This window comes from Capricornis sumatraensis, chromosome 9, assembly GCF_032405125.1.
Source record: "Capricornis sumatraensis isolate serow.1 chromosome 9, serow.2, whole genome shotgun sequence".
Lineage (NCBI taxonomy): Eukaryota > Metazoa > Chordata > Mammalia > Artiodactyla > Bovidae > Capricornis > Capricornis sumatraensis.
In genome coordinates, this window is record NC_091077.1 from 50,220,973 (window position 1) to 50,273,977 (window position 53,005).

The 53,005-nt window shown below is 47.6% G+C and overlaps 5 protein-coding genes across 8 annotated transcripts; 1 reads left to right on the forward strand and 4 right to left on the reverse strand.

Moving 5' to 3' along the window:
- The first annotated feature begins 1,008 nt into the window (after nucleotides 1-1,008).
- Nucleotides 1,009-18,173, forward strand: PAIP2 (poly(A) binding protein interacting protein 2). Its single transcript, XM_068980870.1, has 4 exons — nucleotides 1,009-1,136; nucleotides 13,691-13,854; nucleotides 14,897-15,076; nucleotides 17,292-18,173. The coding sequence occupies exons 2-4, from the start codon at nucleotides 13,717-13,719 to the stop codon at nucleotides 17,346-17,348; spliced, it is 375 nt and encodes a 124-aa protein (XP_068836971.1). The 5' UTR covers nucleotides 1,009-1,136; nucleotides 13,691-13,716; the 3' UTR covers nucleotides 17,349-18,173.
- SLC23A1 (solute carrier family 23 member 1) lies at nucleotides 13,904-30,355 on the reverse strand. 3 transcript variants are annotated; one of them, XM_068980868.1, is made up of 16 exons: nucleotides 30,197-30,355; nucleotides 29,068-29,129; nucleotides 28,315-28,449; nucleotides 27,692-27,849; nucleotides 26,886-26,974; nucleotides 26,684-26,751; nucleotides 25,966-26,147; nucleotides 25,715-25,835; nucleotides 25,312-25,468; nucleotides 24,842-24,989; nucleotides 24,187-24,292; nucleotides 23,823-23,952; nucleotides 23,581-23,724; nucleotides 23,046-23,102; nucleotides 20,013-20,273; nucleotides 13,904-16,797 (listed from the first exon to the last, which is right to left on the reverse strand). In XM_068980868.1, exons 1-15 carry the CDS (start codon nucleotides 30,276-30,278, stop codon nucleotides 20,032-20,034), a joined length of 1,881 nt encoding a protein of 626 aa, XP_068836969.1. In that variant the 5' UTR covers nucleotides 30,279-30,355; the 3' UTR covers nucleotides 13,904-16,797; nucleotides 20,013-20,031. The 3 variants fall into 3 exon arrangements, with proteins under 3 accessions (XP_068836969.1, XP_068836968.1, XP_068836970.1); XM_068980867.1 differs by having other exon boundaries at nucleotides 23,007-23,102; nucleotides 30,197-30,354; XM_068980869.1 differs by lacking the exons at nucleotides 28,315-28,449; nucleotides 29,068-29,129; nucleotides 30,197-30,355 and adding an exon at nucleotides 28,030-28,223 and having other exon boundaries at nucleotides 23,007-23,102.
- A 1,397-nt stretch (nucleotides 30,356-31,752) lies between these two features.
- Nucleotides 31,753-33,588, reverse strand: MZB1 (marginal zone B and B1 cell specific protein). The gene is made up of 4 exons (XM_068979272.1): nucleotides 33,412-33,588; nucleotides 32,471-32,595; nucleotides 32,009-32,119; nucleotides 31,753-31,909 (listed from the first exon to the last, which is right to left on the reverse strand). Exons 1-4 carry the CDS (start codon nucleotides 33,586-33,588, stop codon nucleotides 31,753-31,755), a joined length of 570 nt encoding a protein of 189 aa, XP_068835373.1.
- A 2,656-nt stretch (nucleotides 33,589-36,244) lies between these two features.
- PROB1 (proline rich basic protein 1) lies at nucleotides 36,245-39,301 on the reverse strand. The gene has a single exon (XM_068979470.1). It carries the CDS (start codon nucleotides 39,299-39,301, stop codon nucleotides 36,245-36,247), a length of 3,057 nt encoding a protein of 1,018 aa, XP_068835571.1.
- A 1,589-nt stretch (nucleotides 39,302-40,890) lies between these two features.
- On the reverse strand, nucleotides 40,891-45,928 carry SPATA24 (spermatogenesis associated 24). Of its 2 annotated transcripts, none has more exons than XM_068980880.1 (6): nucleotides 45,809-45,928; nucleotides 44,692-44,757; nucleotides 44,329-44,459; nucleotides 44,173-44,243; nucleotides 41,435-41,537; nucleotides 40,891-41,330 (listed from the first exon to the last, which is right to left on the reverse strand). In XM_068980880.1, the coding sequence occupies exons 1-6, from the start codon at nucleotides 45,923-45,925 to the stop codon at nucleotides 41,201-41,203; spliced, it is 618 nt and encodes a 205-aa protein (XP_068836981.1). In that variant the 5' UTR covers nucleotides 45,926-45,928; the 3' UTR covers nucleotides 40,891-41,200. The 2 variants fall into 2 exon arrangements, with proteins under 2 accessions (XP_068836981.1, XP_068836980.1); XM_068980879.1 differs by having other exon boundaries at nucleotides 40,891-41,356.
- Between the last annotated feature and the right edge of the window lie 7,077 nt (nucleotides 45,929-53,005).

Below are 53,005 nucleotides of genomic sequence, written 5' to 3' on the forward strand. Positions count from 1 at the left end.
AAGAGAGTAAAAAGAAATCTCAGTCCTTCATTTTACTTCCCCAGTGGGAAGAAAGTTTTACTGTGTTCCCTTTCAAATATATATTCGGAGATTTTTTTTACACATACTATACACTGTACCTTGATTGGTATCACTAAAAGCATACACAAGACTTGCCAGTGAGGAAGCAAGGAAGCAGAGATTAATGTATGGCGGGCAGCGCATCCGAGAACAGGGAGGAAGAAATTATTGGACCCTTAACTCACCCTTCTGTCTTCCCTCTGAACAGACTATTTCCTTTGTAACTTCGAAAGGGGGTTATAGATCTCAATTCCCATCTCACATTGAGTTCACCGTTGTGGTTGAAAAAGCCTGATTGGCCAAGAGTACTTTCACGTTTTCATGCTATGTCTGGATAATGGTGCTAAGATCTGGGTTCGAAAAGGGTGTACCTGGACGTGTATGAGTGCAGGTGCTTGTGTAATAAGCCTCAGTGAATTTGTCTTAGTTTATTATTCCTGTGTTACGTTTTCTGTGTCAGGATCTCTGGATATGATTTGGTACGTGTCACTCATAGTGTGACGCTGTATATCACGTTTGATGTGTGTGTCTGGCTGTGTGACTGCACTCTTGTTATCTAGATGTTCCTATTTGATGTCAGTGTGTTTGAGGTAACTGTTGCGGTGTGTAATAGTCCACGTCTGTGTATCTTGTCTGGGTCTCCTTCCTAGCTCCCCCACTCACTGGATCCCATCATTCTTGAAGAATGGGCGCGTGTGGGGACACTGGCCCAGCTCCACTCCGGTTTTCCTAAGAAAACGTGACAGCACTCCCAGCGTTCCCCCGCGGTCACAAGGGTACGGAGGAAAGGCCTTTGCGCATGCACACGTATGCAGCTAGGGCGACAAGAACTTTGGGGGGGGGTCTCCCTTTCTCGTGCGCTCTCTGGTGGCCTCGGAGGGCAGCGCAGACAGAACGAGAGGCGGGGCCGGCGGCAGCGACGGAAGTGAAGTCACTTCCGGGCTGGGGTGTTTGTTTGGACTGGAGAAGGGAGGCTGCGGGCGAAGCGCGCGTCGAGCGGGGGAGCGGCGCTGCCTGTGGAGATCCGCGGAGGCTGACCGGATTCGTTGGCTGCCGTCCCCGCTGCCGTGCACTGGGTGAGGGGTTCCCTCGGGCGGAGCGGCGAGAAGGGTGCGGCGGCCCCGACGGTCGAGGGACAGCACCTCGGCGACGGCTGAGGGGCCTAGAGGGTCCCTTGGGTCGTTGGCCACCAAGCCCGTATGGCCCCCGTTGTTCCTTGCCTTTTCCAGTTGGGTCTGAGAGATGATCTTGGACCGACTTAGTCTCTTTCTTTGAGAAATGGCCGTCGCTTTTTTTTTTCTCATTGTCATTATTATGATTTGGATCTCGCTGCTCTCTATCCGGGTCCTCGGTGGCGCGCGATGGTTGCCGGGATAGCACTTCTCGCGAGCCCCCCCCAAATTCCTTCGCCCCCCCCCCAAGTCCCTTCGCCCCCCCCTCCGGTACCCTTTTCTTCTGCTCCCCGCTGCCGCCTCGGCAACAAAGCTCATTGTTTCTCCCCACTTTACGCCTGCGCGTCGCCACGCGCTGCCCCTACTTGCTGCGCTTGCGCGCTCCTCCTGAAGCTTGGGTGGGGGAAGAGAGAGGGGCGGAGGGACTGGCGGGTTGCCTTGCGTACTAGAAGAGCGTTTTGTAACTGTCCGCGAGCCTGTACCTTTCTGATTTGTTTTCTCCGGTTTCTTCGACATCCCCTACCCCTTAATTGTAGTTACATCGTATTCCGTGCTCGGGTTAGGAGGTCCTTTGGAGTACTGGCAACTCCTACTCCAGGACTGTTTTGAACCAGTTGAACTTTTAAGGGCTCAGCCAATTCACGTTTTTCAATTTTGGTTCTTTCACTTTTTAGTTTCTCTGTACTAATTCTCTCGCACCATCAAATATATATATATATAGCTTGTGGTCAAATTATTTGTTTCAAAACATTTGTTGAAGCACCCAGCATTGATATTTTCTGTAACTGCAAAATGGGATCTTTTCTGCTTATTTTGTTGTTTTGTTTTCCCTGATTTTGCAACGCCATCATCTCACAGAAACCACAAACTCTAGAAAGAATTTGGCATCCAGTGTGCCGTGGGAGAAGGTCTAACAGCTGACAGCTTTTGACATTTCAGCAGAAGACAAATTCCCATTTTGCATGTGCTGGCTAATCTTACCTAATTAACCTGGTGGTATGATTTTTCACAGTTTGCGTTTGAGCAGTTGGTCAGGTGTTGGTTTGAGTTTTCTTTAAATAGCGTTTGAAATTTCATCGGCTGCAGGTTTATGTATGCAAATAAAGTTCTCTAAGGGTTTTAATGAGATTCCTAGTGTTTGCTGTTTTGTGTTTCTGTTCCGGTCTGTGAGAGGATATTTTGAGCAAATTACGCTGTTTATACCACTTGTTAATTGTGAACTTGTTCAAAACTTAATTTTTTCTCACAAGTAGGTGTCTTTGACAAAAAAAAAGGTAACTCTCCCCCAAAGTGTAGCCTGCTTGTCTGTTTCTTTATGGGATGCAAAGTGATTTTCATATTAAACTTGTGAAATAAGCAGGGAGAGTAAGCTTTATACTGCCCATTTTGAAAGCAGTAGAAACTTGAGAGATTATTTTATTAGGAACACACTTCTATAGCCCTTAGTAATGCAAGGCATTGTTCAAAGTACTTTTACAAGTATTTACTCTTCAGTGTCTTTAGGGAGCAAGTACTACTGTAAAATGAAGATTATAAATGAAAGAGATGTGGAGTAACTTGTCCAATGTTACACAACTATAAGAGCTGGAATTCAAATCCAAGCGGAGATTATGTGCTCTTAACCTCTGTAGCATGCTGCCTGTGATTTAGTAACATATTCAGAGTCCTCTGGTGGTTAATGGCATATCTGGGATTTGAACCCAATCCAAAATGAAAGTTGTCCAAGTTTTGTTGGTGATCTGGATCACCCTGTTGCACAGATACATTAAGATTTCACGTATGATACAGCCTGAGATCCACTATCAGTACCTCAGTCTTTTTTCTTAACTTCCTCATTGTTTATAGTGATGCTGTCCAGTAAGATAGCTACTGAGCACATGTCTGTTGAGCACCTGCAATGTAGCAAGTGCAACCGAAGAACTAAAATTTTGATTGTATGGAATTGAAATTGTTGTTCAGTCACTAAGTTGTGTCTGACTCTTTGACCCCATGGACTGACTGCAGCACCCCTGACCTCCCTGTCCTTTACCATCTCCTGGAGTTTGCCCAGGTTCATGTCCATTGAATCTGTGATGCCATCCAACCATCTCATCTTCTGCCGCCCTCTTCTTGTGCCTTAAAATTAATTTAAATTTAAATAGCAACAAGTATCTGGTGGCTACCAAGTTGGATAGTGTGAATTTATTTGAACTGACTCTGCTTCTTTTTTGTATCAGTTTTTATAAATAAGGATGGTATTTCTGATGCACTTCGAGCTTTTTTCAGCCGTGTTGTACCATCCTTGTTCTTACCTGATAATGTAGATACACTACAGTTGAGATCAGGGTTATAGTGTTTGGGATTTTTCTGTGACATTGTTTCACTCCTACAAGTGGTTGGTTCTGTTGTTTTTATCTTATAGCTTGCCCTAGCAATCTTAATTGTTCTACATGTTTAGTAATACTGTTATCTGCTAGGTTGTTTGCTTAGGTACTCTTATTATCCATTTTACACATAGGGAACCTGAAAAAGATTAAATAACCTGCCCACTGTCACATATCTAGAAAGGCAGCCGATTCCAGAGCCCATGCTTTTAATCATTATTTTATACTGCCAAACATTAAACAAAAAATTCAGTGCTGCTCAGACTTCTGAATTAAATATAGAAACTGATGCAGAAATTTCTATATCTTCTCTCACTAACTAAAATACATATGTATACAATATATGTGTGTTTAAACAACAAATAACTTTTAAAAGCCTACAGTAGTTCAAAGTAGAGTCCAGTGGAATAAGAAAAAGTGGTAAGTCTGTGGAGTCAGTTTCTTTTTGATTTTTTGTGAGGGTTCTGGTGGCACCACTCGGCTTCTGGGATCTTAGTTCCGCCACCAGGGATTGATCCCTGATTCCTGGCAGTGGAAGCCCAGAGTTGTAACCATTGGACCACCAGGAAATTCCTTGTGGAGTCAGTTTAATGAAAGAAGCAGAAAGAGAATTCTGTTTGAATTTTAATGAGAATTTTTTTAAGAGTTAATGTTTTTATTTTTTATTCCAGTTTTATTGAGATATAATTGAAATATAGCACTGTATAAGTTAAGGTATATAGTATAATGATTTTATTTACATACATCATGAAGTGGTTAATGACAGTTCTTAAGAGATGAAAAGTGGGAAACTTTCTAAAACTTAAAAGATTTATTTTCATATTTTAAAATTTTGTAGCGACTATAAATGTATGGACACTGCTGGAAACCAATAAATGGCAAAAAATAGCCGAGGAAAAGAGTTTGTAGGTTTAAAGTGCCAGATAGCAGGAAAAAACTGCTCTTAACCTAACCAAAATCTGGTGAAATTTCTTTTTTAGCAGCTCTTACTGAGCTATAGTTCACATACCATGCAGTGCATCCATTTAAAGTATATAATAGTCTTTAGTATATTACCAGAGTTGTACTTTCATCACCACAGTCAGTTTTAGGACATTTTCATTGCCTCAAAAAGAAATCTTATGCCCATGATCTGTCATACAATGTGTTCCTTTGTGACTAACTTCTTTGATTTAGCATGATGTTTTCAGTATTCGTCCATCTATCAGCTGGTGGACCTTTGGGTTGTATCTATTTTTTTTACTATTAAGAATACTACTGCTATGAACATTTTGCCTGTATAAGTTTTTATGTAGATACATATTTTCATTTCTCTTGGGAATATACCCAGGAGTGGAATTGCTGGGTTATATGGTAATTCCATGTTTAATCTTTCGGGGAACTACCAGGCTGTTTTCCATTTTAAGTTTCCCATTGGCAGCGAATGAGGGTTCCAATTTTTCCATATTTTCACTAATATAAAGTATTATCTCATGGTTTTGATTTGCATTTTCCAGATGGTTAAGGATGTTGAGCATCTTTTCATGAGCATCTTTTTTGGCTTTTGGAGAACTTTCCAGATGTTTTGCCCATTTTAAAATTGGTTGGTTGGTCTTTTATTGTTGAGTTGTAATAGGTCTTTATTCTAAATAAAGTTCCCTTATCAGATATGATTTGCTTCTGTTTCTTTTCTACCTTTCCAGAGATTCTATGCATTTGCAAATTGTAAACACACACATACCCCTCTTTTACCTATATTAAGATTTTATCACACTCACTGTGTTCTGCAAATTGTCAAGTTGGAATTTTTTTTCCTTATGATAAATCCCATGTCAGCCTTATCAAGGAAAAGAGGGATATAGTGAAATTAGCTATGAAATAGGAGAAATTAGTTTCTGTTTTAACAAGAAATGAGATTTTAATGAAATAAAAATTACTGTACTTAACCAGAGATGTTTGTTGTTATTCAGTTGCTAAATCATGTCTGGCTCTTTGTGACCCCATGGACTGCAGCACTCCAGGCTTCCCTGTCCTTCATTCCCTCCTGGAGTTTGCTGAAATCCATGTCCATTGAGTCAGTGATGCTATCTCACCATCTCATCCTGTTACCCCCTTCTCCTTTTGCCTTCAGCCTCTCCCAGCATGAGGGTCTTTTCCAGTGAGTCAGCTCTTCGCATCAGATGGCCATAGTATTCAAACTTCAGCTTCGGTCCTTCCAGTGAATATTCAGGGTTGATTCCATTTAGGATTGAATGGCTTGAACCAAGGGACTTGCAAGAGTCTCCTGCAACACCACAGACTGAAATCGTCAATTCTTCAGCATTCAGCCTTCTTTATGTCCAACTCTCACGTCCATACATGTAGAAAACCTGAATAGACCTATCAAAACGAGAAAATTAAAGGTTGTTAATAATACCAAGCCCTTATAATTTTAGATTGATTTGTCTTTGGGGATCCCATAATACTTGTTATTCAAATGATTCCTGAATATAAGGATGGAAAAATTCCTAGTTCATTTTTTTGAAAACTATATTTTATGTAGCGTTCTCACAGTCTGGGTTTGCAGTTACTTTCTTTCGGAACTTGATACTTGTCACTCTGCCATCTATATTGTTTGAACCCTCTTGTATTTTTTGTCTTTTTGCTCCTTTCTGGATACTTTCTTTTATCTTTAGTTCTTTGTATAGATCTAGTCTGCTGCCAAACCCATTATATTTTTGTTTATGTTGTGATTTTTATATATCATCATTTGGCTGTTTTCCAAATCTACTGTGTGCACTTTTTATATTTAGCTGTTTTCTGAAGATATTTTCAAGCTTGATATGTAATGATCATTTTGCCACAAGAGTGGCAACATGCTACATGAGTTTTGATTATGCTTTCTGTGAATTGCACTGGTTCTTGCTTGTTGTATCTTTTTTTTGCCTTTTGAATTTCGTTATCTTTCATTTTGAACTCTTCATTGGCCTTAAAGATTTATTTTTTGAGGTTCTTAAGGCCTAGAATGAAGATGCCTTCCTCTCAAGGAATTTTACATTTGCTTTTGCCAGGCTCTGGCACTAGGGACACTGCCAATCAAGGGCCACTTTATACTCAGTTCATGACTTGGGATGTTCTGGACCTCCCAGGTGATGAGGATTTATTCCTCCTATCCATAAGAGGTGCAGCCATAGTCACAGTGTCTGTGTTCCCTTCCACTGTTTCCTTTTGATTTGCTTGGTGTGGGGAGTGGGAGTCGTTTTTGGTTCACCCTTAACCTGAGTATATAGCCCTTTAGGGTCCCAGCTTAGAGCGGGAGGATTTCCTGTTCCATCTTTCCTATATGCCTTTTGCCCCACGAAGCATCCAAGGTCAACTCAAAGAAGCCTAGTTCCAAGTAAATGGATATGCCATCTTCCTGGCCAGAGGGCTTAACATAAAAACATGATCCTGATTAAACTGCAAATTTTTAGTAAAATTCCCATCAGACTGTTATTGACAATTCTAAAATTGATACAAACATGAAAGTGCAAGATTCCCCTCTCCCCCAGGAAAGTTGCTAAGGGATTTGTGCTACTAGGTATTCAAACTTACTGAAAGGCTACTGTATTCAAAACAGTATGATACTGCGCTGAAATATTTGAAGATGAAAGGTCATGATGAAAGGTCTGCAACATAGCAAATGGTTAAGCCAAAAAAAAAGTTGTATAGAGAAAACAACTGTGGCAAAAAGCTAACAGTTGATGAATCTAGATGAAAGGTACAAGTGTTCATGATACTATTATTAAGACTTTTTTGTAAGTTTAAAATTCTTAAAAAATAAAAGTTGGGGATAAAACAGTATACAATATACCATCATAGAACAAGGAAACAGTATAGTAGGAATTTGATCATGATAAACCTGAGTAACAAGCTTTCATTTCAATAATGATGAATACAGATCTTTTACATCATACTCAAAGTAATGCTCACATGAGTTAAAGATTTAGAGGACTTCCCTGGTGGTCCAGTGTCTAAGACTCCATGCTCCCAGTGCATGGGGCCTGGGTTCAATCCCTGGTCAGGGAAATAGGTTCCACATGCTGCAACTGCAGATCCCAAGTGCCATGACTAAGGAAGGCCATGACTATTGGAAATAGTTGGGGTTTTGGTTGTGGGTTTTCTTTTTTTAGGTTTCAACATAAAAAAGACTATAAAAATACTGAGAGAAAATAAAGGAAATAAAACCTCAAGATAGGGAAAGACTTCCTAAACAAGATGAACATATCCTGGCAGCTGTAGAGGAAAACAGTGAGATTCTTCTATGCCCACCTGTTTGCAAAAGTAAAATGCTATATTGATTATATAGAGAGCTGTTGAGGATGCAGAGAAATGGGAGCACCCAGCTTATTATAGGAATGTACATTACCATAATATTTTTGGCATGTAATCTGTCTTTTTAAAGCTACAAATGCACATGGCCTTTGACCCAGTTATTCTCACTTATCAGAATGTATCCTACAGAAAACACAACTAGAAAAGGATATGTGTACAAGGGTGATCAAAGCAGGATTATTTGTAATGAAGAAACTGGAAATCTAAATGTGCATCAGAGAAGAAATGGTTGAATAATTGCTGCTGTATCCATTAAAAAAATAAGTATACTTGTGCACATTGACTAGTAAGGATCTTTGATGTGATATATTTAGTTTAGCGTGATTCTATTAAAATGCATAAATTCTTTATGTGTGTCTCTATAAGCAAAAAAGTATGAAAGGACATATACTAAGCTGTTAAAATTGACCACCTCTGGATAAGACTGAAGATGGAAAGGGAAAAACTTCCTTAAGACCTGTTTAAGTAGGGCCTACTTTGTACATAAACATTTTTCACTTTAATGCTTCCTTTTCCAACAAAATTTCCTAACTATGTGCAAAGACCCATTATCCAGAATTTTTCAAATGATTATTGAAAACATTGATACATTGTTGTTTTACCATTTTGTGATTTTTGTTTAGGAAAATCTTATTAGATGTTATTCTTAACAACTACTAGATTTTTAGTATTAGTAATTTACTATTCCTTGTTCTGAATTAGTATTACTGTGTTGTTTTAGACATCCTTTTATGAGATTAAGGCTAAAGATTAAAATTTTTGAATTACATTTTGTGATAATTTTAGGATTTTAAATAATAAAAATAAATGTTTTTTGAAGCAATAAATGTTCTTTGAAGCAAATTGAACATTAAAAATTGGGGCAAGGGGATTATGGGTTTTCTCTGTTCATTTCTGCCCATTTTTAAGTGGTTTCCATTAAATCATGAACAAAGACAGCAACAGATTGTTATGGTTTACTTCTCAGATTTTTTTTTTTTTTACTGTATTTGTCAAGTCATTACATACATTGTGTCCTCAAACATCAGTCAAGCAAGTTAGGTGCTTCTGTTCTGTTTTCAGGAGTTCCTGTTTAAGTTTTTGTTGGTTTTGTTCTAGAGAGAAGCTTTTTATCAGCCACAAGAGACTAATATATATAGATTTGAGCTCATTGACTTGAAGCTGCTGCTTTTGGACTGCCTCTGAATAAGATGATGATACATCTCAGCAGTACACCTCACACTATGTATTTTTTTGGTTTTTCCTAGTGGTTACCCTGGACATTACAAGTGATACCTTAGTTTGTAACTAGTGTGGACTAATGCCACTTTAGTTTCCTGTAGAGAGAAAGAGGAGTTATAAAGCAAGAAATCTATTAGTGACTTATATTTACTGTGTAGTTACCATTGTTTATTTCTTCCAGTGAATTCAAGTTAATGCTGGTATTCTTTTTTTTTCAATGTGAAGGGGTCAGTTAACTCTTCCTATAGGACAGGTGTATTGGTAATGAACTCTCACTTTTTTACTTATCTGGGAATGTCTTAGTCCCCCCCACACACACCCCTTTTATCCCTTCATATGTGTTGTCCTGTTTTCTGGCTGCTAGTTTCTGATGTGAAATCATCTATTAATCTTGTTGTTTTGAAGATGCTCTTTTGGTCTTTGACTGTCAATAACTTGATTACAATGTGTCCATGTGGGTTGCTTTGAGTTTATTCTACTTGGAAATTCCTTGAGCTGCTTGGATAGGTTTCATCAAGTTGGAGGAGTTAGGGGCCATTATTCTTCACTCTTTCTCTTCTTCTGGGTCTCCCATTATGCATATATTGGTACATGTAACGGTATCCTACTGATCTCTGAGGTCTGTTCATTTTTAAATCTTCCATTATTTTTTATGTTTTTCAGACTAAATAATCTTTGATTTACCAAGTTTACTGATTCTTTCCCCACTCAAACCTGCTGCTGTATGCTGAGGCACACCTTTAACACTTGAGCACTTTACAGCTCTTTCTTAACCTGTTTATGTACAGAGCCTGAAACTTGAATAATCTTGTCAGGTCTTTTCTGAGTGTGCTGCCAACACTGGGCATGCCTGTGGCCTCTTAGGTTTCCCAGAATATGTAGGAGCTTTTCAAAGCCTTTATTCCCAAAGCATCTCTTTCACCAGCCTCTCTTCCTTTCCTTTTTGCCCCAACTGTTATTCTTTGCTGGCACTGGCTACTATATTTGCCTTTAACTGTTTTTGACAAATGCTGATTTAAAATAATAAATTTTACGGTATTGAACTATATACTTAATTTTTTTAAGATAGCAAAACATGTGTGTGTTAATCATTCAGTCATGTCCAACTCTTTGCAACCCAGTGGAGTGTAGGCCACCAAGCTCCTCTGTCCTTGGAATTCTTCAGGCAAGAGTATTGGAGTGGGTAGCCATTCCCTTCTCCAGGAGATCTTCCTGACCAGGGATCGAACCCAGGACCCCTGCATTGCAGATGGATTCTTTACCATCTGAGCCACCAGGGAAGTCCCAAAACATACATAGAGCATAATAGAAAGTGTTTGGTCTAAGAAGAATCAAGAACAGGTCATAGAAGAAAATTTAAAATCTGATAACAATACCTTGTATTAAAACACCTTACAGTCAGTAATTGTAGGCCTGTCAGTATTCTGAAAGTAAATGATCCTCACCCCTCTGGCTTTTCACTTGACTGGCTATAGCAGAAATCTGGTCAGCAGTTGTTCCTTCCTCAGCTATCTTAAGATGCAAGATTAGTGTCCGGGCTCTAGTTGATTTTACTGGTTCCAGTTTGGATTTGTTTCCCAAATATTGCTTGACAATGAAATTTTATTTACTATCCTTCATATACTTTCAGTGGGCTCTGTGCCAAAGCTACATGTTGTTTGATGAGGTGATAATAGGCAAAAAGCTGACCTAAAGACATGTCAAATGCAGGGCTTAGGCCCTTTTTGCTAAGCACTATTTATATTTTGTTACTGGTTGGCATCAAACTAGGGAGGGGTTCCTTGAGATTCCCAGCCTATAGAATTTGCTGATGCAGATTTTCATTGTTTACATAAGCTTATGCTCATGAAATGTATGGAAAACACTTTCTTCTTTAAAAAATTTTGTATTTATATATATGCACACTATTATAGTCACTTGGGAGAAGGCAATGGCACCCCACTCCAGTACTGTTGCCTGGAAAATCCCATGGACGGAGGAGTCTGGTAGGCTGCATGCAGTCCATGGGGTCGCTAAGAGTCGGACACGACTGAGCGACTTCACTTTCACTTTTCACTTTCATGCATTGGAGAAGGAAATGGCAACCCACTCCAGTGTTCTTGCCTGGAGAATCCCAGGGACAGGGGAGCCTGGTGGGCTGCCGTCTATGGGGTCACACAGAGTCAGACACGACTGAAGCGACTCAGCAGCACCAGCAGCATAGTCACTGGAATCATATTCAAAAACAAGTTAGTGGTATTTCTACCTCTAGGTCTCACACATAATTGCTACTTAACTGTTCAGTTCTACTTGAATATTGAATGTCCTGTACTCTGCTAAACATGATTTTTATTTGCTATTTTTAACGAAAAATATGTCACTTATTAATACTGTGGTCTTCTGAAAGGTAGGATTTAATGGTTATGGGTTGGGATAGGATACATGTTGGGAAAATAATGAAAAGCTGTTGTAAATTGAGATGTGTTTGAACATAGTTTAATGATTGGTTTGTGTGCAGAGTAAACAAAGTTCCATCAAGTTGCAAAGCAGGATTGACCTCCTTCTTTTCATAATATTTGAGTCTACTCTAAACTGTAGTTTGTTTAAAGATGAGCATATAAATGTTTGGTAGCCTGATACATGAGAATAAGTAATTTACTTCAGAGGAACTGATTGCTGTTTAGTCAGAACTTGTTATCAAAATAAGAGGGTTTATTTAATCCAAGATAAATGATAAATAAAAATATCAAGGATATCTATCATCTCTTTTCTGTTGTGTATTTTCATAGTACTTCAGTTTCCTAACTCAAATCATGTTTTCTTTCTACCCCACACAATGCGTGTGTTCAGTAATGTTCTGACTCTTTGTGACCTCATGGACTGTAGCCTGCCAGGCTCCTCTGTCCATGGAATAATTCTGACAAGAATACTGGAGTGGGTTGCCATTTCCTCTTCCAGGGGATTCAGAATTCAAACCCGCAGCTCCTGCATTGGCCGGTGGAGTGTTACCACTGAGCCACCTGGGAAGCCCTCTACCCCACACCCTAGCACATAAATCTCAGTCTGTCTCTGCCTTTCTTTCATACACATACAACACTAAGTAAGGCAGAATTCTCAGTAATTCTTTAATTTTATTTATTTATTTGCTTTTGACTGTGCTGGGTCTTCGTTGCTGAGCAGGCTCTTCCCTAGTTGTGGCAAGCGGGCCTGCTCTCGAGTTGCAGTGTGCCAGCTTCTCGCTGCAGTGGTTTCTCTTGTTACAGAGCACACGCTCTAGAGCACAGGCTCAGTAGTTGTGGCGCGCAGGCTTAATTGCCCTGCGACGTGCAGGATCCTCCCAGATCAGGGATCGAACCTGTGTCTCCTGCACTGGCAGGCAGATTCTTAGCCACTGAGCCACCAGGGAAGCCCTCTCAGTAATTCTTAATTCTGGACTTCCTAACAACGAAAAATGTTAAAAATGTTAGCGTCGCAATACTGTTGTCATTAGTATTCAGTATTGGGGAAAATGCATATGTGCATCAGAATTGGGCCTACCCACCCCCACTGCTTAGAGACTTACATTCATATTATGTGAAAAGCTGTTTTTAAGTACTTATGTCCTATTAAGGATAAGTTCATAAAATGAGTTTAAAGGGCCAGGCAACATACATAGAGCAAGTCTGTCCCTGAACCTTACCCAAAGAAGGAAGACTACTTCTAGTATATTTTGGTTTTGGTGTTTAGTTTGATTATGACAACTTTGGAGTAAGAAGACATTTTTAAAGCTCTCATCTTCATATTAGGTATACTGTTGCCTTCCTTTGGCATAAATCACACTGTTTGGATTTATGTACAAGTCCCTCTTGCTTTACGTAAACATATTTTTTTAGCAATTTCAGAGTTCATGAATTGGTAGACTTATTGTAGGGGCGTCCCAGGTTGCACAGTGACAAAGAATCTGCCTGCCACTGTTGGAGATGCAAGAGACGTGGGTTCAGTCTCTGGGTTGGGAAGATCCCTTGGAGTAGAAAATAGCAACCCTTTCCAATATACTTCCCTGGGAAATTCCATGGACAGAGAGAGGAGCCTGGTGGGCTACAGTCCATGGGGTCGCAAAGAATCGGACATAACTTATCAACCAGGTGTACACACACAGACTATTGTAGAATCTGGAACTTTAATGCTTCAAACTTTTAGCTTCCAATATATCAAAAGTTTGTTAGTTTTCACTTCCAGTCCCTGGGTTTTTTAATATCAATTTTCCAAGCCATGCTTGTTTTATGAGACACAGAATATTCTATTTTTTAAAGATTGGATGGTTTGGGGATTCAATTTAAATAATTGTTTGCCTTTGTTTACTGTTATTAGAATCTAGGCTATTCTCAGTTATTCCTTAGACACTAAAATCATTTAGGAGAAAAATGAAGCTTTCCAAATGCTTGGTTTATCATGTACATTAATGTATGAATATGCATCTCAATCAATATGCATCTCACACCTAACCATGATGTCTGGTAATAATAGATGCTCACTAAGAACTGAACAAATGACTGACTAAATTAACTATATTGTTGTTTTAAGGTTAAAAACTACATCTAACGCCAACCATGAAAGATCCAAGTCGCAGCAGTACTAGCCCAAGCATCATCAATGAAGATGTGATAATTAACGGTCATTCTCATGAAGATGACAATCCATTTGCAGAGTACATGTGGATGGAAAATGAAGAGGAATTCAACAGACAAGTTAGTTTTGTGTATAAACATTCTTTTTATTATAGCCCATGACAACCATCAAATAATATAGTTGTACTTGTCCCTGAAGTGTGTTTTTCACCTGGTGCCTTATATATGAAATACATGGATTTCTGTGCCACCACTCCTGTTTTATTTGGATGTTGATTACTACCAGGTTTAACTGCTCAATTGAAATAACCTTGGGAGGTTTTTTCGGTGTCTGACCCCAAAAATTCTGATGCAGAAGAGTTTAGGGTGGGACCTGGTAAACTTATTTTTTTTGAAGGTCTCAGGTGGTTCCAGTGAGCAGTAAGATTTGGAAACCACTACCTGACACCAGTCAGATTGTCCTATTGTGAAAGTCAAGAGAATCCAGAGTAGACAGGCGCAGGTACCAAAGTACTAGTTTTCACCTAAGGTTCTCGTTCTGACCAGCCCCTGAATCTGACACCACTGTTCTACTTTAGAGAACTCTCATACGTTGTAGAGAACTCTCATACATTGATAGATGTCTTTCTCCCCATATTTCTTGTAGCTGTTTTCATCTTTTGTCTTGTTTCTCCCTGTTCCTGGCTTTGGCCATCAGTAGCCAGCTTGATTTGACCATATCTAGTTATATATATTCAAGAGTGTTTTAAAAAAAAAAAAGGTGAAGCAGTATGGTCTTCTATTTCAATGACAGTGAAGTTGCTGACCCTCTAAAGATAATTTTTCCAGTCATTTTTGGCCAGATTTAGGGTTTGTATAGTTCTGGAAGTATCATAGGTAATTCCGATACCCGGTCCTGCATAAGAACACTTCTTTGTTACTTCTTCCCTGCCACCTTTAGTGGAAAGAAATAATATTCTGCTGTGACAAGTAAAGACATAGCAGAAATCTAAATAGATCTTTCCAGGTCTTACGGAAAAGATTTTTTTTACCTTAGCATAGAAGCAGACGAGGAAGGTATGACATTGTGATTTTTAATGGTTTAGTTCAAGATACTTTAAGCCTTTCCTAGTGATGTCATCTTACCAAGTATGCTATAAATTACCCTTTATTATAAATCCAGATAGAAGAGGAGTTATGGGAAGAAGAATTTATTGAACGCTGTTTCCAAGAAATGCTGGAAGAAGAAGAGGAACATGAGTGGTTTATTCCAGCTCGAGATCTCCCGCAAACTATGGACCAAATCCAAGACCAGTTTAATGACCTTGTTATCAGTGATGGCTCTTCCCTGGAAGATCTTGTGGTAAAGAGTTATTTTTTCATCTTTTTAAAACCTAGTTCATCTTTCTCATAAGTGGAAAAGCCAGCATCCATCTGTTTAAGAAGAGTTCTACGTCTCTTTCCCTTCAAAAATTCTGCTGCTTCTTACTATGGAAGCAGAGGCCTCCTGGTCTCACTTATGATATGGAGTGACTTTTGGCAGCACTCAAGGTAGTCTGATTAATAGATTTCTGACTAATAGATTTCTTGACACTACTTTTAGTTATGACAACTGTGATACCCTAGGATACATAAATGTCTAAAAGCAGTCATTCAAAAGGGAGAAGTATGTTCATGTGATTTGCCTATGCAGAAGTAGCTTGATGGAGAGGTTTTGCTCTATCTTAAATATTTAATGAAATTACAAATTTTTTTCTGAAAGGTAAAATTTTGGAGTTTTTTTTTCCTAACCCAGGATTTTCATTGAGTTACCCTAACTCCGTTTGGAATTGTGATTTAACAAAGACTTACAAGCTCTTGGCAGAAAAGGAACACAAACCTATTTATATTTTTATTTATTCCCAGTGTCTCATTGCTGATGGTTTATTTGTAGTAAAAAGTTTTCTCAGGAACTGTGATAACTAAGCATCAGTACTAAAGTAAAAGCTGATGATCGTTTTGCTAAAATTAAGATAATTTAGCCAGAATGTTAAACTTTCTGTCCATATGGGCAATCTCTAGTTGCTTCTGCAAGATGGTTCTCTGGAATATGCCCCTAGACTCTGTGAAGTCATTTTGTAATTGTCTTTTATTCACTGTGCAGTGATTTCCTAACCTGGTTGTACATCATAATGACCTATGAGGCATTAAAAACAAATTTTCTCAGAACATCCCATCCATAGAATCAATCATCTAGACATGCTAATTTTTATAAGCATTCCCAGAGGCTACTGCCAGCCTGCCCTTTCAGACATTTGGAAACTGTGTTCCTAAAGGGCTGTATAGAGAACACTGAAATGTACATTGTGGTATAGCTTTTGTTGCAGTAAAGGACAGTAACCCAATTGGGCAGATATGTGATCTGAACAGTCTGTTGGGGTATGCTTGCTTATGGCTGGATTAGTCACTCCACAAATAATCCTGATTCCTCTGAGGAAAAAAGCTCTTTGCTAGGCATAACATATAAGTTTACCTGGACCCAGTATCATCCCACTGTGTAGAAACTGCTTTATTTGACTCAGTCTGTTTGAGATTAACTCCTTCTCGTTATTTTGTATCTTCCCAAGTTTAGATTAATTTCCCTTGAGAGATGAGAATGATTATGTTTAAATTATGAAACTTAAATTATTGCTCCAAAATGTTGTTTAATATGCTTTGGTCTTGAAGTAAGTAATGTTGAGGGGTCAGATTCAATCTGAAATCCTGCCAGCATGCCTACATTTCAGGCCCTGGAATCCGTCCGGGTATCTTTTTGTCTTGATCAATTTGTATTCAAAGATGTGGTAGAGGAAAATTTCCAGCTATTCCCTGTATGCTAACATATCTACTTAGGAAATTAAAGATTTAGAAATACACAATGATGGTGGTACAAGCCTCTAAGGCTCTGAGAGGCTTTGGCCCATTCCTCTCCTAACTGATACAAAAACAGTCCCAGAGAGTGACTTATCCAGGCCTACGTAAGAATTTAGTTAGCAGAGCCGGGGTTCCAGCTTAGATCTTCTGACTCCCCATGTAGTTTTCTTTTCCTGTTATATACCATGCTTCCTGTGGAAATTAGAATACAGCAGTTGTAGAAAGACAACTCCATATTTTCAGTGAGCATCATAAAGTAAAATTAATCCATAAACAATTCCCCAATCACTTTAATCATCATTTCAACACTTGTTTAATGTTTGTGTAGTATGAAACTGTTTACAGAAAGTCAGCTATCATAGTTAAATGAATAGAATCCTGTGTTCTGAGACATTCCTTTGGTGGATGTGCAGTTAGTTTCTGGTTACACTTAAGCAAATTTAATTTCAATTCCTATCTTCTGTTTAGGAAATTGATAAAATTTAATATAATATACATAGCTTACATCTGGTTCCTTCTTTCACTGCTATAGATGTGTTTTAATTCAGTTTGACCTTACCATCTGAATTCTTGCCTTTGTCTTTTATTTTTAGAAGATGGTTTTGCATGTGGATCTGGGTTGAATGCTTCTGAGTATCTGAAGCTATCTGTTAATGAATTTGCTTTTTTATGTACTTATTTTCCAGGTCAAGAGCAATCTGAATCCAAATGCAAAGGAGTTTGTTCCTGGGGTGAAGTACTAAAATATTTGAGTAGACGGGGCCCTCTTTTGGTGGATGTAGCACAATTTCCACACTGTGAAGGCAGTATTAGAAGACTTAATTGTAAAAGCTCTCTCTTGTCACTGTGTTACACTTATGCATTGCCAAAGTTTTGTTAGTCTTGCATGCTTAATAAAAGTGCTGAGACTGTTATTAAGTAAAAAGCTGTCAAACATTTACTGAGAATAGAATTGGCCCCATGGCTTGAAGTGAAGACAGCAAGGAAAGAAGCACCAGTCAAGTTGTGTCGAAGCACCAAATTAAATGGTCTCTAAATCTAAATTAAATTCTAATTGTTAAGTGAGTGCCTCAGTTCAGACTTAAATTTGCATTTGTTCCCATCAAAAAGAATCTCCTTTTTCTGAAGAAGGCTTGCTGGTTAATTGAAATAGTTCAGTATAGACATTTAAGTATGTCTTTAGTTACTGAGGTTACAAGGTAGTGAACCTAAATCTCCTGGCTTTTATGGGGTGTTATCATGTAAGAAAATACTGAATTATCCTATTGTTACATCTAAGAAAGTATGTGATTTGAGAATTCCATCCTTTTCTAAGGAGTCATTGCATCATAGCTATTACCTGTGTAAAATCTAACATTTGACCAACCCATAATTCAATTGAACAAAGAAATTGTTACATATGATTTGAGTGGTGCTTTTCCTTGCTTTGTTAACCATCACTACAATAGTCTGCAGCACAACTTTTCTTTTAACAAAGCTAGAACAGTTTTGGCTTCTTAAACTTCTTATTTGGGTAGGTTAAGCTGCCATACGTGTTCAGTGTGAATAGTGTTTAAGTTGAAAATATTGTAAAAAAATTATATTTTTTCAAAAATATTTAAAAAAATAAATAATAGTAGAACTGAGCTGCTGATGTTTGTGTTTATTGGTGTTGAAATACGGACTCTTAAGTGGGTGTACTCACTTTAGTGTGGGCCCAGTCCCTCAGGACAGCCCTGTTGGCAAAATTTGCTGAGAGAGCAAGCTTTATTAGACTCCATAGTGTCAAATGTGTTGTTATAGATCTGTCCAAAATATAGCAGTAAAATAAATCCCATAGCCCCCTCCATAGCCCACCTCAGTCACCTCAGGCTGCAGCGTCAAGGCAATCATATAGATCCATGTTAAGAAACGTTCTGGCTGGCCAGTATGTTGGTAACTTTACTCTAGTATAAGCTCCACTGGCTTCTGCCCTTCACAAACCATTGCTGCTCTGATTGGCCTGGTTTGCTGTTTGTATTCACCTGGATCTTCCCCTATTTCACTCTCACAAACTAATTTATAATCTTTATTTGGGATAGGCTGTCGGTCAACTAGCAATTTCCTGGTTCCACATACAATTCTGCCTCTTGGCCCTATTAAATTTGGAGGGCTCAAGATTAAGAAGGCCATCTGGTCAGTTCTGGTTCACATTTTCCCTATGGTCCTTTGATGTCAGTACCTGTGCCTGATGTTTTTTTAATGACTCCCTTACTAAGCTAATAAACAGGCAGGTTTTTTAAGACTCTGAAGTAGATGATGCTGTTTGGCTCTTGTTCTTTTTGGAGCCACAATAACCACCAGCCCCGCTCTGTTCTCTACTAGCTCAGTACACAAGTGGCACAGCAAGCTGGCAAGTAATGTAAGTGTTAGAGACCATTTCTCTAAGCCTAGATGGGTGGGCAGATGAGTTCATTTCCACATACTGCCAGGTGATCATCATGCAATATAATTAGAGGCTATAAACTTGAGTAACCTGATGATGAAGAGCAAAGACTAGCCAGACTTCCTGAATTTGAGTCTAGTGATTGTGGTTAAGTCCCTTAACCTTTCTGTGCCTTAGTTTCCACCTTGTTAAAATGGTAGTAACAATAGTATCTATCTCAGGAGTGTATTTAGTTAATACACATCAAGCACTTGAGACCATCCCCTGGTACAAAGTAATAAATCACTTACTAGAGCTTTCTATCATGGAGTCATCTAAGCTAAGCTCTCACCTTGTTGGAACTTGTCCGTCTGTGGCAATGTGCACATTAAAACTACCTTTTTTTTAAGACCTTGAGATGACATCACCCCATCAGGGCCTGTATGGCATAGTTTTAGGGTAACTGAAATCATTTTGTAGAGGTTTTATTACAACTATTGAGACAGCGCTTTACGTGAGAGAATTTTTAATATACTTCTGTCAGTCATTTCTCAAACCTTTTCCATGTCATGAAATATATTTATCATACTGGATGAGTTTGCCTATAGCTGCAGTTTATGACTCACGGGCTCCAGGTGACCCAGTATCAGTTCAGATACCCAAAGGCCAAAGGGATCAATATTTCAGCATACTTTTAACCTCCTACACAGTTAACGGCCCACTCTTATTGGTAAGTTCCACTGTCACTGTAAAATCCAAAGGCCAAAGGATCAATATTTCAACATACTTTTAACCTCCTACAGGGTTAATGGCCCGCACTTGTTGGGAAGTTCCACTGTCACTATAAAATGGCTAAGGAGTTCCACAAACATAGTGACTTTTTACCCAGTCTGCCTTTCCATTGAAAACGTTCAAATAGGTCACAAAAATGGAAACTTGAGTAGTTGTCTCTTTGGTTAAAGCATAAGAATGTTGTGATTTTCCAACCCTCCCACAAAAGCCATAGACTAACACACAGTCCTACCTTTGCTGGGAGTAATTTTTCAGACCTTGGTGTACACGGTTTCTGCGTTTTCTGGGATATCTTCTGGAACTGGAAGCTGGTTTTTTGACCTTGAAGGAAATCCTTTGAAGACCGGGCAGATAGGAATGTATTTCAGAAAGGCAGTTCTTTTTACCGTGCTCATCCCAATGGGAAAGTCATAGCTTTTCAGGCTGGAAGACATCTCACTGTCAGCATGGGCCCCAGCTTTCCACTGTATCAGACCTCGTTCTTCTGGGCTTCCTGCAAGTGGACAACGGGGTCACCAGAGCCAGCAATCCTCCGCTACCTCCCCTCCCCATAACCTAGTCATGAGGGAAGAATTCCAGAGTTATCTTGATTCTCAGTTTTCTGGTCCTGCAAAGTTGAATCTATGATCTCAGCTCCTAACTTGCCTAGAGCTCTAGAGACCCCTTATAGATACCAGTTACACATAATCAACATTGCATATCTACAGTGTGCCATAATGCTCTGTGCTTAAGTGCTTTAAATTCATTGTCTAATTTCTTTGAAACATTGGTGGGAGGTATATATGCACTATTATACAAAATTATATGATGAAGGTTAAGTAATTGTCAGCCTTCACCTTAAGTATGGGGCTGGTATTTGCTGGGCCAGTGGGGACCAAGTAGTGCCCAGACTGCTGTGGAGGTAGGAAGGTATATTTTGAAATACCATAATCAGTATTAATATTCAGTATTATGATTCCGTATTTGGAAAATAAACTGTAATACAAACCTCAGAAAGTCAAGTTAAGTAAAATCTTTGTTGGTGGTAGGGATACACGAGATTTTTCACAAATGGGGGAAAGTAGATATGGGAGGGATTTGTGAATTCTCTGAGGTTTTCACAAGAGAGATGAGGTTGAAGACAAGTAAGTGGAAATTTAGTGCAGAGATTTCCACACACTGGTAGCCCAGGCTGAAAAACCCCGTGAGTAGAGAAACCAGAATCATCCCAAAATCTCAAAGAAGGAGGCACTGAGGGAGGGCTGGGATGCTCGGGAGAGGCCATTGGAGGAGGCGCTGTCTGAGCTGGGCCTGGTTGCACAAAGAACAGATGGCAGAGGAGCTGGAGCTGTGGCACCAGACTGGGGTGTCTCAGCCCCACTCCTCACCACTGCCGGGACACAACCGCCAGTGCGTGCTCCCCACCTGCCTTCCAAACCCCTCCCTGTGGTGCCTTCAACTCTTGTCCACATTCCAGTCTCCTTGGCCCATCTAGAATCATCCAGGAAGCGCTCTGGATGACTCAAGCCCAGGCTCATTCACTTACTGCTCTAAATTGCTTTCAACTCGGTTTTCACTTTCTATCTTGTTGGCTGACTTTTTGCCCTTACATGTCTAACTCACGGCCATACTGGTAGGCTTCAGGAGCACTTGCTGAACTAAACTTTTTGCCCCTCTAAGGTTGGTCTGTGGGTAGGTAAAGAAGAAAGAGCAAATACAAAGTGGTCTATCCGCAAAGTGTACCCATCCCACACAATAAAGCTGTATGACTCCATTATTGACTGGATTCTGGGCCAGCCAGACCTGGGTTTGAGTCCAGGGTGTGTGACCTTAGGCAAACGATTTAACCACTGTGAGCTTCAGACTCCTCATCGATACATATTGAACGACTATTATGTACTATGCAGCATAACACATATAATGATTGGCAGGGATGGATTAATGATGGGCATTTGGGTTGAAAGGAATGTGAAGAACTCTGGCACTCTGAGGCTGTTAGCATCTGGGTAGCTTAATCCAGCTTCCCAAATCACAAACCCCTCTACAGCTGCCTGCCCAGATGCCTCCATCTCCCTGGATTCCCAGGGAAGGCCACCACTCCCCTGTCTTTACACCCACAGGTTGAGCTCCAGGTCTCACCTCAGCTTCCTTTAGAGGGTGTGTGTAGTGGGGGAGCGGGGTGCCGTTATCAGGTGCCAAAATCCATCTATTCACTGGACAGCTTCTACCAGGAGCTCCCTCATCTGATGCTATCTAAAATCCCTGAAAGTACCAGGGAGCCCTACCCCTTCCCTATGTAAACTCTAACCCACCAGCTGTGCACAGCCAGCCCCTGATTCCTGTGCTCAAGGGGAAAGCAAGTGGAGCCAGCTATGTTTAGGCTGTTAAGTGGCAGCAGATGGAGAGCTATCATCTTGTTTTTCCAATCTCATCTCCGTGGACTAATGCACTCTAGCCCCTGTCTCCACTGAGCTTTCCTTGATCTTACACTTCCCCTGGAACTCTCCAGCAAAGTGGTAGAGTGGCTGGGACACAGACTGTGAACTAACTGCATTGGATAGACTTTTATTTAAATCCCAAATTTGCAGTGTTTAAAACCTTCAGTGAGTCACCTAACCCCTGATTCTTTTTCCTCACATAAAATGGTGGTATTGATAGTCCACCTCACAGGATAGTTTTTGAGGATAAAATGAGGCATTTAGCTCCCTGCCTGACCCGTAAATATTTGGTAAATGCTAACAAGTCTTATTACTAGTCAGAGTACCTGGCGACATTTAGGTTTTATATTTTGGGGGCACATAAACATGGGCTAGGAGAATTCTCAGGGACCCCACAATGTATCCTCCATGACCCCTGTAAAAAGCCCTGATACCAAAGAGAAATGTTAAGAGCTCTCCTAGTAGCCAGCATGACAGATCACTGGCATATCTGGAGTGGGTTTTGCCAAAATACTAACGCTACATTCCCACCTGTCCTAAGAAAACAAAGGCACCCCTCAATCCAGTGGCAACCAAGAAATGGCAAGGAAACAATTCATGGGGCCCAGGAATGACTCTCCTAGCCACATCCTCTTCAAGACCAAGAGGAAACTTGGCCTCTATGAGGCTGGTCTCCCTCCAGCCCATCTGTCCCTGCTTCTCCCTGCAGAGCCTGCATTGCATCTGACCTGGCCACAGCTCCGGAGACCTGGTGGACTGCCTGTGAGTCCTCTGTGGTTCTCTGTTCCCCTCCCAGGGCTGACTGGTACCTGGCACTGTGTTGTCCAGTATGAAAGCGAGGCACCCACCCACGAACATCTCTGTGGTCAGCAGCACAGTCAAAATCTGGTCCACCTCAGGAACACCTGTGGAACAGGCCAAAGGCCAGTGAACGTGATGGCCTCATCCAGAGAACAGAGCTCAGAGACGCTCCCCACTTGCGCAGCCTGCTGACTTTGTCGAGCAGGTGTGGAGATAGGACAGTACAAAATCCGGACATTCAGGATTATACCCTCTGCCTTTCCCATCCTTGGATTCAAATCTCAGTTTGCTGGTTGCTGCTTGTCCTGCAACAAATCATTTAACCCCTCTCATCTCTAACATGAAGATAGTATGTATCTCATGGAGCTGTTGTGTAAAAGTAAAAGCACATGTAAAGTTAAGACACAGAAAATGTCTTAGTAAAGGACAGTTATTAATTAGCCACTTGGCTGCTGACTAACATCCAGAGTTGGGGAGGATTTGTGGCTCTGGCTATGTGGAGCCTTTGAGGGAAGAGGCTATGCTCAGAGTCAAGCCCATCATACCTCCCCCACCCTGCGATGGGTAGACTCTTGGGAATACCTGTGCTAATGACGTCCGGGTTGGTGTCCAGGTAATTGGGCAGCGTGAGACCGAAGAACATGGAAAATCCAAGCACGAAGAGGTTGCGAGAGGAGTTCATGTCCACGAACTGCAGGTTAGACAGCCCCACAGCTGTAATCATGCCTGAGGGCACAAGAGAACCGCTAGAGGTTCCTAGCCCGCTGAGTGGGCTCCACTCATTGAGACCACGCTGCGTCCTCAAAAGCATGCGCAACACTCACCAAAAAGGGTGCAGAACATCCCCCCTAGAATGGGGTCAGGGAGTGAGGCGAAGAGAGCCGTGAACTTGCCAATGGTGCCTAGAACTAGCATGATGCCCGCACCATACTGCACCACGCGCCGGCTGCCCACCTGCCAGTGAGCCAGGGGGTGGGGCTAGACCCAGAGGACGAGGCTGGGGGGAGGGTTAGTTGCGGGAGGGGAGGGGTGTGGTGGGTGGGCAGGGCCTGTTACAAGAGCAGGGCACGAATGGGTCAGGGCAGGGTGTAGGGCGGGACCTAGGCCAAAGTAGGACGGGTTTAGGGTAGGGCCTGCGGTACGTTGAATGGAGGCGGGGCTTTGGGGAGCTCTGGCTAATCCGGGCACCTTGGTAATCCCCAGGACGCCAATGTTGGGACTGGATGAGGTGGACCCGTTGCCCGTGCCCAACAGCCCCGCGATAATGCAGCAGATGCCTTCGGTGAAGATACCCCTGTAAGGAAAGGGCAAGTGGGGGCCTTGATCCGTGCTCTATCCTGGCTTGCGTCCTCCCATTGCCCTGGCCAGATCTCTCGCGTCTCTAGGACTGTGCAAGCTACAACTAACTATCCATAGTGGTCCCCCACTCCAGGCCAGAGGGGGTCTGGAAGCCAGGATCCCAGATCTGAAGCTAGTCCCACTGTCCTGGCACTTAATCCTTGGGTGGTTCTGGGCATCTATCTCCTCATCTGTAAGATGCGGACAATAGGAGTACTGTCTCACAGAGCCATTAATGGATTGCATGAGAGAACGCACACCAAGGGCTAGACACACAGAAGGTTGTCAGTGACTGTAGTTTCTCTAAGACTTTGTTATTCCTCAGCTATTCGCAACAGTAAGTGATGGGAGCATCCTCACTTCATAAGTAAGGAGGACCAATCCTGGTGAGTTAGTGACTTGCCCAGCTCCTTGTCCCCCTCCTCTGGGGTTCAACTCTGTCCCAATGTTTGCTTCCGAGTGACCCTTGAGGGGATCAGACATTAGGGAGGGCAGGTGGGCATACCTGTTGATAGCGTGTACTGGAGGGGGTGGTGCACCAGCCAGGCGGGCACAAGCATAGTAATCCCCAATGGACTCAATGATGCCTGCTAATGTGGCACTAAACATTCCCAGGACGGCTGCTGCAGTCACAGTGGGAAGCCCCCACTGACCTGAAGCAACAGGGAGACAGGTGGAGCGATGCAGTGAGTGTTCCTAGCTTGGTCAGGGAGTAGAACAGGCAGTACTTGGGTAGAGCAGCGGGAGGGGTAAAAGGATCTCAGGCTGGGATGGGGGCTGTACAGTTGCAGGAGCTTATTTGGGATCACTTAGTCATAAAGCTGGAGTGAGGCTATGTCAGAATACACTGGCACTCTGCCTGGAACACTTTAAATGTGCAGTTGATACTTATTATGTCATCAGATGGACTGGGGTCACCAGGAGCCACATTGATGGTCTCAGTTAGAGGCAGAGGGGCCCAGATGGGTTGCTCACAGGGATAAGGGATGCGGATCCAGGGAGCAATAGCCATGATGTCCCCTCGGGCATCTGTTCGTGCCTGGAAGCCATAGGCTGTGGGGTCTGAGGGCAGCACATCCGTCAGGGTCAGCACATAGCAGAGCAGCCACACGGTCATGATGGCTAGCACGATCTGAAGCGAGGGTGGGTGAGGGGTGCACCGAGGGCCCAGGGAGCCCCGTCCAGGCTGACCAGCTAACCCGAGCCCCAGGCCCATGGTGCCCCAGCCCTAGCTCAGACCCTGGCCTCCATTCCTGGCTGGGGCCGCATCTTTGCCTCTAGCTCCCCTACTGCCCTGGCCCTTTCCCCCAACCTTGGCCCTGGACATAGGTCCAGCCCCTGCCTTGGTCCCAGCCCGAGCTGCCTGTCAGCTCCTCACGGGAAACATCTTGAAGATCTGGACGCGGAAGAGAGTGAGGCCCTTTCCCCAGCGGTAGACAGGCAGCAGGAAGGTGAGGTTTCGCAAGTACTGGGAGAAGAGGATGATCAGGAGAATGGAGCTGGGGGCAGAAGCACAAAGAGAAGATGGCTGGTGGGCTGTGCTGGGGCAAGAGCCAAGGCTAAGGGGGCAGGACACGAGGGAAGTGAGGGACTGGGGCTGGGCAAGGACCAGGCCTGGTGCCCACTCACCAAGCTGAGATACCCCAGTGGGAGCCCGCTCGATCGCCAGCAGCTTGGAAGACAGAGAGACCAATGAGGGAGACAGTGGGGGTGACTGTAAGAGGCCCAATGTAACTGAGCAGGGCCCCAGGCAGCCCCATCAGCCCAATCACCACCTCCACCATACTGGACACCATGATTGCACCCTGGACCTGGAAAAGCAAGATCAGCTGTAAGTCACTATGTAGGGGCCATGACATCTACATTTAAAAAAAAAAATGTTCCAAGGGGCTTGCCTGGTGGTTCAGTGGTAAAGAATCTGCCTCCCAATGCAGGAGACACAGGTTCAATCCCTGGTCCAAGAAGATCCCACATGCCTCGGAGCAACTAAGCCCGTGCGCCACGACTATTGAGCCTGTGCTCCAGAGCCCGGGTACCACAACTACTGAGCCCACGTGATGCAACTACTGAAGCCTGCATGCCCTAGAGCCTGTTCTCTGCAGCAAGAGAAGCCACCCCAACTAGAAGCCCATGCACTGCAACGAAGAATAGCTCCTGCTTGCCGCAACTAGAGGAAAACCCACATAGCATCCAAGACCCAACACAGCCGGAAATAAATAATTACATAAAATTATACAGAAAAAGTTCCTGGACCACATTCTCGCATCCCCCAATTCAGCAGTGGCCTTCCCCTCCATCTAACCACACTCTCAAGTCCAGGCCTCTTCTGCCCCACACGCAAACCCACCTCTCGTATCCGTGGGTGCCAAATGTGTGAGGTATTCAGGGGCAGACTCCAGTTACCGTAGATCTCTTCTGTGGGCAGAGATAGGGACACACACATGGACAGAGAGAAAGGAAAGATGCTGCCCTGAATGGACACGGGACAGCCCCGACCTCCAGGCTCCGGGGATTCCCCTTCCCAGTGCAGACCCCAGAAATGCACCCACCTTCTGGAGGGCATTTCCATCTCTCTAGGGCCAGGATGGCTTTCGCTGGGACCAGAAATGCAAAGGCACTGGCCTGGAACAGCGGCAGCCTGGAGGCAGAGGCACAGAGCCACAGGGAACGGATGGGAGGTGGGGAGAAAGGAACGAGAGATGGGGCGGGGGACTGGCACAGAGAGAGGCACCGGGAGAATCACCGGGACGGAGACACAGAGGAACAGGGGCCGGGGCAGAACAGAGGGAACTCACTGAGGCCTCAGGCCAGACTCGGGGACATTTTGGGTGCCTAAGAAAGAAAACAAATGGAGCCCCTAACACATAACCTGCTCCCTTTCCCTTTGAGCACCAGCTCCTGCACTGTGACGGGCCATGGGCACGGGAGTGGATAGCTTGGCTCCTGTGTGCAAGCTCTGCTCACAACCTTCCTTCCCACAAACAACCATCCTTAGGCCACCCAGGCCTAGGACTATGCACAAGGGGCAGGGAGCCCCCAGGAGGACAGGCCATTGAAAGGGCCCGCAAAGGCTCTGGAAGCAGGAGAGCGAGTGGTCCCAATTGCCCAGAGTAAGGCTGAACAGAGGAGAGCCCAGCCAAGCACGTTCCTTTTCCTTGAGGAACTCCCAGGGGTCCAGGGTGGGACCCCAGCCACCTGCCTCTAAGTCTGGCCTGGAAGCCAGAGCAGCAGGTGGGCACAAATAGCAGCTCTTTGTGTCCCACGAGAGCCCTCTGAGACTGCCCCTGCTGTGTGGGTCGCTGCGTGTGTCTATGGGAACGGGGTCGGAGGTACAGGTGGCACATGGGCAGCTCACCGGATGCCCAGTGTGGTCTGGATGAGGGTGGTGATGCCCACACAGGTGAAGATGGTGCCAATGAGCTGGCTGACCATGTACTGGTCACGGCCCACACACAGCGCCTCAGCCAGCAGGAAGGGCACGGCGATGGTGCCGCTGAAGCAGGTCAGGTAGTGCTAGGGGCGGGGGAGAGTGGGGGACAGCATGAGAGGCAGGGCCCAGGGAGCCCACCCAGAAGCAGGGGGGCCTCAGAGCCCTCACCCTGCCTCAGTGGGCCTGAGCCCAGGCCAGCCCCACCAGGGAGCCCACCTGGGACTGATACTCCTATAAGGGACTCCCACAGAGCGACTACTCACCTCTCTGGGAGTCGCCATCTGCCCCAAGTTACTCCCGCAGCTCCTGTGGGGTGGGCCTCCTCCCTGTCACTGGCGCTCCCCCTGGCGGGTGATGCGCTGTCCCTTTCAGGCCCTATCAAGCCTCTTCCCCACCGACTTGGTGACAGTCACTGCTGCTGACCTTAGGTTTCTCTTCCTGTTACCCAGGATGACCTCGTTGGCCAGGGAGGGGGCTGGGATCCTGGGGTGGGTGCAGGGTGGTCGGGGTGGGGGCTGCGCAGGGGGCAGGCCTGGGGAGACGCCCACCTGGAAGCCCAGCAGCACGCACAGGTACCAGGGCGGCACATCTTCAATCTTGTACAACATGTCAAACTTGGGTTCTGTGGACAGGGACGCTGGGGGGTCCCTCGTGAAGGTCCCTGCCGAACCCAGGGACTCATGCTGGGGGCAGCATATAGAAGAACTCAGCGTTGACACCCAGAAAAAGTCCACTCTGCTTCAGAATCAATCAGGTGCCCCGAGTGGCCTGTCGGCTCCACAGATGGGGGCCCTTGCCCTCCCTCAAGCTTCACCTACCCGCTCTCCCTTGGCCTGGCTACACCTGGCTCCCACCTCACGTTGCCTTGTGCAGGAGTGAGTCCACTGTGCTGGCTCCAGGAGCCCCCAGAACCTGGGCCTTCTAGCCAAGGGAATGGGCCCGTGAGTCAGAAGCCTGGAGGTACCCCAGGAAGAGGCCAAGAGGGCTGAAGACCAAGACAGACCCTCTTGGACCCACTCTGGTCCCACCAGTGCCCCGGTCCTTGGAGTGTCCGCTAGTGGGGGGTGGTAGGCTGGCCCCCTGCTCGTTCCAGGCTGGAGTCAGCCAGTCCCAAAGCAGAAATCTCTTTCACCCCCACTGCCACCCCCACCGCCTCCCCCAGTTGCCACATTCCACCTAGGACAGTCACTCTTGATCCAGTTCATCAGAACTTTTCTCTCTGCACAGCAGAGAGAGGGAGCAGGCTTGCACAGCACCCCACCCCCACCCACCCCACCCCATTCCCACTCATCCCCCAGCACCTGTGTCTGGCCCTCAGCGTCCTCCCGGGCCCTCATCTTTGGGGCACAGGTGTGAGCCGTTCCTGAGGAGAAGGAGGGATGGCTTTACGAAGGCCAAGGAGGACTTTACTCCACATATCAGGCATTGTTTGAAGTAAATCTGTAACCAGATCTCTATCACTGATTGCGAAAGGAGGGCCCAGGCTGAGGTAACGTATTAACTCTGGCTGTAGTGGAAAAGGCCGCCCAAGCCTCGGCCACAGGTACCTCCTGAGCACTCCCTTGCTTGTACCTGAGCCTGGGCACGGGCCATGAGTTTTCCAAGAGAGGGCCAGAGGGAGGGTGAGGAGTGGACGACCTTGGAAGGGTACCAGGCCCTGGGTGAGGTGAGGAGAAAGGGAGTGACCCTGGGCACATATGATGTCACACTCTGAATCAGGCTCTTCTCTACTTATTAATAAGAAGTTAATCATTATCATCATCATAACCCATCTTGTTATTGAGGAATGACTGCGTGCCAAGCAACATCCTTGTATTGTCAAGTCTAACCCCAGGCTCTGGGCTCTATTAACCTGTTTTACAGCTGATGAAACAGATTTAGGAGATGTGATCTGACCAAGGCCACACAGGTCGCAAGGTTTTAGAAAACCATTCCAAAAATTAGGTTTGCCTGAACGCCTAAACCCACTGTATTTATTTCTACATTAAATGTCATAAAGGACTGCCCTCCCCACCACTACCGCTCAGGGTCCCTGAGGCAAAATCAGATAGGCCCAAGGAGCTGCCAGGGCTAGCCCGGTCTTGCCTGTCCTCTGTGTCAGGACAAGGATTCCTTTCCTTACCTCCTAGCCAGGACCAGCTGTGTGATCTGTGGGACCCAGTGCAAAACCTGGGACCCCTGTTCCAAAAGTGTTATAAATTTTAAAACAGCAACAGCAGAGCATTAAACCAAATTGGGGGGTGCCTTTCTAAGCGTCAGGCCCTGTGTGATGGCCCTGTGTGATGGCCCACAGCCCCTGAAGCAGTCCTGGGCCGGACCATCTTCCCCGCTTAGGGGTTGGAGAAAGCCCAGGGGTTGAGGCTCTAGGCCAGCGGGGGCTGAGCCCGAGGTCCCTTCCGTGCCTTCCCAGCCCCCTTAGGGTCCACCTACTTCTGGGTCGCTGTGCCCACGGCCAGGGCCTGCCCCGAGGGCTCCCAGGCAGCATCGCTGTCCAGCTGGGTAGCAGCTTCATGTCACAGCCCTGAATCCAAAGGCTTGTCCAGCCTCCAGCCTGTTGCTCCAGCCTCCAGCCCGTTGCTCTGCCTGCCTGTCCTCTCCTCTCCCTTCTTGGCTACTGCTCCCAGGTTCCCAAAGTTGTCTGACCAGTTCAAAGCCTGTACTCCTCAGCACTTTCCTCCCCACCCTCTTTTCCTCGGTACTCCCTAGGGGGCTGGAGAGACAGCCCCACCCTTTCCACACACTGTCCTTTGGTCATTCAAGTCTACCCAAACCACATACCACACACACACACATGGAGACAAGGCCGGCAAGTTGCACATGATCTCAGATACACAGTTGCACAAACGCACCCAGAGTCTGATGCAAAGTCTAAGTCACTTCACACAGGACCACGCAGGTCCACATCACGGCTCCCAGCTCCACACCTGCTCCTTCTGAAGCCTCAGCCAATGCCTTGGACCCTGGCTCTCCCTGGGCTTTAGGGTTCTCTCCTGAGGGCCAGGGGAGGGGCTTCAGGCAGTGGAGAACAGGTGATGGAACACAGAGCGCTGGGCTGCAGGGCAGCTCAAGGAAGCCACAGTGGTCAGGGCCTGCCCAGGACACCCCCATTCCTCCAGCACTATCCTTCCCCTCAACCCCTAAATGTAAAATCCCTCCCAGCCCTGCCACTTCACCTAGGACTCTGCCTAAGTCTTTTTTTGTTGTCTGAGCCAAGGTGTCAACAGAGTATTACAGTGTCTGTTCTGTCCGTCTCCCAGAGATACAAAGGAAACTGCAAGCTTGAGCATCACTGACCCCAAATACCCAGACTGAGGTGCAACCCAGGTGGAGCTCTTTTCTCTGCAGCTAAAGGAAGGGCCGCAGGTGAGAAGAATTTCTGGGGAGAGCAGGACGTAGAGCCAAGATCCGGAATACAGCCTGTTCTAGGAACCCCACCCTGTCCTGCCCTGGGTCATGCCAGCTGGGTCAAAAGCAGAGTTTAGAAAGTGAGCAGCCTCTGGGTGTAGACCCAGGGAGACTAGTGTTCTGAAAGGGGCACAGCGAGTGCAGCAGCTGCAGTGGGTGTGTCCGCAGGTGACGTGCTTATGGAGCTTTCCTTGGCTTTCGTTTTCTCTCGTGAGGGATCTGGGGTTCCAAACGTCTGATAACTCATTTCATGTGCCTTTGACAGCTCATTCACATTTTCAACCATGACAGATCTCACTTACCTCTGGGAAACTGTGGGGCTTGTCCCTGGCCTTCTCCAGCAGAAACACCAATGTTTATCCTCCCAGCCCCCCAAGAACCTTTTGCAGAGAGAAGGAGTGGAGGTCACTGGTTTTATTTGAGTTCAGAGGGAAAGGCCCTGGCCACGTCCCCCAGGCCCCCAAGGCTGGAGGAGGGAGGCCTCCCTGCACCCGCCCTCCAGGCCGCCTGCAGAAAGGAGGGAGGCGGATCAAGAGGGAGGCCAGCTCTCTTCAGGGGCTGAGCGGGAAGGGGGAGTTGGACTAGAGCTCTGTCCTTGTGTCTGGAGCCTTCTCTGAACAAGCCCCCCGGGGGCCTCCACACAGCAGCGCCTCCAGGGTCCCTCGACCTTGTTGGTGGGCTTCATAGATCTGGTCTTCTCCAAACTCACCCAGGTAGTGGAAGCAGGTCTTGGAGAGCCTAGGGGAGCCCAGCAGGAGCCTCAGACTCTGCCCTGCCTACAATGGGCAGATTCAAGGCTGCACGGGCTCCATCCCACTCCAACCCTCCAGTCATCACCTGGTGGGCCACAGCCCCTCCATGATCATCACCATGATGCTCGGCTGTGCCCCTGGGCTAAGTCCTGGGCCCATGAGACGTTTCACCTGGTCCACTTCTCCAACTCCATAGCTGGAGGTGGAGGGAGGAGAGGGGGACAGCATTAATGGAGCCTGTATCTACCCGAAGTGGGGCACATGGGACATCTACCAAGTTTAGTGCCCAGATTCTGGTCCTCTCTGCTGAAAAACTGAGGACCAGAAAGGGGAAGCCCCTGGCCCAAAGTCACACAACACCCTTATCCCCTGGCCACCCACTCTTCTGCTTGCTTCCAGCTCCAGAGTTCAGCCTCTGTCCCAACCAGCCCCTACCCTTGGGCCAGAGACCTTGTGGAGTGTGTATGGTGTGAGTGGGAGGATGATGACCCCCATTCATCAGCCTGCCCCTGGAGAAGTGAGGCAGGGGCCAGATTTTTCAACTCACCCCTGCCAGGTCTGAGAGCAGCTCTGGTCCAGGACGTCTGTGTATACTGACTCACTCAGCTCATGACGGCCCCCAGAGTCCAGTGGGAGAAGCTTGGCCTCAGCTTTTGTCAGATGTTGCCACATCTGGAATTAAGAGGGGTTCAGAACCAGGGCTTCAGAACTACTCAGTGCGGAAGGAGGGGCGGGGGAGAGCAGAAACCTGAGTCTCGGAGGAAGAACGAGGCATCGGAACATTTTGAGCAGGAAACACCTGTGAGGCTGACTTCGTGGCCCTCCCCCAGGTCCAGAAAGCTGGGAACGCGCCAGCTGAGGCAGGATCCACAGCCTTGGGATGAGGTGGGTGGGTGGGCAAAGCTGAGCTGGCTTGGGCACTGGGGACCCTCCTGCAGGGCACACCTGCCCACCATCACCACATGCGATGTAAAACCACAAGAACAAGGAAAGAAAACCACTCAGTCATCAGTGACACATGTAGTCATAGCACTCACACACACATACACACACACATACACAAGTACTCAGACATGCTTGACAGGTTTGTATGTGAACTCAAGACACCCACACATGCTTATGGGCTCACGGACTCGACAAACATACACACATGCACACAAACCCCCGTGCTCCCCAGGCATGCTTTGGGAAGGAGTCCGGACTTCAGGATCGGCCTGGAAAGGGAGTAGTCTGAGAGGACTAGCTAGGGACTCCCTCATGTCCCAGAGATGGTCTGTCTGCTCTTTGTTGGGCAGACAGGTAAACTGAGGGACAGAGGTTCTAGTGAGGTGAAGATGGCAATATCATGGAAGGTTGAGTCTAGCTTGATGCCTGGGGATGGGCTTGGGGATCGAAGGCCAGTGCTGGAACCTGAGGCAGATAGAAAGGTCTAGCTTGAGAAGGGGCCTGTGTAGGGGCAGGAGAACTGCTGGGGGAGGGGGGGCTCACCTGGTAGGCCACCGCCCTGCAGGCATCACATCGCAGGTGAGTTGGCATGTGAGTTGAGAACTTCTCTTCATCGTCCAGCTCAGGGGCAGTGGCAGTGAGTGAGGCCTCGTCTCCGAGGCCCCCTGGGATGGCCCAGGCCCCAAGCAGCGGCAGCAGTAGCAGCAGTGACAGCCTCATGGCCTGTGGAGCTGACTATGAGCAAGGGCTGTGGTTGGGGTGCAGGTGTGTGGGTTCCTCTCTATGAGTGTGTAGTGGGGGCTGCTTCAGAACACCTGGCCCAGACCAATGGGGAACTGACACTTCACCCCTCCCATTCTCTCCCTTCCCCAGGGCCCTGGAGACTCCACGTGTGCACCTTCTCTCGTGGGACCCTGGCTCCAGCCAATGAGGCAAGGAGAGGGGCTGGGCCTGGGCAAAGACACATGGGAGCTGATACCTCTCATGACCTGGGACAGGCCACATGGCAGGCACTGTGCTAAGCTCCCTGGGACCAGCCTGCAGAGCCAGCCCCTCTCTAGGCATGGTTGCCACATCTGTTATCAGGAGGAGATGACGAGTTACTGTTGTCTTAAATCTACCCCCAAGAACACAAAGGTTCAGAGAAAAGTGAGAAATTCTAGGCCACACAGCTAGAAGGGCTATGCTGAGACTGGAACCCAAGCCTGGTTGATCCCCAAGGCCCACTGACCACTCAGCCGCCAGAGGAAATGAGGTCACAGGCGTGACTGCCAACCTAGGGCTCCCTCCCTGAGAGGCAGGTTTCCTGAAGGAGGGACGCCACAGTGTATGAAAGACACATGTGATACTTTCCCCCAAGCCACACCCAGGCATGGACGGCATTGTAGGGGGTGTTAAGAGGCCCCAGCAAGAAATCAAGACACTTCACGCCAGTTGTTCCAGCCATTGGGGCCATTGGGTTTATTGCACATCACGATGAAGTGAGGGGCCCAGGAGTGGCCCAGGGCCCTCCTTGGCATCGGCACCTCTGGCCACAGAAAGATGTCCAGGTTATTCTGACTCATAGTTCTCTGTTTCCAATCCAAGGCGACGGGGGCAGTGACTCCAAGAGATGCAGGTCCACCAGAGGCCTGGAATTTAAGAAAGGCATTGATCTCCATCCCTAACACTGCTTCTAATGGTTAACTGTTCTTCCGCAAACTCATCACACCATGTGTCAGTCCAGCAAGGCCCAGTCACTTCACTCAGCACTCTACACCCCCCACTCTGTGCGTCCCCCTCTGCTCTCCTGGAGTCTCGAGGCAATTGGAACACACACTGTGGGGCCTGTCCCTTCCTACGCTGTGACCAGCCTGCAGAGCCAGCCCCTCTCTAGGCATGGCTGCCACATCTGTTACCAGGCGAGTGGAACCAGCTGAGAGCTCCACATAGGGGCATCCCTTCTTTCGACAGCCCTAACCCACCCTCCACTCCATCCAGAAAGGTCAAGAGTCTCCTCTGGGACAACAGCTCAACCATCCTCTCTGCTTTTAAGTCTTTCCCAACGACCCACTAATCTGCTCCTCCCCTCTCGCTGGGAACAGCCAGAATCCCCCCCACCCTTTTAACTCCAGAATGAGCCAGTTCAGTTCTGAGGGCTTAGATAAACCAAGTCAGAGGCTGGAGTTGAGGAGGGAATGAGGGGCAGTACTCCCAGCTGCAGACTACAGTCACCTCCCACCTTCTCCCCAGTCCCCACCCCCCTAAGTCCCAGGCTGACCCTCCACGGCCCCTCCCATACTACTTCCCTGATCTACCTCCACCTCCTGACCCCCAGCTCCCTTTCTCAGATGATCCTCGCCTAGGGCCTTCTCCAGCCACTTTCCCCCACAGCCTCCCAGGTCAAGACTCAGATCCTCTTCCAAAGAACAATGGACTTGATACCAGTGTCCTTCTCCCTTCATCCCATCATTGCTCACTAGCCTGCTCCACCTCAACTGGGCCCACCTTCTGGGAGAGACAGACATCTCCCTACCTCCAGGGGCAGCCCCTTCCTTGCAGCTCCCATTTCCTGCTGTCCCTGAGAAACCCCATCACCCCCTCAGGTCGGTTCCTGGGGCCATGTCCTGGGATTTTTCACACTGCCAACTAAAAATTGTCACTTGTCACCTGCCTCTACAAAGATGAAATCACTAGCCATTGCAATCGCTGACCTTCAACCCACCCTGAAAGTTCAGGGCAGAGATTAGGAATGAGGCCCTCTGTGCTCTGGGAGAAACTGGCAAAATAGGCCTTTAGATATTTATTTTCAGGAGAAGTTTTTATGAGCCCATTTCTTGCAATCTTCTCATATCTAGAAAAGCAATAAAATAGACATCTGCTCATTGTGACTAGCAGCAATCTTCTTCCAAAATGTGTGCTTGATTGCACTAACCTTCTTCACCAAAATCACATATACTGACCTACCCCCACACAGACAACCTATGTGAGAGGTTGTCTCCCAGGCTTATAGCTTTTCATTTTGCCCCAAGTAACACTTAACTCACAAATCTCATGTTGTGCATTTTTTCAGCCCACAACACACACCCACCCACACACCCCAACAAACCACACTCTGGGACTTCGGGAAAGGGTATAGGATATTGCTGGGGGGTAGGGGGGACAGACAGCCATTTACTGAGCTCCAGCTCCATTAGACCCCCAACCCCACCCCTACCCCCACCCCAACGTGTCTCAGATACTCTGAAGGTAACTTCCGGTCTGAAAAAAAAACAAAACCGGCATGAGATGGGTAAAAGGAAGAGATGCTTGAAGGAAAAGAGGGTAAAGGACTGGATGCCAAAACCTTTAAGACCATCAATAGGCCCCAACATCCTGCGGATCAGGCCCTGGGGTCTCACACCGGGAACAAGGAGCCCTTGTTGGGCTGCGAGGGACCCAAGCTGGAGGGTGGAGCACAGAGAAGAAGAGGAGGTGCGGGGCTGGGTGTCCCGCTCACTGGCAGGTAGTACATCCCGTCCAGGGGCCCCGCCTCGGAGGCCCAGGGTGGCTGTGGGCCGCTGAAGGCCGGCGGGCCGGGGGATGGTGGCAGTGAGAGGCCGGGAAGATGCCCATAGGCTGGCGGGTAGAGGCCGGGGCCCAGGGCCAGCGGAGTGTAGACGCGGCGGGGCGGCACCGAGGGCGAGGGTGGCAGCAGCACCTCCACGTACTGCCCGCTCTCAGGGTCGAAGAGCAGCCGCAGCCGAGGCTGCCGCGGCGCCTCCACAAAGTAGTAGCGGCCGCTCTCGGGGTCCACTAGGACCTTCCCCGGGTTTGCAGCCCCTGGCGGCCTACGAACCCCCTGGGAGGAACCGTCCGCGGACCGGTCCAGCGGAGGCGCCGAGGCAGCGCGGGGCTGGGCCCGGGCCGTTCTACGAGCCGACGCCTGGGGCTCCCGCGGGAGGGGCGACTGGACCGCCGCCGCGGGCTCAGGGGCCTGAGGGGGCGTCTCCAGTTTGGATTCTATTCCAGAGCTCGAGCTAGGGTGCGCCTGCGGGGAGCTGGGGCGGGGCGGTCCGGGAGGTTGGGTCTCTGCCGGCCCTATTGGCGACTGCTGGGGTGAGGTGCGAGCGCCGCCTAGAGGGCTGGTCCGACCCTTGCCGTCCGGGACCAAGCGCTGGGCCTCTGCATCCCGGTTCTTTCCGCCAGGACCGTGCACCGCGACTCCCCGGGTTCTCTCAGGCCGGCGGCCTAAGGCCAGGGCACCAGGCAGGCGGATCTCAGTGCGCGCGAAGGGTTTCGCCGTGCTGTTCTCTGCCCTCCGCCGCAGGACCCCGTTGGACTGCGTAACGTCCCGGGGGACTGTGTCTGGGGTTGGCTCTGGGGGGTCGTAGGGGTGGGACACAACCGGCAGAAAGTCCTTGAGAAAAATGGAAGTGTAGTGAGACGGGGCGGGGGGCCCCAGCGCCTGAAGTTCTTGTGTCTTGGATGGGCTGCCTTCATCCCCGCGGGGTTCTGCCGGAGGGGCGGGGAGCCCTGAGTCAGGGGTGCTTGCGGGAAAGCTCGGCGCGTACGTGGTCTTCACTATCTTGCGTACGTCGCGGGGCCGCGGAATGGCCACGCGCGGACGCCCTGAGGCCGCTTTTCCAGAGCCCACCGCTTCAGGGAGCGCATCGGCATCCAGGTTGCGACTGAGAGGCAGCTCGGGTGCAGCCACCTCTGGCGACAGCTGGTTGCCTCGGGAGGCAAGATCCGGCATCTCCCGCGTGGACGGACTTTGAACCTTTGTTAGCTTTGGAGTCCCTGGTGCAGACGGCGTGGGCGGCACCAGTTCCTCTTGGGCCACGCCATTAATAGCTACGCGTGTAGACACTACGGATGAGCTCTGCACTGTGGAGTTCCACGTCTCCTGGGGCGATGGGCTCCACGTTCCAACAGGACGATCTGGAGTCTCCCACGAGGGCAAGGTCGGCGGGGACGGGCTCCTACTTCCCTCAACTGCATCCCCAACTGCCGGCTGCGGCACCTCCCACGAGGAGGGAGCTTCGGGGGATGGGCTTCTTGCCCTGGCAACACCCCGATTCCACTGGGAAAGGGTCGGAGGGGAAGGGCTCTTTCTGCTGACAGTTTCCGTGACAGCAGCATCCTGATTGTCCCATGTAGAGGATGCCTCGGGGAGCGATGGGCTACTCACCTTCCGAATTGTTCGATTCCAGGGGGACAGGTTCTGGGGGGAGGTGCAGTGAGGACCCCGCACGGTCCCATTTGGGGCTTCCCACGGCGGGGATGGGCTCCTCCGTCTCACAGTCTTACTCGAAACTTCCCAGGGGGGCCTAGACTGGAAAGGCGGACCCTGTGCCCTCAGGACGGTTTGAGCCGGAGTATCTCGCGCGAAATGAGCCTTCGGTTCTTTTTGGTGCACCTCCTCGGGCTTCTCCCCTGACTTCAGGAAGATGCTGGAACTAACTGGACCCAGAGGCTCGGTCCCGGGCGTGGGCTTGTCGCGCCGAATTGCGCGCTCCCGGAGGCTTGGCCACGGTCTTGGGGCCCTGGCTGGGGCTGAACTATAGTTCACCCGAGGCGGCAGAGACTTGGCTTCCTCCAGGGCCACCCGAGTACTGCGGGGCGTTTCCGGGGTCGCAGGCTCCGGCGGCACCGTGGGTCCAAAGGTGGCGTTGCTTGGGGCAGGGGGCGCCGGGCTCAGTTTTCTGGCTAGCGCCGTCTGTACGAGGTCCGCGGCAGCCTGCAGGCGGCTCAGAGACTCGTCCAGGGAGCCAGTACGCAGAAGCAGTCGAGGGCGCGGCGCATTGGCCTCCCGCGGGGGACTCCGGGGCCGAGGGCGCAACTCGATCTGACGTTTGGGCACCGTCCGGGGCCTGGCAGGCGCGGTATGCTCCTCCAGTGCTACCTCCACACACTCGAACTGCGATGGGGTGGCAGGACTCGCCGCGCGGGGCCGCAACTCCAGGTAAGTGGCCCAGCGCGAGCCACCGTCGGGGCCCTGGGGCTGCGGTTCGCCAGGGATGGGAGACGCGGACCCAGGCGGAGAGAGGCTGCGGAAGGCCGGCGTCGTGAGCTGTTGCACTTCTCTATCCTCTGCGTCAGAGCAGCTGAATAGGGGCCCAGCGCCGAAGATGACTTCCATCTCCCCCGACGGCAGCATGCGCAGCTGGGGCTGGGGTGGTCGCAGGCCGGAGGCCGGGCCTCGCGGGAAACCCGAGCCGGGTAGTAGCTGCTGGCGGCTATTCTGGGCGCTGACGGACAGGCGAGGCTGCACGCCCGCCCCCAGCGCAGGGGCCACCCTGGGCCAATTCGCCCGGCCCTCTGCGTCCGGCCCAACGTCCGGGGGCTCCGGAGAACCCGGAGCAGTGTGGTAGGAACCTGACGAACCAGACGAGTCCTGGCGCCGAGCGGGGCCCGCAGGCAGCCGCCCTGGGAACCCAGGCAGGGCTGGCTGGGCGAACGCGGTCAGCATGCTGGGGCCGGACGCGGCGCACTACCTCCCTCGCATTCGCCTCCGCTAGTGCCGCGCGGACGCCCGCATTGTCCCCGCCCCGCCCGCGGGTGCCGTGGGGGGTCACCACGCCTTAAAGTGGCCGCGTCCGCTCCTAAGACAGCCGCATAGGCAGCCAGAGGGCCTTGGGCCCTACCAGCCTAGATTCCTTCTCGGGCGTGAACCTGAGAGCCTAGGGTGACATTCCAGGCTTTGGTTTGGAAGGTGAGCGGAGGGCAAACATCCAACTTGGACCCAGGAGCCAGGCCCAACTCCACTCATCCCAGGTAAAGGAACTGAGGCTGAGCAGGGACCTGCTTGAGGTCAAGTATCCTGTGTGGATCAGTGTGTGAGCCAGGAGACCAGACAACCTGGGTCTGGCAATTTCATCTGTCAACTCCCCATGTCTTCCATCACTGCAGCGCACCCCTCCCCTCTGGCCCTCACAAAGCCTGTCCCAGCCAGAGCTCATAAGGGAGCATGCATCACCTTCTGTGACCATCACCACCACCTGCCCCATATCTTTGATAGAGGAGCATCGCATGGAGAGCTCCCCCAACTCCAAAAGTTGTTCTGGGGCCTCAGAAAACATATCCCTGTCTAGACCCACTGCTTTTGTGGAAACCTAGACTGGAGGGGACAGTGGTAACTTTTCAGGTTGTCAGAACAAGGCCCAGATGCTAATATGGCATCTTTTAGGAACATTTAGGGTAGCTGCGGTTCCTTCTCTAAAGGCCTGTGGTAAGAATAGCTCTGTGTTCCCCCAGGCACTCACAATGCCCTCATTCCAGGCCCCATCACTTTAGGACCTGTCCTGGGGACAACTGCTGATAGGGAAGTAGCTACCACCTGTTACTATCCTGGGACGATGACAATGGGCACCACTTGCCCTTAAACTTCTGGCTTCAAGGTCCTGCTATGACTCAGGCCCCAGCTGGCCCTAAAGCAAGAGCACTGGCCCCTCCTACGGACTCAGCCTCACACTGACCCAGGAAAGGCTAGACTTGACAATCTGACTCAGCCTCCCCTGAGTGGGTCCCCTGCCTGGGTGTGTCCCTTTGATCACCTAGGGCACATTAGTGATGGCTTCTGAGAGGACCAAGCCTGGCCATCACATTCAGCTCTGTATATGCAACTCGAGTAGGTCACAAAGTCATAACCCCTCCACAGACTGTTATCCCACCTTAAAAACAGACATAGCAGGGGGGAAAAAAAAACCACACCACCACCATAGCAGTCTTTTCCTCTTCCTCCATTTGTGCATATAAGCTTCTGTTTCAGAGAAGTCTAAGAAGATGCAAAAGTGATTCACAGGTATAACATTCTTGTTATGTGATAGAAACTGATTTCCCAAATTCACTGTGGTCCTGGAACCCACCATCTTTGAACTCTCCAGTTGGGGTGTCTCAGACACATAACACAGCACATGCACACATAGCCCTTCAAGTTTGGAGTTAAATTCACAAGGGCACTAGGGTAACCAGGGCTGTTTATATAAGAAGGAATTTAATACCAAGAGTAAGAAGGGATAGTGCCTACTAGACAACCAAACACTCCTTCCCTAGGCTACAACCCCGTACCCCATGGTCCCCACCATCACCCAAGGGAGGGAGCCAGGGGAGTAGCAGGGGCTGGAGACTCGATGTGCATCCTCAGACTTCTGAGCACAGGAATGGCCTGGCAGGTGGTGGTCCAAAAGGCAGGCAGGGAGGAAGGAAGGGGTATCTTGCCTTTTACCCTGCCTCTTCTCTGGGGTCCAGGCCACTGTGAGGCCTGAGGGAAGTACCCACAGGGACAGGAAGGGTCAGGATGGGGACCTCCAGAGCAGAGAAGGCAGAGGTTGGGCATTACAGCCAGATTAACAGGAAGGCGACAACCATTTTATTTTTCCCTGGGACGCTGGCGGCTCCGGGCCTGACGCGTCGCCGAGGCTTTCTTATGCTTCTGGTCCAGCACTTGGGCCATGTAGTTTTCTTGCTGCTTCTGGATCCGGAAGTCAGACATGTGATTCCTGCAATGGAGCCGGCTGGGCGTGGGCTGGGGACAGCCCAGGGTAGGGAGCAGAGGTCTGGCTCCCCACTTCCATCAACCCCCAGCCTGGCCCAGACCCCTCACCTGAAGATCTCTTTCTGCTGGCTGATAACTTGCTGCAACTCCTTAATCTCATTCTCTTTGCCATTAAGTATATCTTCTTGCTTTATAATGTGAGACTCAATTTCTGTGGGGGAGAGAGGCAGGGAGGAGGAGGGGTTCCCATCCCATGGGATCCTTCCTGAGATAAGGTATTCCCTTGTGGGTCTTTTCAGAACTTGGCTCCCCTCTACCCAGGGGTTGTCCAAGAGTAGCTGCTAAAGCCTTTTTAAGGATGAGTTTATTATAGAGTCCTGATGGGGTGGGGGTGTGTGTCAGTGACTTCACAACTCTATTCTGGACCAGGTGGCTCCCCTGTGGGCATGCAAAGGACCTTGGAGAGAGATGGTCAGCACTGCCCTCAACTCCTGCAGCTCTTTACATATATCACCTCCTTGGTGAGACCCTTCCTAGTCTAAAACTACAACCCTTCACTTCCCAATATTTCCTATCTCATTTTCCTGCTTTATTTCCCTTTTAGCACTTAAATCACACAGACCTCATATTTTGCTCCTGTCTTCTCCTCTACTAGGATATAAGGTCCACAGGACAAAGATTTTTTTTTATTCACGGCTTTAACCCTAAGGCCTAAAATAGTACCTGGCACATAGTATTAAACAGATGCACAATACATTTATTTGTGGAATGAATAAACAAGATGACCCCTGGGAGTTTAAGTCTTAGAAACATCACCTAGTTCAGTCATTGCAAACCACCCACCCATTGAGGGCTAGCAGGATGCCCAGCCCTGTCTTAGGGCTTCAGGTGAGAAGACAGGACCCCAGGGAGATAGTGGTGGCAAAGCTTACCCCCAGATTAAGAGCTCATTAGATGCAAGGATGAGTTTTGTGTCTTGGCTTAAAACCCAATGAGGCTGTAGGGATCTGGGGTTGGTTCATTTACATAATGTCCCTCAGGGAGCCCTGAAAAATTCTGATCCTCCAAGAAGAAAATCCTACAGCGTTTAAAGGCCAGACAAAGATTAACTAGAATGTAAGCTCTGAAAATGCAGAAATGCTGAAGCAGTTAAAGTTTCAGAAGAGAAAATCTGGTAAAAAATTACGGCATATGTTGAACAGGGACATGGGTGAAGGAAAAGAAGGAAAACCTGGGCACACTGGGTCACAGGACCAGTGCTATTTAACCTCCTTCCCCAGGTCAGTCAGTGAATCCAATCTGATTGCTTATGAAGTTCTTATGGGAAAAAAGCATCAGAAATTTGTTTGACTCTTAAAATAAATGAGAGCTATTTAGACTAAGTGGCACCCAATGAGACAGTGGTTAGAAAAGACTTTCAGAAGAATAAGGAACTATGTAAGTGTAAAACCAACCTGGAACCACATAAAGGGAGGTGTGGGGGGTTAGAAGTCAGGCCAGGGGGTGGCTCAGGTCACCAGATCTGCTCAGGTGAGGGCTTGTGCCCTTCTGGAGGAATTCAGAACTTTCTGCGGGGAGGCAGCCAGGCTCCTCCCCTATGACTCACACACACTTTCCACAAGCAGACGCAGAACCCTGAGGCCATGGCTGATCTCTAGGAAATGTCCTAAAGGAAGGGCCTCACCACTACCTACGTTCCTTTTAGGGAAGTGGGGGGAAACCCAGGGAAAAGGGAAGGACTAGGGGAGCAGCATCTTTGGGTATGGAGGCACTGCCTGCCTGTTGGGCTACAGGAGAGGCCATGAGGCCATGAGGTTGCCTTAGACAACCATGAGGCTTGTTAGTCCACCTGGCCAGATCAAGATGGCAGCCTGCTGGCATCTTTCCAGTGAGAGTACTCACCAGGGGAAAGAGAAGGCTGCATTGGTAGGTAGGGGGTGCCCAAGACTCCAGGTGAGGGCCCATCAGGAGAGACCCTGAACCTCTTTTGGGCTTGAACTCTGATCTACTCAAAATGAACACTGCAGTGAATGAAGCAAATGTTGCATATGGAATTCATATCTACTTCTTAAAGTAAGTAAGGGGAGTTTGGCATTCTGGGAAAATGAAAAGGGGTTCTAAGGTCTCAGGACACTGAATAGCTGACTGAAAGTCCCTCAAAACTCAAAGCACCAACTGAGCCAACAAGTGGTCACAGGCACCTGCATAGAGCAGAGGTGAAAACTAATGGCCCACAGACATGTTTTCCTTGGGCCATAAAATACTTTGAACATTTCTGAATTTTTAAATTTAGTGCCAACATGAAAAAGGCAGGAAAGCTTCCATTAGAATGTGCTTGCCAGTTTCTTTTTTAAAGATCTGACTGTACTGGGCCCCTGTTCCCACAGCAGAGGTGCTAGGCCCTTGGGAAGGAGTATGGCTCTCCACATTACCACAGTCCCCATTTCTCCCTGTTGGGTCCCCAACACTCAGACTAAGGGTCAGCTTCCATACAGGACTATTCTTTCCCTGAAAGCAGAGTTATGAGTAAAGTACACTATTTCTATTAGTCACCAAAAGTGGGAAAACAAAAAGGTGGACTAAGAAGGTCGTATGTTTCAAGAAAAATGGGAGCGAGCCCGTTCCTTTATGGCCATGAAGAATATTGTACACCAACCACTTCCCTCATTTCCGTGGCCTGCCTGGTCCCTGAAGGCCTTTGCGAAGGTGTGGCCCGCTTGGGCTGGCCTGTATCCTCAGCCGGGGACAGAAGTTGGGGTGAAACCCTGCCCTGGACACAGGCACTGGGCTGTTAGGGAAGAGCCCGTGTAAGCAAGCGTGGGAGGGATTGCGGGCCTCCCGCCTACCATTGCACTTGGTGATGAGCTGGTCCTTCTTGCTGGACTCCTGCAGGGCTCTGCTCTTGACACTGGAAAGCCTGAGTGGAAAAGATAAGGAAAGGTGGGAAGGCTGATGGGCAGATGGGAGCCCCAGCTCTTCCCCCACTACCAAGGTCCACTCACGCCTTTTCAAAGGCCAGCTTCTCTTTCTCCAGCTGTTTAGACAGCACCTCTACCTCTCCGAGGGCAAACTGCAACTTCTCCTCTTCCTTGGCCAGGAGAACCTTGGTCTTGGCATGGGCTGCTTTCTCTTCCTGCAGGGGCAGCAGCAGTGACCTTATCACCACAAGCCACGCTGAGTCTCCTAGGCCCCCTTAATCAGCCCCCTTTCTCAGACAGGCATGTAGAAGGCATGGTACAGGAAGATTCTGTCCTCACTATGGGGGCTGGAGGTGATCAGAGACCAGTCAGTGCTCAAGGACTGCCCAACCACTAGGATCCTGGGAAATGGGGGAAGATGAGAAGCTCACAGAGACTATTACTTACCACCAGCTTTTTCTCCACTGCCTGGAACTCTTCTTTACTGACAAAATTTTCATCCTGGAGAATCATCTGCAACAGAGCCTGGCTCAGAGAGGGCCTGGGTTGTGGTGGGAGGGGTTTCTCTAGGCACCAGGGCCTGGGATAGATAATGGATGATGCCCAGGGTATGTACGATGACAGTGGGGCCCAAGAAAGGGAAAGTTCATTCCACAAGATTCACTGATGCTCAACTCTAGGTCCTGCACACAACAATAAGTCTCATGGAGAAGACACTGTGGGCACCATGAGGTGTGCTATGAGGCCTTTGCCTCAGCCTGGGGAAGGGTCAGAACTGCTTCAAGGGAAGGGATGTCACCATGATATCTGACTGCTAAATATGGGTGGGCCAGAAAAAAAGGATGGAAAAGAGAAGTGTTCCAGATAATGAGAACACACATGTAAAGGCCAGCTGTCAACAGAAAGGCCTGGATACCTTTAGGTAATTCAGTGTTCAGAGCTGCATTTAAACATTGGAGTGAGAAATATATGTGAAGTCAGTTTTATCTATGTCCTCACCTTCTTATCAAGATAAAAAAACAAAACAGAAAAATCGTATATCCCACTTGGCCATGATTTTACCATACATGTTCGGGAAATTTGTGGCTCCAGTGCTTTGTCCCAGCTTTGCATTTGATTGACAAGGCAAAAGCAAAGGACATAAAGGAGTTGGAAGCCCTTAAGTTAACGTGTGAAGAGCTTACAGCACTCAGCATGGGGAGGGGATTCCACAATAGAGATGATGTTATAGTTACTCTGTACACAGTGAAGTCATCTCCAATTAGAAATGGGGAAACTGAAGCTCAGTGAATAGGCTGCCATATCTACCAGGCCCTGGACAACCAGGCAAAGAGAGCAGAGAACAAGTTGGTTTTCTCTAAAATTTCCGGGTAAATGTTCCTGAGACACAGTCCCTTTTGGGCTCTACCCCGCTACCAGCCAGAACACATCGGGGCCCCGCCTCCTCCAGGTGACGCCATTGGCAATGTGGTCTCGGCACGCCCCTGGCACTGGGACAGGGCCTGGCCCCGCCCCCACCACGTAGGCGTCCAGTCAGGCCTCCCCCAGCTCTCTGGCTGCGTACCACATTCCTCAGTTGGTGGATCAGTTCCTCTTGAGACTCAATCACGTCCCGCAGTTGATCAAAGGCGAGACACACCGACCCTGAGCCCCTCTGCGACCACCCGACGGGCGTCGCCATCTTTCGCCCCCGCCCGCTCGTTGGAAATGGCTGCCGCGGGCAGCTTCACCGCTGACGCCCACCAATGAGAATGCGACGCCACAAAGCACCCTGGCAACCAGGGGCGGGGACTTCCTTTGTTTGCAGGGATGGGGCCCGCCTCTTAAAAGAGTCGCCTTCTTACAGGAGCCGCCTGGGGCGGAAAACCTGCAGCACCGTTAGTACTTTAGGTTTATAGGGAATTTGCACGTTTGTTATATGGTGTCTTTCTTACGCATTCCTGAGGAGCGGGCAGAGCCCGGTTTAAACTTACTCTAAGGGCTGAGGGGCAGGCAACACTCACGCTGGCCCGTAGCCTTCCCCCAGAACCCATTAAACTACATACAAGACCTTGAAGCAAGAGTGGACAACCCCTGCATGTGTCTTTATCCCACTCTAAACTCTGAATTTCCCGCATAGTATGAGACTAATGTGATCCCTCTTCGAAGCTCTTAGGAACACACTTTGGAGGCCTGAGCTTCCCAATGAAGGAAAGCTCAAAAATAGAAAAGGAAAGTGACTTCATCTAAGATAAGAGTCCTCATATTCTGGGACCAGGCTTTGGGTAACCTGAAGAGTCTGAAGATATTAGAACTGAAATCAGGCATGAAGGAGACTTGTAAAATGGAGGCAAGGAAGAATAAGGTGATTACACATCCCCACCAATCCCCGTTGAGGGTTTGTTTTGAAACCCAAGTAAGATTATGCTTGGGGTAAACCAGAACTAATATTTATCAAGTATTCACTATTTCATGATACTGTTATGCCTTATTAGTATTATTTCTTGTGACCATAATAACTGTGAACTCGATTCTAATATCCCCATTTTACAGATAAAAAAATGTAGTTTCTATGAGAATGAATAACCCAGTAAGTCAAGGTCACCCAAGCTATTGAGCTTTGAAACAGGGTTTTGACAGAGGCAGTTTGATTTCAGAGTCCATGCTCTTAACCATGATGCTATGCAGTATTTTGTGAACATAATGGATTCTGAAGTTATGAAATTTGAAACTCCCAAGTAGGAAACGGCTATATTAAGAAGGAATTTGGGAAAATATGTTGTCAATGACCACAAAGGGAAGTTGAAATATCAGGTAAGTCACTTAGGGTGCTCTCCTCAGCTGCCTGGGCATCTCTTTTTGGCTGGATGTTGTGACTGACAAAACATGGTCATTCCTGTGGATCTCCCAGTGGTAGTCCTTGTTTTATTCTTCCCTTTTTTTCTTTCCTTTTTTATTGTGTCTGTTCTGATGTCCTTGAAGGTAAGGCCACCTCTGTGGATCAGTCTCTAAGGTCATAGATGGACCTTTCTGTGATGGAGACGTCCTGCTCTGTCCACTGCCAGCAGCCACTAGCCTCACATGGCTTGGCAGCACTTGAAATATGGCTAATGTGACTGAGGAGTGCTTTTTAAATATTTAATAAAAATTCTAATTAGTTAAAATTGACATTTAAATAGCCGTATGTGGCTAGTGGCTATGGTATTGTATTATCATGGGCCTATAGGGTGTTCTGTGATTTATGTGCCTCAGGACAGAGCCCTCTTAGAACTTTGTGTTTCAAAGCGAATGTTCCTCTGAATCACCCTGGACAAAGCTGCACATTGCTCTGGGGCAGCGATCCCTGAGTCTCTCCTCTCTAGGGTCTTTCACGAGGTGCTGCTTGATGTCCCTTGCCACTCAGAGATCACTTCCACCAGCTGCTCTCCATGTTCAGGGCAAAACTCTGGAGTGAAATAGGCTCCCGCAGCCAGTTCCTAGGGGGTGGGAAGTTGTGAGCAAGAGAACCCTGGATCCAGGCCCACGGCATACTAGCACAGACTTGATCCGGGATGGTCCCTCTGGGGACTGCCAAAGACTCCCATTCTGTGTCAACAGACACTACAGGTTCCTCGCCAGCTGGGGCTCAGCAAGGCTCAGGATAACATGACATCACAGATAGCTTTGTGATCCTGCTCCAGGAAGGACTGCCTTTCTTCACAGGGCTGTCATCCTGGTTGATGTTCTGGTTATCTACTGCTCTATTAACAAACCACCCAAAATTAATAGCTTTAAAGTCATTTTGCTCAGAAATCTCCAGCTTGGGCAAAGTTCAATGGTGAAAACTTATTTCTGCTTTATGAGGACCAGGGTTCTTGGTGCCTCTCCACGGGCTGCTTGGGCTGTCTTATAGCATGTGACTGGGTTTAAAAGAAAGCATCAAAAGTGATGAAATATTCTGGTGGTCCAGTGGTTAGTTAGGACCCTGCGCTTCCACTGCTGGTGACCCCTAGTCAGGGAACTAAGATCCTGCAAGCTGAGTCTGCGGCCAATAAACCCTCAAAATGACAAAATGAGAGATGCATTTCTTAAGCTCTGGGCCTAAAAACTGGATTAGTGCCACTTCTGCCCAACCCTACTGGTTCAAGGAACCACAGAGTCCAGATTCAAGCAGAAGGGACACATCCTACCTTTTGATGGGAGTAGTTTCAGAGAATCTGAGCTGCACTTCCAGAGGAAGTCCTGACAGGTGTCATGTCATTTCCTTCCAAGGTTCAGTTCAGATAAAACCAGATTGGAACTTAGTCTAATGGGGGAGACAGATAATAATCAAATAAACACCCCAATAAATCCCAATTTAAGTCATTATTCAAGCAAGAAAAAGAGGAATGAGAGTAATTTAAAAGGAGATTTAGCCCAGCCTGGATGTCAGGGAAGGCTGTAAGGAAAAGATGTTTGAGCTGAATGAAACCTATTAAGGTAACCAGGAAGCACTTAACAAAGGCGGGCAGGGGCAGGGAGGTGGGAAAGGGTGCCAGAAAGAGGGAAATGTGAATACAAAGTCCCTCGGGAAGAAGGTTGGCAGAGTGTAGTAACTAAAAGGTTAGTATGGGAGAAAAGAAAACAATATACAGGACATGCTAGGATAGAGGCCAGAAACTTGGTAGAGCCTTGTTAAGCATTAGGCCATGGGGAAGACTTTACTGATTCTTATTATGAGGGCAAAAGAAAGCTACTGAAATATTTTAAGCAAGAGGGTGTTATGCTATAATTTATGCTTTGAAAATATGTCTCTGGTTGCAGCAAGGTGTACAGATTGGAGGGGACCCTGAGTAGATGGACAGAGACTACTTATACTTAGGCAACTACTGCAGTGGTTTCTGTCAAAATGGATGGTAGTTGGGGAGTCAGATGGTAGCAGAGGAGACAGAGTAGATGGATTTGGGATGTCCTGGAGGTAAAACTGATAGGACTTAACAATGGAAGGGATATGGGGAAAGGGAGCCGAGCTGTTTGGTTTTCTGCTGCTGCTCCTGCTATGTTGCTTCAGTGTGTCTGACTCTGTGCGACCCCATAGACGGCAGCCCACTAGGCTCCCCCGTCCCTGGGATTCTCCAGGCAAGAACACTGGAGTGGGTTGCCATTTCCTTCTCCAATGCATGAAAGTGAAAGGTGAAAGTGAAGTCAGTCGTGTCCGACTCCTAGCGACCCCATGGACTGCAGCCTAGCAGGCTCCTCCTTCCATAGGATTTTCCAGGCAAGAGTACTGGAATGGGGTGCCATTGCCTCCTCTGTTCTACTGCTGCAGACTACCACAAAATGTAATGCCTTAAAACAGTAGCCAGTGTATTACTTGCTCAAGATTCTGCAGTTTGAACTGGGCTTGGTATGCAGCTCATTTCTGCTGTGATCATCAGCAGGGGTGGCATAACCAGTTTGGCTCAGATGATACGTGTCTGGGTTCAGTTCTTGCTGCCAGCTCAGTTGTTTGGTTCTCCTCTGGATGGCTTCTCCATGCAGTTAGCTTAGTGGTCTCAGGGTGGTAGGACTTAAATGAAAGCTACTAGTTTTGCCACATTCTATTGGTTAAAGATCAAGGCCAGCCCAGGTCAGAAAGAGGACTACACAAGGTCATGAATATTAGGTGTGATCCATTGGAGGATACCAAATTTAAAAAGTCTACCACACAGAGTCTTCTGGGTTTCTGACTTTTTTCTTGGATGGATGGTGGTGCTATTCATGGAAATGGGAGCGTTTCAATGGTGTTGGTTCCATCCCCATTTTTAATCACTGCACTCTGTAAGAAGGATGATTACATTTCAAGTCTCTTTTCCCTCAGAATTGTTTTCATTGATCCTTCATCCTGGATTAAGTCCCATTGTTACAGATTCCTTTGGTCCCCCCTTTGACATTCATCCCACTGGGGAGCATTGTCTAATTGGCCTCCCTGTTAGATGAGAGCTCCAGGAGCCGTGGTGCTGGCTTTCACTGTTTCCTGATCTTCATCCCAAAAGCTCAGCCCACCTGGCACATAGTGAGTTCTCCATCTTTGCTGAATTGAGTAATCTTAATCTTTCTTCACATGAAAGGTATTACTATTATATTAACAATGTCCTGTATTTCTAAGCCATGACTAACCTAACAGGACCATGAGGAACAAAACCAGCAAGGAACTGGGATAACACCTGATGTTCTAAGTAGATTTTATGTATCTGTTGGTTGTAATAAGCTGTAGCTGCTGATATCTGATGGAAAACAAATACTGAATTGGTGGTGTCACCAATGCTATCTATTGTTCTAAACACCAATAATTCCATTGATGTATGAGGGAACACTGGAGCAGAGGTCAAGAGCTCTGGTCTAGTCTAGTCCTAAGTGGCTCCAAGGAGTCAGGCAATATGCAGGACCTAAGAGTGCCATGGGCAAAGGTAAAAGAACAAAGGAAAAATATAAAGCCATTCTTTTAATATAAAATCATTTAATTTCTTTGTTAAAATACACTCAGTCCAGATGCTGTGGATCAGGTGACCAGATTTTTCAGGATTTTTACTCCATCATAAGCTGATTCCATCTGTGTCAAACCTGGTTCTGGTCACAGAATATTCACATCTTTAATTACAAATACTCAATGTGATGCAAATGATGTAATCAGTATCTTAACACGTAGGTATATAGTTTCTTAGTGGTCACTGCACGAGGTATCAACAATGCAGGCTCAAAAAATAAGATGTATAGTAAGTTGGTCCTTTCCAAAAATATATTAGGACACTAAGCTTACACCTTAAATGAATAAAAAATAAATACTAATTAAGCGCTAGCTCCTATGAGGAACAGTGCATGCAGACAGCAAACTTGCATGTGTGGCCAATTCATAACAGAAAGCTCTGGAATCCCAACAGTGTCTCCTCACAAAGCCAGTCCTGAGTGTGAGGACATAAATGAGAATGACACATAGCTTGGCCAGGCTGCTGGATTCCACATGGGGTTTGGAGTTCAGCATAATTTCTAACAGTTTCCAACAGAAAGAATAGCAATGGTGTTTTCTTACTGGTCACTTTTCCCAAACTGTGAGGCCTAGAGCTGATCAAGGAAGTTCAGAAGCCTTCTAGTTTGAGCAGATGAACCCCAGGGTTGCTAACCTGAGGACACAGATGCCTTAAAATTGTGCTGCCCTTTGTAATGAGACGGGTTTTTATCCCACCCTCCTCACTGCTGATCATGTACTGCAGAAGGCACTTCCATTCTTTTGAGAGCTTCGGTTTCTGCTTGAGCCTCAAGCCCTACTTCTTAGCCCCGTTGCCAGTCTGCATTCATGCTCATAAAAATAGTCGAGAGCTGCATGCCAAGTTCTGACAGCAAGAATAAGCCATAACTAGAAAGTTTATATATGATAAAACCTTCCAAATGATGTAGGCAAGAGGAAAACGCTTATTTTACCACCATGCAAACAACCCATCTAAAAATGCAACCCAGGAAATTATAGTTTAACAATATTCTGGACAGTACCAAATAGATTAAACTATCCTTCAATCCAAAGCACATACTATCCCCTTGAGGAAAACCAGATGTGAGTGTTGTTGTCTATTCGGTAATAAATAAAACGGTACCATCAGTGCTATAAAAACAGACAATAGACCTGACATCTAATGAAGTGAGTTAGTATTGCCTCTATTTAGTATCATCACAGATAACTCATCTCTGCCATGAAATCCATAAAATGTGTGACTACTATTCATGGGCACCTAGAGCAGGGACTTTTAACCTGTCAAGTCAGTTTAATTATGGCCCATTTTCTAGCAGAGGTTGGGGTTGGGGAGAGTAGAGCTTTAATTTTTAAACATATAGGAAAACCACCTTCTACAGCCCATCTGGCTCACAGGCACATTTTACCATGTAAATCCCTTCAATTACTCCAAGGGGAACAAGGAAGTCCCCCCAAACCCAGAGGATAAGACCTAGTTGGGTGACAAAAATTTGGCCATCTCTGGAGCTGCTGTCCCTCCCTGGAACTGAGCAGGTGTCCCCTACCAGCCACCAAAGCCCCACTCTCTGCCTCTGCACTCATCTCCTGACCCTGTGGGATGCTCCCAGGTGGAACCATATTAAATACGTCTGCTTAAACAGCTTAAATGGCTCTGCCACTGAAAGAAGAAACTCTACTTTGGAAATGAGTTTTAATGTAGACTCTCCTTGCAACAGGAAATTTTCTTCCATCCTGAAAAAAACATGGAGTGTTGACTACAGTCACCTACTGATCCTTCTAGCTTCAGATTCATGATACAATCTGGGCAACTCAATCCTGTAGCTCACCTCCACAGGAAGTCCCAGAACCACACAGCCCATGCGATGGCTTCCCTCTTCCTTGTCACCAGTGGGAAGAATTGCCTCTTTTTGTTTGGTATGATAAGTGGTGTAGTGAGGTGTGCTGAGTGGATGCAGGACTGCCATAGAAAGGATACCAGGTCCCAGGCTGGGAGGTGGTGCAGGAGGGGCATCCTTGGGAAAGCTTCTGCTTTTACCAATATGGTTAGAATCACCTGAGCAAGGGGGATGTGCACTCACTTTGTACTTGATAATCAGCCTACCATCTAGCTCTGCCACAACCAGTTGTGTGACCCAGGTCAACCATGTAGCCTCTGTGGGCCGATGGTCTCATCCATACCAGGGACTTAACAGACATTGACTACATGAGAAAAGCATCTCCTACCAACGCCAGATCCCGCCAGGCCCCAAGCCACAGACTAAGGGTCTTTCCTCTCTATCTCTAGGTCTGAGCAGCCTGGCTGGGTGGGAATGCCTCCTC

Bases quoted from the DNA above. Each gene is read 5' to 3' on its own strand.
- PROB1 (XM_068979470.1), bottom strand. From the start codon at position 39,301: ATGCTGACCGCGTTCGCCCAGCCAGCCCTGCCTGGGTTCCCAGGGCGG.
- SPATA24 (XM_068980879.1), bottom strand. From the start codon at position 45,925: ATGGCGACGCCCGTCGGGTGGTCGCAGAGGGGCTCAGGGTCGGTGTGT. The intron at 44,460-44,691 runs GTAAGTAATAGT...CTGCCCCTGCAG, and splicing joins CAGTGGAGAAAAAGCTGGTG to GAAGAGAAAGCAGCCCATGC. The intron at 41,357-41,434 runs GTGAGGGGTCTG...GGCTGTCCCCAG, and splicing joins CAGCAGAAAGAGATCTTCAG to CCCACGCCCAGCCGGCTCCA.
- MZB1 (XM_068979272.1), bottom strand. From the start codon at position 33,588: ATGAGGCTGTCACTGCTGCTACTGCTGCCGCTGCTTGGGGCCTGGGCC. The intron at 32,596-33,411 runs GTGAGCCCCCCC...TCTTAATTCCAG, and splicing joins GCAGGGCGGTGGCCTACCAG to ATGTGGCAACATCTGACAAA. The intron at 32,120-32,470 runs GTGAGTTGAAAA...CTCCACCTCCAG, and splicing joins TGCTCTCAGACCTGGCAGGG to CTATGGAGTTGGAGAAGTGG.
- SLC23A1 (XM_068980867.1), bottom strand. From the start codon at position 30,278: ATGAAGCTGCTACCCAGCTGGACAGCGATGCTGCCTGGGAGCCCTCGG. The intron at 26,148-26,683 runs GTGGGTTTGCGT...TTGCTTTTCCAG, and splicing joins GGCACCCACGGATACGAGAG to GTCCAGGGTGCAATCATGGT. The intron at 23,953-24,186 runs GTGCCCGGATTA...GCTCACTGGCAG, and splicing joins GCGTCCTGGGGATTACCAAG to GTGGGCAGCCGGCGCGTGGT.
- PAIP2 (XM_068980870.1), top strand. From the start codon at position 13,717: ATGAAAGATCCAAGTCGCAGCAGTACTAGCCCAAGCATCATCAATGAA. The intron at 13,855-14,896 runs GTTAGTTTTGTG...TTATAAATCCAG, and splicing joins AAGAGGAATTCAACAGACAA to ATAGAAGAGGAGTTATGGGA. The intron at 15,077-17,291 runs GTAAAGAGTTAT...CTTATTTTCCAG, and splicing joins CTTCCCTGGAAGATCTTGTG to GTCAAGAGCAATCTGAATCC.